The following is a 72,089-nucleotide window of genomic DNA, read 5'->3' on the forward strand; positions in this document are numbered from 1 at the left end:
AACCCACCTGACAAAGACCCATGAAGTAGCCAAAACACCAAGGAGGTGTTTTTGGATGCAGTTCAGTATCTGTTCTTGGTATTGGATTCATTCAATCCCAGAATGTTTTGAGACATTATGGAAGGTGCTGCTGGTCTTCATCGCAGTATTGGGTTTTATAAACAACAAAAAGAATTCCCAATTGCAGAAGGAATTGATCCTCTTTTAACAGTACATCGCAATTGCCAAAAATTCTGATGGAATTGATTCTGTTAATAGCGCGTTATAAATGCAATTAACTCCAGACAGCCCCCAGATTACTCTTAAGATAAGGAATAAAACCTGGAAGACCTGAGAATAAAAAGTGTGGTTGCACTGATGTTGCAATGCAAGGATTGGACAAATATAAGAATAAAACTCCTGGAACATTCACCCCTTGAATGCTATCTGATTAGCTGTTGCCAAAGACAATAACATATTCCTCTCTTGAAAAACACTCTTTTGAGTATAATCGACTGGGAATATAAAAAGAGATCAATCCTGGAATCCAAATTATCATTTCCATTTCAATTTTGTTTCATCAGTTAGTGGAGATATCCAAACCCAATTAGCAAATATGCAGCAATATCAATACCTGATCAAGAGAGTATTGATTCAGCATGAATACTAGAATTTTTAGTGGAAAATAATTGGTTTTTTGGTCCAGTATCGGCCTCGTACTGATCCGTACTCAGTATCGGCGATGATACCGCCAATAAAAACCCTGATAATACCATCAGCAAGGGCCAACTTTGAGGTGTTCAACCTGAAAAACTATGAGACAAGTTCACTCCAACATTGAAGCTAAAACCCTCTCATTTAACTTATAATGGTTTGAAAAAACTCTTCCCCTATACAGCAGTAGCATTGAACATGACACATACTTGTTCTTGCAACAGATGAATAATACTATAGGGCATTCTACTAACCTACAAAATATATGAATTACATCCACCTAATGCCTTTGCATGTCAAAATTACTCAGTACCTTGAGCGGCTCCTTACCCTGCAATAATGGCGCACCAAATTAGTCTAGAACCTTGATTGCAAGTAGGGCACACCCCACATGCACGAGCATACAAGTGCAATGGTTTTGCTACTATACTACAAACCAATTAGCAAGGCATGTGGGGATATATTCAAAGTCCACTACCTTGGTGATGGAGAACATGACCGCGAAGGGGAACGGGACCTTGAATGATACCTCCGAGACCTGCTTCTGCTTCTGCTTCTGCTTCTGCTTCTGCTACCTCGGTATCTTCTAAATCAAGAAACAAGATTTATATTAATTATACCATATTTTATTTTGTTATATTTCAACAAATACAAACCATTTGACGTTTGAATGGTTCCTCATATATTTATGCATAGTTACTATTAGAGATGATCGATGGCATACCAACTTCACAGAAAACCATCCCTGGCATAAAGTTATATCTTTTGTGCATTTACTGACAGCTAATTTTGACATTATACAATGCTACCTGTGCCATTTTATTTTCAAGAATCTGGACATTTCATAACTGAGATCATCTATTTTGAGCCCTCAATACTGTAACAAGTACATGATGTAGACTGGTCGGAAAACAGGAAAGAAATAATTATCCTTGACGTCAGATGTAGGCCTTGGGTTTCAAGATTGATCTAGATTTCAGGATTTGCAACAAAAGAACTGAGCAGATGAGAGCACAGACATGGAATAGAAAAGATGGCAGTAGAAGGGAAGAGAAGAGAAGATGATGGACAATGATTATATGAGAAGAAAGACAAAAAAAACTCATCGAACTTATGTACAGAAAATCTCACAAACTGCTGCTTTCCAAAGTATATATGGAGGTATTTTAACTGATTTAGTAGCTTCACCCCTCTGATAAGAGCACCGTATCAGAAGCTGCGATCTCAATAATGAGATTCTACAAAGTTTGATCTTCTTAACCATAAAGATATCATGTGGTTCAAGAAAACTTCATGCAGGTTTCAGTCTCTCTTATGAAAACTATGGAGAAGGCAAGCATAGGTTAAAAGCTCATTCTCGAGGCGAATCTCACTCGTCCAAAAAGGGCAAGTTGACTTGAGATCTAACTGAGTTGGGGGATTTTTATTTTTTATTTTTTGAACTCGAGCCCCCAATTCAAGGGGTATCAGGAATCATTTTGGGCAGAAACTTGCTGTCCAGCCTATTTCAGCCCTTCTGGACAAACTGATGACCTTCAGTTTATGAAGTGTAAGTTTGTAGTATCCTAGTATGTGCTGCAGCAATGCTGGTGATCCCCTCCAGCAGCTGCTCCCACCAAGCAAGTTCAATGGCAAAACTTCTGTGTCTCAGCAAGATCAAGTTGAAATATCTCAACTCGAATTAAGTAGGAACACTAATACAATATGGCCTCGTCCAAGTTTGGGTTGAAAACTTGGTCCAACTAAGATCTTGACTTGACCCAGATGAACTTCTTTTACATATTGCCCCATCAGCAAGATCAAGTTGAAATATCTCAACTCGATCAAGTAGGAACACTTTTACAATATGGCCTCAGTCCAAGGTTTGGGTCAAAAACTTGGTCCAACTAAGATCTCAACTTGACCCAGATGAACTTTTACATATTGCCCCTCTACTTTTGCATTCCAAGATTGCTGCTCTATTGTTGTTTCTTTCTTTGACAGTTTGTTCCATCAGAAACGAAGTCCCTCTCCAACTTTTAGCATCCAGTATGAACAATAATGGTAGCATCCTTAAATTGAACAGGGAAAATAGGACATTCACCATTCTCTCATGCAAAACTCAACTTCAACTAATGGAGATCCTCAATTTTGATTCGCAAACTTGTGTTTGTTGGAAGCAAGATCCCGATTTCAGTGAAGTGAGGAAGCTGAGGAGAAGAGAACACATTTCTGTATTGATGCGATCCAAGATCTTGCCCAGGCAGCAAGATGCCCCACATAACTGTTGCTTGGGCAACCAAGGTGCCCCAAGTGTTACTTTTTTATTTCTCATCTTCTGAGTCATCATTCAGTATGTTATAATATATAGCATGTATCATCAAAAGTTAACATTTTAAACCATGTGAAGTCATCAAAAATAGACACTAAGCCAACCAAGTCAACAAAAAATAACAGAGAACTCCTCTAAGAAAGCAAAAAAATAGGCCACAAGATGGAGTTTAAAATGATTAAAATTCACATCTGGTAATACTATTATTAGAAAAATGAGAAAATTTCTTGCTCTCTAAGAAGGTTGTCTGGTCAAATGATCTTATTTTTATAAGAGACTTGTTCGTCTGAGGTAAAGCGTTAAACCAGTTTTGCAGTCCAACATCACTCAAACCTGATCTAAATTGGAGGAGTTACATTGTGGTCTCCATAGGTAAAACCCCTATGATTCCCCACTCCTTCTCCTTCTCTTATAACCTTCTATCCCTGATTCACAGCTCCGATTTTGCCTGTTGCTCGTTAATTCTTTCTTATTTCAGACCTAAGACCTAATCCAATGCCGTACCACAATTCTACCATTGTCTCCTCTTTGCTTTGATCTCTCCTCCCCTCCGACCGATTACAACTCTCAACCTCTACGACAAAATAAGATGATTACATATCATTATATAGTATCTAATTATCCAACTAGATCCAAACCCTAATAAAGCCCAGTTCTTAGCCAGGCTCTCAAACAGGTTTAGACAAGTCCAACGAAGAGTACCGCATCAGGTATACCCTTGGAACGATACTTTAGCCTAGGTATCCCCCATTGCAAATCATAATTTGTGATCATATTGATCTCCTATACAAAGAGAACAGATTTTTTCATACTAGGGGAGAGCAACACCATGGAGAACCTGGCCAAATTGAAAGGGAAAACAAAATTGCCTCCAAAGTCAGAAGTGGGGAGTGACCAGTTAATTATTTTGCTCAATAGCCGGCCCACTGGTGATCAATTCTTTGGGCTAGGGTTTCATGCTGCAATCTCCTGAACCTCCTGATGACAACCTTGGTATTTGAATGCCTCCTCCATGGAACTATCTGATCTAATGGTGAATTATTTGGGCTAAGGTTTCATGTTGCGATTTCCTGAACCTCCTGATGGCAACCTTGGTATTTGAATGCATTTTCCAAGAACTAAATCTGATACAAAACTTGTTTTGATGGAGACATCTCAGTATTGCATCCCACTGAGACAAAACCTTAGGGGAGTATTAAAAATACCAAGTCTTGACTGGTTTCAAACCTCTCTCAACCATATTTTCCTAATTATGCAAATCTGACTTGACCACCCAGATGAATTCACTCAACCATCAGAACTTGAGGAAACCTAGCTTGACACCAAGACACTTATTTATGCAAAATTCCATTTAAGTAAATAATTGCTATTTCATTTACTTAAGATATTACTCCTATATAAGAAAATAGTCCCTTTTTTTAATCCAAAAAATAGTTAAAATTCCAATTTTAAAAGCAAAAAAGTCAACCACTGTTTCAATAACAAAACTAGGTTTTCAATAATGGGTGCAATTTTCAACTTTTAAATGACAGGGTTTCTCAACCCTCAAATGTTAATATGAAATCAAACATTCCTAAAAACCAATGAGGTAAAATATTCATATGTTTTGAAGTACAATCATCTTATTTCCATTCAAAGCAATTTTAAACAGAATTCATGAACAACAAATTATATTCAGCCAAAGCATAACTCCTTCAATATGAATTAGATTTATGCAATCTTGAATTTGTACGAAAGTTTTCCATTGCTAAAAACCAAAAAAAATAAAACAGTAACATAATCTTTTGTTTTGAAGTTTCCAAACTTTTATTTCTGCTCAGAAAATTTTAAACAGCATTCTTAAACGACAAATTAAATTAGATCGGAAACCATCAAACCTTATTCAATTTAATGCCCTACAACAATATAAACTATTATGTGTTCTCTATGATAAAAAGTGGAACTAATGCATAGATTTGGTCAAAATATCAAAAAGAGGCAGCACAACAAGAATCCGGGGGGGGGGGGGAAAGCAACTTATGGGCATCAAATGTTGAAGCAGGTTTAAGTTACCCTGGAGAAAGTTCCACATTCTAATCGAGACACAGTCAAAACTGAGAACCTTGGTTTTTAGTTGGTCAAAACTAGTGTCTGGACTGAGTATTGAATCCTTGGCCTCCTCATTGGCAGTATGGTCCTGAGCAGAGTTGGCAGAGTTAATGAGTCGTGCCTCTTAGCATTTAGAGAGTCATGAATTGCAGGAAATCCCAAGAGTCCCTCTTAGTTGCTTCAAGAAGAACAAGAATGATGGTTTGTTTCTCCTTTTTAATTTTCAACTTTGAAGAGAAAAAGAAACAAAAAACTTGGTATTGTCTGATCGATTATAATTGGAATGAATAGCAGACATAAAGAAGTCTCCAAAGAAATAAGGGTGGTCAACATTGGCACACAAATAAAGGTTGAAACCAAAAGGTGGGATTTTCTGAGAACTTGCAGAGGAGATAGAAAAGGAGTCAATAGACAGAGGAAAGAAATCCCTGCTACATCTGGAACCAAGTCTAAGCCTCATCCTCTAAATCTCCAAAGGAAGGAAAGGGGGAAGGATTCAACGCATGGTCCGAAAGGAGAGAGGAAGAAAAGAGCATGAAAGATTGAATGGGGGGGTGTTGTTGAATTAGCTCATGTTCCCACCAATCTACGTAAAATCACTTTGCATTAGGGTTAAGTATGCCCCAAATTCTTCTTGTAACCTGCTTGGTAACAAACAGATAGACCCTACCCTTAGAGAAATACCAAATTTTTGACATGTGAAACAGCCTTGACGATTTGCCAGGCCTGATCACAGATAAGAGTTACAAGCTTGATAACAGGCTAATAGGATTATAGGTGTAAGAATGTACCGCGACACTTGTTGCTTTAGTGGTGGTGATGGAAGTGTTGGGATTCACCAACAAGAAACTTATAATATCAAAAACCAGATCTGATAATTTGGTATAACTATTAATGCAACAACAGCCTAATCAACAAGGACAATTAGAGGAAGAAGACAACCAAGAGAAAGAATACATGAGCTTCCTATTATGATGTTTCTCAATTATTTATAGAAACACTGAGTACTCTCTGCAGTAACCTACTAGGAGTCCAAACTTGATTACGAACACAATCTTATAACAAAGAAGTAAAGAAACAATAAACAAAGTAACTCTAACAGTGAAGACTCAACTCAACTCAGTTCATGATAGGTCTCTTGTCATGATCAACACTCTAAACTACCAACACTATTCTTGTTATGATCAACACCCGATGCCACCAACACTATCACTAAAAGAGCAAATACCACAGTACGTAGATACCATGAACAACCAACATGAAAATAGAAACATCTCTTTTCTAGATAGTAAATACCTTCGTGGAGAACGGCTGCGGCTTCTACTATGGCTACGACGCCTATGTCGACCTAACCGACTTGTTTCTGCAAGTTTCTCCAGTCTCTGTCGCTCCTGTTCTCGTTTTTTAGCCGTCTCAACAGCAGTGTCTTTCTTAACTGCCAAAAAAATCAATTACACAACCATGCATGCAACAGATCAGAAATTTGTATCTGAAAACATAACAAAAACCATAAGACAATACAACTAATTATGCTGCAGACAGCACCAATGTTGTTGGATAAATAATCGAAATGCTAAATGTACATCGCCATACTCTGTTTATTCAACTGTTTGCTCATAATCCTTTTAAGGCGCTCTTGGGGAGTTTCCTTCTTCTCACCCGGCTGAACTTTTAAGGGACCACCAGGAACTGCTGATTTGCTTAGTTTCGCTAATGCTGATGATGTGCTACCAATAACAATAGAAGATTTCATAAAACCAAATAAAAATCCAAAGGGAAAGACTCAAACAGGGCCCAGTATATTAAAATAGATACCTAATAGATGGTTTCACCACCCCTTTAGTGTTCTTTTCCTGGTCAAGGGATACAGCAGATGCAGGATCAGTATGTAGTGCCTCAAGTATGTGACCAGACGATGGCCTGCAGAGAACCAGAAGCATTAGAGATAAGACACCCATGAGTCATTCCATCCTTAAAAGCTCAGCACTTGGAACCAGTTATACAATATTTCACAAAAGAGGGTGCTTTTTTTTTTTTTTTTGACTGTCTAGGGGGGAAGACCACTCTTAAGTCAGTCATGCTGATAAACCTAGGCTTCATGTAACCTAAACCCCAGAAAATCCGGCCTCAGGTAACCAAAATGTGAGGATAAGCTGCAGGAGAGAAAACATTGTCCAATCAATCTTTGCAAGAATTAAAGGTCGAGTGCTCCGACCGGTTCAGCACATCAACTTGGGATGGAGGTGATGGTGGTGGAGAGTATCCTTCAAGCTTCGGATCGCTAGAAGAGCCCCCGAATTCAGTAATATATTCTATTTTAGAAGTCCTTGATTTGCTTCTATGACCATTCTCCGAATGCATGCCACGATCATATCGCCTTGAGTATGGGGAGTGTGACCGTGATCTGGATCTTGATCTGTCCACATCAAGCTTTCTAAGGTAAGAATCTAATAGATAACTAATGGATCAGAAGAAATTAAAAAGCATATCAGTCTGATAAGGCATACAATAGAAAAGTACCTTATAGAACGAGAATAAGACTCGTAAGTAGGACTCCGTCGAGGTTCCCTGGAATCATGGACAAAACAGCAGGAAAAGCATGAATAGAATCTAACAGAGCGTCACCAACATGCATCACAGGGTCAACCCAAAAATTACTGAAACACAAGTAATCCATCACCACCACAAAAGGAGAGAGAAGAAATACCGATAGGGATCATGATGGAAACCTCGGGATCCTGTTATACGTGCAGCTTCCCTTTCCCTCTCCCTTTCCATCTGAGAAACCTTCCTTCTCTCTTTGCGACTCAGCTTCCTCTGCAGATTACGAATGTCAAGTGCCATTCTAACAAACCATGCAGAAATTCAAACCCAAAAAAAAAAAAAAAAAGAGGAAGAAGAAGAAGTTACTCTAGGTGTGCCCATAGTAAACTTACTATTGCAGGATCCCCTCGAACCATCTCCTTTTGTCGTTTCTCTTCCTCTTTGGCTCTTTTATCCACATGTACCAGCCAGCTATACCTCTTTACTCCAAACTCTTTTGCAATTGCATCCATTCCTTCATCATTGCTGTCATCACTATTTATATCCTCATCATCCTCATCCTCCTCATCATCATCGTCTTCATCATCACTCTCCAAGACATGGGATTCCACTTTCCCATCCCCATCATAGGAAAATCCCACCTGTGAATAAGGCCCCTTGCTTGCAGGAGGTTGCGCAGGGTATGACCTATACCAGATGAATGACCAAGAAAGACGATAAGAAACACCAAACTGGATGCATGACAAGTGCAACTGAAGAAAATGCCAACACAAGACTGAAAACCTAATCAATGTGGAGAACAAAGGACAATATATGTTTAGAAAGAGAAAGGTAACAGGATTTTCTTATATTTAGATATGACGAATATTCTTTTTTATCCAAGAAATATAGAACCTAGACTGATTGGAATCAGCTAGGATCAATTGAACCAGCTTTAAAGGCCAGCTCAAACCAGCCAGCTGATCCAACTGGGTCCCCCTTGCCCCATAATTTTGACCTGTCAACTTGGACTAATGCAATAGAACAAAAAATTAAAAAGGAGTCCCCTCACATGAACAGTGTCACATCCCCATCTTTGGCTTAGAGGGAACCTGGATTGATAAGAACAGGATCAATTTGAACCAGAAATGGAGGCTAGCTCAAACCAGCCAGCTGGTCCAAGTAGGTGGTCTGCTTGTGCCACAATTCGACCAGTCAACTTGGACTGCTGCAATAGGACAAAACATGAAGAAAAGAGGACAAAACACTGATCAAATTACTGTTAATGTGAACAATGTCAAAGCCCCATATTTGGCTTTGTGGGAACGTTCCTGGAATATTTGTGGGGCCCACGATCAGATTACATGAAGATTTTAATTTGGAGACATTTAGAAGCCTGATTTCTATTTTAGTTATTCATGCATATGACTGAGTTTAAAGCCTTGTAGTTCCTAACTCTAGTTAGTTTCTATTTTTTTATACAGTTCTATCGTCACTAGAAAATAGGTTAATAGTTTTGTTTTCAGTTTGAAAGTTCTCTATTCCTCATAAAGTTTTACCCAAGCTATAAAAAAGCCCTTTTATTGCAATATAAGATTAGACATTTAGATAACTGACACCGCAAACCATGTTGCCATTGTTTATGGAATAATCCATGTTCAACAGCTGAGATAGCCCTTCCTCCAATCCCTTTCTTCTTTTATTCTCCATTAACCCTCCCCCTTTGCAATGGAAGCCTACCTTTTCTCTGTTACTAAAGCTGCCCACCCACTAAGAAGGACATCAAAAGCTTCTGTTGCTTTCATCCCTCATCAGGACTGCTGCACCATTCAAGTGACCTTGCTGCTGTGACTGCAAGCTGTTTTCTGCTGCAAACATGTAAGCTTGATAAATTTCACAACCTTTCTACAGAAGTCGCAAGGTTTTGAAGCATAGATCCACCCATGATCCACCACACTCAGATCCCAATCTGGTCCATTCCATTGGCTGGACTGCTTCATGAGTTCACAGCTGTTACCTTCTACATCTGGACTCCACTGGACTCCACTGGACCTGAAGCTGGGTGATCATAGTCAAGTTATTTCAACCTTGAACACATATTTGGAACTGTTACCCTTGGGTTTACAGTCTTACTAAGTAAATCAGCATTTCTTACATGTATCTTTTCTTAAGTTATCATTCACCAAATACCTCAGCCTCAGCTAGTTTCTCTCATTGAAAGACTTCAATTCATGCTGCTCTATGACCCCAAGTATTTCAGAACACCTGGCTTTAGGTTATTAAATGCCCTTCTAAGTTTAGTCATATAAACCTCTCTAAAGTAGATCAACCGGAAGATCTGCTGGAGAAGTCATAAGGATAGGAAAGAAATGGAATCACAAGTACGAGGGACAGAGGGAGGAGAGAAAATACATCTTGGTCCTCAGCCACCAAGAGTAATCCAAGTAACCAAACCAGTCTGTCTCACTATTTAATCAACTCAACAGTTTACAACATATACAAAGATCAAAGTAACTGATTCCAATGATCTCTCATACTTACAAATAATTTAAACAAACTCGAGCTTATATAAACACATAACTTAAAAGGACTCACTCTAAATTTGTCTAATTATGGAGATATCCATAACTATATCATATATATTTAAAACTCAACAGTATCCAACATATATAGAGATCGAAGTAATTGATTCCAATGATCTCTTATACTTGCTAATAATTTAAATTAATTTGAGCTGATGAAACCACATAATGTTGAAGTACACGCAAGTTTGGGCTATGTTTACTGTTCATGTGAATCACGCTATTGTTCATGTGAACAGTATTTTCTAGTGATGCTACTCTACTTTTTATTTCTAATGTAGGAGTCTTGCTACATGAGTTTTGGGAGTTTCTAGAAAGCATAGTTTCCATTTTCAGACCTTTCTATTTTAGGAGCTAGAAAGTTACTAAAGCTGTAATTTTTTTTCCTAGAGGACAATTACTTGTTTCTCAAGTTGTATTAGATTCATTAGAAGCTATAAATAAAAGGGCTTTGTGATTCTAGACTCTTTAGCTAGAATCGCAGGCCTCTTCTGCTAGTTCTTCATCTCTCTTCTCTTCTTCTCTTCTCTCTTTCCTCTGTTCAAGTTCAGCTGCTATTTTGATTATTTAAAGTTTGCTTTTTAACATGGCATCAAAGCTTTTTTTAATCAAAACAGTGTTGTTCTCAATATTATCTTCTGAAATTCTCTTTTGTTATTTTGTTTTCTTTGGTCTGCAACCACCTAATGTTGTACATTATGGACTGTTAGATCAGGTATTCATGTGAATTAATCTTCTCTACCTATTACCTTTAACTCTTACAAGTCCAAAACTTGGATTAAATACTATTTTCTACCTACCTTCGTTACCTCTTTTTGCTGCACTTTGCAAACCCCTTTTTTTTTGCCTCCTATTTTGTCCCAAGGTTGCAGAATTTTTTTTTTCCTACTTCAAGTTATGGAAAACTGATTTGAGTGATATCTACCTCAATTTAATGTCTTCACTTACAAGTGACTCAACCATAAGTACAGCTGAATCTAAAGGATCTCAAGGAGATCATGTAAACGTTCAAAGTACATCTATCAAACTAAAAGGTAGTTATAATTACTTGTTGTGGTCACAAGCGGTACGTGTACATACTTGCAAAAGGTAAGCTTAAGTTTATTGAGGATGAACCTCCTGCTAAGACTGACAAATCTTATTTTAGTTAGATCCAAGATGATGCAATCATCAAATTTGGATGTGGAATGGTATGGAACCTGATATTCCATAAGACTACAAATGGAATATGGGATGACTTGCAAGAGACCTATTCCCAAGCTAAAAATATGACTTGGATTTTTAGTATTTATGAAAAGTTATTTCAATTTCAGCAAGCTAACAAGTCTCTGCAGGATTATTACAACTCCTTTAAAGGTATGAATTATGATGAAGGAGTTGAATGTCTTTCCACCTCTCACCATAGATATAATGAAGCTTAAGGCCCAACGGAATGAATTTTTTGTATCCAAGTTTCTTGCAGGATTGAACCCTAAACTGAAATCTGTCGAAGGACATCTTCTTGCTGGTGAACGTCCCCAATCTTAGTGAAGCATATTCTAGACTTCAATACATAACTTAAAAGGACTCTTTCTAAATTTGTCTACTTATGGATATCCACAACTGTATCATATATATTTAATTTCCTGTACAAGATTAAGACCCTAAATATGAGCCTATTTAAGATGATCACTATATCAATAAACCCTCCCCCTCCCCCCCCAACCTCAAAAGAAATGAATTGCAGGTCCTCAGGACCCAACTAATGGCTGAAATGGTCTTCTGAGGCTCCAGTTGGCCCAATTAAACCATCTTAACTGCATTAACTTTCAGTTGTTTAGGAAAACTCAACCTCAAGTTCATTGATTGATTAACATCACACTTAGACAGGCATTTTAAGGAAAAAGAGAAAAAAAACAATTGTATGGAACAGGAATATCTTTCATGAGTTCATCTCTGATTCTCAGCAATGTCAGGTTACGCATCCAACAAATTCAGCCCCGAGCAATACCCACAACTAAACAAAACCGGCCACAACACAAAAGCCCAGAAATAGCAGTATGTTAAAGAGTGCGGCAGCTCTTACACATGTACAAAAAGCATATATAAGAACATAGAATTTCAATATTTCTTATTCAAGTAATTTCAAGGAAATAATACAGTTAAGGCAACAAGAAATAATTCAAACCTGTCTGATGTAAACAGAGCTGCGGTCTTTGCCTCCATTTCTTCATTAACATGCCGTAAACCATCTTCATCATTTACTGTTGATAGACAGTATTTGGCTTATGAAAATTAACATCAACGATTTCATCCTATAGTGATTTTAAAAGAAAAACAGAGGAAGAACTCAAGAATAGCAAACGAAAGGAGGAAGCTGGGTGTGGGAAGATGTAGAATCCTCGAAACAGTCTGGATGGTAATTGACAAGAAAAAAACATAACAGTATAGATGAAACAAATAGAGTATGTTCATGGTTTTAATACAAGTAAAAAAAACAAAAGAAGTACCGACATCCTCTACGGCGATGCTTAATTAAATCCCGATAGCGCTCAAAATTAACAAACTCTTCAAGTTTTTCCTCTTCCTCTGTTTTTTCCTGGACCCGCAAATGTCTGGAATTAGATTCCCAGATAAAATCAAGAAGAGCACGACCATCAAATCTGTTATACAGAGAAGTGAAAGTTAGTTAAGACTGCTTGGCTAACAATACATAAATAATTCCAAACTAGCAAAGTATTCACCTGTCGATTAATATATCCTGTTTCCCATTCCATGGTATCCTGAAATGGATAAATAAAACAAATAAATATTTACCAAGATAAATTAGATGGTCAAGCACAATAATGAGAGTGAAAGTACAGAAATGGAACTCATGTATGCTGCCCCCGCTAAATGACATGCGTAAAAACGAACATTCTTTTCTTTTACTGGACAAGAAAAATAACAAACAAAAGTACTACAACAAGTACAAAAAACTCGACCTAATCCCAAGTTCCCAACTATAAAAGACTAAAGACGAAGAAAAAGAATAAGCACGGAGGTGGCAAAAAATTTATAGGGCTGCACATATTAATGGAAGGGAAGAAGTTAAGAAGATCATTGCAGTAAGAAAAACGGTCTGAAAAGGGTGAAAAACGAAAGACACCTGTTCAAACTCCACAATAGAGCCACATCAAGGATAGGACCGTGAAAGTAGAGTCCAGATCAATTGCACATGTGTGTAGATTAGTCAGTCTTCACAAAACTCCTCATCTAGCAGTGCACTACAAGTACCATGTCTCCCAACATAAAGATATACCTTATTTTTGTTTTTCCTAAGTTTTGATTTCGAAAAGCTATCAACATGTAGGAGGAGGTGTCTACCAAATTCACCTGATCTTGTGCTTCCTCAATTTGGAGAAATTTTAAACTAAATGGATATTTCTAAACTGCATCTTTTTTAATTATTTCTGGATATTCTAATTTTCCTCAAGAGGAAGTTCTCAGGTGTTGGAAGTGGATATCCCAAGATAACAGTAAATTCAGTTTGAAGTAATCCAGGTTTGGATAGATGGTTAGCTATGAGATTGTCACTTAAGGTGCCCTGACCATCTACAACAGAGATGTGATTTGATTCCAGTTGAAGGAGCTCAAACAGCTTGAGGCAGACCTAAAATGACTCTAAGGGAAGTGGCAAGGGAAGACATCAAAGCTTAGGCCTCATCTCAAGTGTTACTTTGAAGTATCAACAGAGCTGATTGGTAAGAAACCATGCAGCTGACCTCACCTAGTGGAGATAAAGCTGAGCAAGTTGAAGCGTATTGGTCTGGCTACAGTTCTTGTACAATCACTGTCCATCTTAAAAGTGGAAGAGAATGAAGTTTATCCATGGATTAAAATCTTTTCATTATACTTCAAAAGACACTTACCAGAGCACTTCTTGTGCACCTAAAATAGGGGAGTTTCCCTTCAGCAAGCAGAGGTTAACTCCAGTGAAGGTTGTTGCAGAGATCACTCATAACTTACAATACATAGTAGAGTGGTATCATCCACAAAGAAGTCTCCACCAGTAGTAAACTTCATCCAAAAGAAACTTCACCACATGACAGAATACAAATATAAAGCACATTTTGTATGCTAGTGTGACAGCTGCTATGAAGAAGAAATACGGCACATGGTTGATTAGGATGACAAAGAATGGGAGCTCTGTTACAGGGTAATTACTGAAATTGTGAAGTTAAGGACAATCAACAAAGGGTTCTTATCATAGAAGAGCTGTCAGTGCTCTTAGAATTGATTGCTTCTGTACTTAAGGATGTTTTGATAATGTTTCTGTCCCACTGGAGTAATTCTCTCCACAGAAAAACTCTAACTGTTGGTGTTCCTCAGGGATATTTCTTGGCAAAAGAACACTGGCAATCAAACTCGAGAGTTGTCCATATTACTATTTTGAACCCCACTTCAATAAGAAAACCCTCCCAACCCATTTTTGAGTCATGTACATCCGTGTACTGTTAATATATATTTCCCACAGAAATACTTTGGTACGCCAGTTTTTATCTTTAATATTTTTTTCTTTTCTTTTCTTTCTTTTTTCTTTTTCTTTTTTTTTTTTTTTTTTTTTTTTTGGGGGGGGGGGGGGGGGCTGTTCTCACAACCTGGTTCATTCGCTGGAAAACAAAACTAGTATTGCCAAATATGTTTCTGCTATCCTCGCCTTCCTGCAGAACAGAAGAATGCCTGAAATATTCTGTCAAACCATTATCAGAGTTGGGCAGGGGCTGAGGGAAAATGGGATTTGCAACGTGGTCATGCAAACAAGTCTTCTCACTAGAGGTACGCTAACTAACGTTGGCATCTATTTATAAATTAAAATGCAGTGAAACGACCATTGGTACTTAATTTACAGAAATACATCAATGTCCCACAACAAATTTGCAATATAGCCAACCATCGCTTGTTTCGACCTGCCCTTAAACAGCTTATCATAGTTCTCTTCGGGAGATTTCCAAAGCCTCCCAATAAATATGACAATTAACAGGAGAGCGCGAAACCCTCCAAATTAATTAAGGAACAAAAAAGATAGAGCTACGAAACCAGTTGAAATTTAAGAAGAGAGAAACGAACCCTAGACCAACAGACCATCATGATAATGAAAGGACTACTTTTGGGGGATTTTTTTCTTCTGTTCAAATCTTTCGCCATTAAAGAAGCAATTGGGAGATGGAAATTCTTACAGGCCTTGCTGATCTTCTGTTGCTTGATAGAGGCCATCGTCACGGTGCATACGGCACCGAGACCCGACGACCTGAAGCGATTGTTGAGGATCACCACGCCTTTTCGCCAGAAACACAGCTCGTCTCTGAGCTCGCTTACGAGCAGCGTCCATCAGATCATGGACTTTCCTCTCCGACCGTCTCGCCTCGTGCCACATCTCTGGTTTCCACCGCACTCCGGCGTACAAGATTTGGTGAGGATTGTTGCAGATGAAACCTTAACTCCACAATGATTTCTCGTTTCGCTTTTCCCTTTAGTAAAACACTAAACTAGATAGATTTCTTATTCAAACTCTAGAACAATTTCGAAACTTCAGTTATATAATGGCAGGCAATTAAATCTTCGAGCATGAACGATGAAGCTTTACTTTTTTGGAGCTCAAAAATTATACCAACTCATCAAAGGGAAAAGACGGAACTGCCTGTATGTATTTACGAAATTATTAAAAACAAAAAATTCAATGCCATCACAGATAATTAGCAAAAAACATAAACACCCAAAACTATACCAAATTCACAACTGCCCCTTTTTTAGTTCAAACTGTTTGTAGGGTAAAACCGTAAAAGAAATGAAAAATATACCTTTGATTAATTCACAACTGCTCCCTTTTTCGTTCAAACTGTTTGTAGGGTAAAAGAAATGAAAAATATACCTTTGGTTGTATCATTCTACAATTGGAGGAAGAATAGTGTGCTGATGGAGGAAAAAAGAATATGAAATTTAAGATTCAATTTTTTTATTTTTTATTTTTTATTTTTTATTTTGGATATGAGGTTCATCTGGGCCAGCTTACGCGCACCACGATTACATCCTCAAGGGAATTTTTATATAATTAATGCCGCAGAATGGGTGCGACCCCAGATGTCCCCTAGGGAGGTTAGGCATTTAACCGCTTTATTCAATTTTACTAAAGGCTACATTGCAAAGTCATTATAAATTAATGGTAATTAAGAATAATGAAACCATATAACCATGACTTATTAGAATTTGTTAATGTGGTGTATCATTGTGTGAAATCAAGAGATACTTTGGGTATGCACTATCAACTCGGCATAGTTTTGGAGTATCTATGATTTTCAATTGTGTTGATGTGTCCTTGAAGTTTTTCCACGATGTTTGGTTATAATAGAAGAAAATTGTTATACATGTCTTGCCAACCAAAGACTAGTGTGTAAGGCTAGTGTATCTCATTGGATTGCAATAGAGTCATATTGAGTCCAACTATTTAAAACCCCTAATTGTGACCCTAAATACCCTAATTTAAACCTCTCCTTAACCTAGTCCTACACTAGTTTGGGCCTTAGCAGCCCAAGTTAGATACTCAACATTTACCTTGATCATAAACCCTAACTCTGGTCATGAAATAATAAGATAATGCATGATTTTATATTTTTGTCGTATATATATTTATAGAAACAATTTTTCTAAAACCAAAAATAACCTATAAGAAGGTAGGTCATAGGTGGCACTGATTAAATAATCAACCATGACTTGATCCTCCTACTGAAAACCACCTTGAGTCAACCAAGACCCACCTTTAAGGGCAAAATTATGAACCCAAATAGGGGCAACATGAGTTTTGGCCATCAAAGTCAAACTTGCACCCCTAGTACCATCTCACAAGTCTCGCTCTCCTCCATGTAAAAAGACATATCTATCCTTTTGTTATGAAGGAAATATAAATAGAATCCTTTTAATCTTCACATACACATGTACATATGCGTGGTTGTGAAGCTTAACTGGGACCCAAATATGGGAACCACTTTCAGTGATCCCATTTGGATAGCTCCCTTGCACCCATGTACCTGTATCCTTACACTCATAAATAGTCTCTGATTCATAGGACAACCACTTTTTGACTAAAACAAGTGTGTTTGATGCTTCTATTTTTGCATCTGAGCCTATTCTAGCCTAAGTTCACTTGTCGTTCAACCAAGATAAAAGTTCATAATTGTTTAATTATGACTTTTTCTTGGTAGAAATAGTTTGCCTTATAATTAATTGTTGAGATAGATGAGTGGCAAAACTATGAAAGATAAGATAAATAATGATCATATTAGAGTTGGTTTGGAGATTGCTCCTATAAGTGATAAGTTTCAAGAAAATCATTTGAGGTGGCACGACTACGTTCAATGGAGACCTATAAATGCTCCTGTACGGGATAAGTGATATCATTCAAATTGAATGGATTAGAAGAGTTAGGGGTAGACCTAATATAACCTTAAGAGAAGTGGTGATAAATGATATGCACAACTTAAGCCTTGTATTTAGATGACATCAAATAGAAATGATTGTAAGCAAGAATGCATGTAGCCGATCCCATTTATTTGAGAAAATACTTACTGTTGTTGTTGTAGAGATATTGCTTATTTTTGAAACCCTAGGACTTGCTAGTATGTTGGCCAATTAAAACATGCAATCACTAATTTGGAGCATGAGTTCAAATCTTTTTCACCCCACATAAGCTTATTCTCAAGATTAATTTGGGCACATTAAAATTATTTCAGACGCTGTTAGGGATTGTATGGTAATGATTTCGACACACTTATTTTGTGCTATTTGTCTATTTTGGCACATAAGTCACCAAAATCTTGTATAGTAAACTAGTATGAAATTATAAATGGGATGATTTAGCAAAAGTGTGCGGAGCCAGGCATTTGACACACAAATTGATTGTGCTAGAGAAGCTCCAAATCTTACATGGAAGCAATTTTTTTCAAAAATGCGGGGCACAATACGACTATTCACGGAACTCAAGGTTATCGATGTAAATCTGCTAATTTCTCACAACGGCCATGGAACATTTTATCGCTAAATTTCGGCAAAATATCGTCGAAATTCGATGATATCGCCCCCTGGGGAACCGAAACCAGGGGCGAAACGAACTTTGCGAGATATTGCCTAATTTTGGCGATATCTCGCCATTTAATTTTGGCGATATCCAGAAAATCAACAATCTTCGCCTCTTTCAGTCTTTCTCTTCTTTCTCTCCATCAATCCAAGGGAGCTCTAGGTCTTCATCAGGTGATGCCTTTGGTGTTGGTGGTGGTAGTATGTCTTTTACCGGCGCCCAAAGTCTACTTATCCATATAGGATTAGCATTGAAGCTTTTACGAAAACCACCACCACCAGCAGTAGCAGTAGTTGTGGGAGAAGTAGTTCGAGGAGAAGAATGGAGGCGATGAAACCAATGGCCTGGAGCTCTAGGTCTTCATCGACAACCTTTACGAAGTCTTGCAAGTCAAGCAAACTGCCTCGCTGGATGAGATCAAGAGTGCCTACCTGAGCCTTGCCAAGCTTTATCATCAAGACGCAGCAACTTCCGGCGACTCTGTTGGCGATAGTTCGCCCAGCCATCCAACTCCATGGTGAAGATGAAGAGATGAAGTTCAATCTTATCCCAAAAACCAAGTGCGCACGCAACCCCAAATAGAAGAAAATTAATGAGGGTTTTGGGTTACGTGAAGGGCTGGATGGAGAGTATTCGGTTGAGGGATTTTTATTTGCGGTAGCAGGCAGTTGCTGCCGACGCTCTAGATTTGGCCACGCATTCAAACAAAAATCAGATGGTGAGGGTTCAATCGACGGGGTTAAATATGTAAATATTAGATTTTATTTTTACACTAAAGAATTTACCATTTTACAAATTTACAAAATCGCTCCCTAACTCTACCCAATTCAATCCCCAGATTTTCCTACACCCTCTGCTCCACCTTTTCGTCTAGTCAATTTCAGTGCGCTCCTAGGAAGGCAGTGACAGTTATACTCTCAAGAGGCGATCAAGGAAAAACTCCTTAGTTTCAAAATGGCTCCAGTTAAACGTCCTGGTCGGCGAAACGGTCAAGGACCCATTACCGAAGATGATGAACGAGTATTTGAAACCATTCTTGGCGTTGAGGCTATTACTTCATTCAATCAAATGGGCATTAAAGATAATCTTCTCCAAGGGTATTTATCAATATGGATTCAAGAAACCTTCTACTATACAACAAAGAGCGGTTGTGCCCATTATCCGAGGCACAATTTGGTAGTGCCAAGGTCTCTATGATTGCCATCATTGTTTGCCAGATGGTTGATGCATCAGCCAGAGAGTATATTTTTTTCTCTTTATTTTTGTGATTTCTTTCTATCTCCTAGTTTCGTTTTTTGCCCAAATTTGTTTTTGGGTTTCTTCTATATGGGTACCCCTCTGCTAATATAATGGAAAGGATGTTCTTGTAGTTTGATTTAGAGTTTAGGGTTTTCATTTCCACTCTTGAGTGGTTGTTTAAGGTGGCGTTTGGTTCTGCGTTTCCCTGGAATGAATCATGAAATTAGAAAAAAAGTTGTGTTTGGTTCAAAGTTGAGTCGGAACCTAGGTTCAGCTAGGATCCACTTTTAACACTAAAAATTAGAATCACTTGGAAACCACCTCAAGAGGTGGTTTCCAAATAGACTCACCCTTTGGAACCCACGTATAAATACGGGTTGGGAATCAAATTTTATCGTGAATCACATTTTCTCGTTCTCGCGAAGTGTCTTCCGTCGCCCAGGTGCTAGGGTTCTCGCGAGTCTCTTCCGTCGCCAATCGTTCAGCTCCTGCTACCGCATCGCAAGGTAGCTTCACTTTCTTCTTCAAAATCAACATCTCGGTTTCGCTCTCCTTTCCCCTCTTCTTCTCTGCTTCCTTTTCTTCTCTCTAGTCTCTGTCGTGTCTCTCGTCTGTCTGAAGCCTAAGCAAGAGTAAGAGGTCGAGGCAGCAAGCTTCTTGCAATCGGTCTGTCTGTTTGGAAGCATATTTGCAACCGTTTGTTTGGAGGCAGCAAGCTTTCTTCGAAGCCCTCTTCAAACGATCTCTCTTCTGATTCGAGGTATTTTCCTTTCCACTTGCTTATGCATATTTTGGGTAGTTGCTGCTTTTATTAGTCCTGCGTTCAGAGGCTTTTATTAGTCCTGCGTTTAGTTGCTGCTTCTTTCTAGCATTTCTCAGTCTCAGTGATAAGTCGTGAGCAAAGTCAGGTCTTTAGAAGTTATTAGAATTTTTCTGCCTTTGCTGTCCGTAAATGAAATTTGTTCATAGTCTTTCTCACATTTATTCTTTAATCTACAGCATAAACCCACATAAAAGTAATCAAAGTGCAATTTAGTTGTATATTTCTCCTCTTGCAGTAAAAACTTTTGTGCTTAAGTGGTTATGATTATGCTTTTGTCCCATAACATGTTGTACCATTCTATCTGACATTCAGATAAAGCCCCCATCGACTCCAGAAGGCTGCTTTACTCATATCCTTTGTGTGGGAATCGGAGGTTCAGCATTAGGACCATAGTTTGTTGCAGAGGCTTCGGCTCCTGATAATCCTCCTCTCAAGGTATGCCTCTGGGTCTTTGATCTTGTAAGACATTCCATTTTTATTTCATCCTGCCACAATTGTCCTAGTTATGAAGTTGAAAGTATTTTCTTTTCTTATTCTTTAGAGATTTGGTTTGTATTTGTTATAGTTTCTTAATTCAGTGGTTCAAGTATGTTATTATTATTTGATTCACATTTACAAGTTTCTCATTTCCTTTGGTCCCCCCTTCCAAGTGGGTTATGAAATGGTAGCAAATGCAGCAAACCTCTTCTTAGTTTGGAACTGAATTTGATTGAAGGTTTCCAAAATTAGTTGTGTTCTGCTTGGGACTTCATCCTTGTTTTAATGGGTTGTGGAATATATACAGAGAGAGATTATATGATGTTGGAATGCATTGTCATCTTAGGTTTCCATGCCAAAAACAGCCTTTGGTGATCTTTCCTTTGGTTTTGATGTTCTTAAGTGGTATTTGTATTTAGCTTAGTTTTCTTTTGGTTTTTATTAAATTAGTGGGATGTTCTTGATGGTTTGCCTAGTGTATATGATTTGCTAATAGAGGCACATTGACCAAATGAGGAAAAACCCTTTCTATAATTAAAAAAAAAAAAAAAAAAAAAAAAGAAAAAATTGCATCTTATGAGTGTCAGCTTGCTTTTCCTACTTCAAATTCGAACCTCAGTCCATTTTTATTTGATGCCCTGAAGAGATATATGAGCTATGGGAGAATATCTTAAATTTGATTGTCAGTTGTATCCAATTCCTAGATGTATGTACTTGCATTCAATATCCTTTTATTTATTTGATCATTAAGCTTAAACTTGCTTCCTGTTGGCTGGCCCTTAACAACGCTGCTCTTTGGATAGGATCACTACAGTCTACAGCAATATAGATTCATCATGTGGCTAGCTCTGTTGATTGACTTGGCAGTTAACTGAGTTAGGCCTTTTTCTTTATTTAAATCTGCCAAGATGGTGGAGATAATTATGAACCATACTAGGAATTGGACACTTAGACCTAGATTAAGATAACATCAGGATGTTGTAAATTACTTGAACTCTATGGAGTGTACCTTATTTTTTTTATTATGTCTCAAACTTTGTTGTATTATTTCATGTCAGAACTCAAGTTATGATTGCTTCAAATGTTAGAAGTATGATTTAGCCGGATGTATTTACTTTTATGAGTCAATTTTGATTTTAGTAGATGGACTCTCAAAATGCCTCACATTCAAGAGGAAGAGACATAGCCTCATGGCCTACCGAGGTGTCTCCTTCTCTACTAGAGTCTTTCCTACATTTCCACTCTAGTGGGAGGGCGGGAGATAATGGACTAAGAAGGGAGCATTGGTTGGGAATTAGCAAAGAAATCTACGAAAAATTTGGGTCCAATTATGATTGGGAGCAATGCCGCAATCATTTTAGGATTTGGGAAAGTAGGTTGCGTGCGCTTTCCGACTTGCAAAAACAAAGTGGACTTAGATGGAATCCAAGTGAAAATAGGTTTGATGCTACCCCCCCATTTCTGGGCTGAAGTAAAGGTAACAACTAATATTCACCAAACCATCATTTTATGGGTTAAAGCACTTTCCTCGCCATTGCACATTAGCAGAAAAAGTGAGTGAATAGGCAGCCCCTATAGTTGATAAAAAGTTTACATGTTTATATTTTAAATTTGAAGAAGAAGGAGCATAAATATTGGAAGGACTATTCGGTGCGTCCCATTCACCTAGAGGTTGCTGCAGCCCTAGGTAATGAGATTGCAACTGGCGGTCAAGTTGGAACTGCTGTAGATTTCTTGAATGAGTCACAAATGAAGTCGCCTTTAGCCAATGAGTTCAACATCCAATTGAATGACTATGAGATTGGCAACTCGAGTGTTCAGCATGAGACTAATACAGTTGACATGTCGTCTACCCATCCATCTTCAGCTGAAAGTAGTCGATCTCGAAGTAGGCAAAGAGGTGATGATCGGTCTGAAAATTTCAACAAGAAGAAGAAAGGAGTTGAGAAAGTAGTGGGTCCCTTGGAGAATATCTCTGTTGCTTTGATAGACATGGTGAAGATTGTTGCAGAGAGGGTTGCTATTGAGAAGGCAGCTGCAGAATGCAGCTGAGGCCTCCTCTGCAAAGAAGGCAGCTGCAGAGAAGGCTGTAGCTAACAAGGCTAAAGGCAACATCAAGGATCTTCTATGTGATGCCATTAATGCACTCACGGAGATTGACTTAGGGACTCGGATGCGTGCAAAAGACTTTTTTTAAGTCGCATCCACCTTGCGAGTGCACTACTTTAGGAGAAAAAGGAGGATAGGGCAACCGTCATCAAGTTCTTCTTAGAAAAATATGGTTGATTACCTAGGGCTGTTGAATGATCACAATATTTTGGGCTACAGTCATGTATTTGCAGTTATGTTGATACACTCATGTATTTGGAGAGGTACTTATGTCTAATTTTATTGAGATGTTTAAAATGACTTATGTTAACTGGTATATGGCACAATCCTTTTTTAATTGTGTCATTCATTAATGATAAGCTCTTATACAAGTAAGTTCAGACCTTGAGTTTTTTATACAAGTTCCTGCTCTGCCTACACTTCACATGTTACATGCTTTGTAGTTAGATGCCTCATTCAAACGAAATCTGAAAAGTAGGAAATGTGGATGTGTTTTCTTAATTGCAGCTACTGTTCATATTTAATTTGCAGGTTATGTGATAGTTTCTGACATGGCCTATTGTGTCTGTTAAATAGTATCCTAGGCCTCCTAAATTGACATAACTAATGTGTCAATGAGGTTAGCTGCTATGGCTTTATCTTGTGAATATCATGTTACTTTCATGTCAAGAGGTCATGGTGATGCAAATATCATGTCTGTTCCATGTCATTATATCTTGTTAGGTCACCAAAAGACAAAATATGTGGACTTGCATTCTGAGACATGTGCCTAGAGATGCTAAGGTGATGTAAACCCCAGATCTAGGGTTTACCTTCAGGATCTTATTCAAATGAACCAGCAGTAAAGTTAGGGTTTTAAAACCTTGTGGTTATGGGATTAGGGCTTAATATGATGGTTCTACAATTGGGAATAGAGTAAACTAGGTTCGGCTATGGTTTAGAGCTAGGGTTGATTGAATTCAATTAGGAACCTTGCTGTAATTTTAAATTCAGAACTGGAACTAAAAGTCTGGAGTTTAGGCAGATTAGGGTTTGATAGAAACCAGGGTTCTAGGGGGTGGCTTGTTAATTCTTCTTCAATAGTTTCTCTTGAGACTTGGCTTTCTGTATCTAATGCTCTTGTAGTGTTGTCTGAGAATTAAGTTGTAATATCTTCATGTCATGGCTCTAATAGGCCTTCAATAGTTGTTAATGAAAGTATCAACCCTAGAAATAGTTGTTCTGTTAATTGCAGATTTACATTTTTTTATTTATTGTTAAATTGGTTTTAGGATTTGTCTTTATAATCATTAAGAAGCAGTTAACTCTCTATTATGCTCTGTTAGTGTTGATGGGTTATCTTTTGCCACATAAGGCTCTTAAGTCTTAATGTGAATTAGTTAAATGTATCAACAACCACCTTTTGCTGGTGAAGTCTTGAAATTAGTGAGCTTGGTTACATCTGTTTGAGAAGATTTGGACATTGTTCAGGATGGTAAAAATCAGAATCCATTGTTGGCTGATTTAGTTAATGTTGGTTTTCAGGTTTTTACTTCAACCAAAAGGTGAGACATTTCTTTTTGATTTGTTGATGATGAATTTTTGGTGTCTCTAGAAATAAAAGCCAGACTCTACTTTAGTCTTTCACAGAAGTGCAGAATATTCTCCTAATACAAAGGAATAAGGGGTAGGAAGGAACCTAGCTGGATGAATCATTGTGTATGGTGTGAACTTTGTAGGAATAAGAATGAACCTTGTTAAATGAAATAACAAATTTCAAGGAACTGACTTATTGCTTGATGTTCTACCCAAGGTAATAACGAATGAATGAAAAAAAAATCTAACTTGCTGATTTATGCATCTGCAAACAGAGAGGAACTAAACTGATGTGTCACAAAATTGAGAGCAGCCTGAAGAAAATTTTACCATTAAACTAGCTAAGAACAAGTGCATGGAAAACCATAAATAGTTTCCTTTGGACCCCTTGTGGGTGGATTTTTCAAGGGTGTGTTTTCTCTCTATTTTTTTGCCATTTGTATCCAATTAGAGCTAGCCACTTAAATTTAATAAGTATTAATGTTTTTTCTTGAATAAACTGAATGTGGAAATGTGGAAACTGAATCCCATGCAGGTGAAGTTAAGCCTAATTTTCAGATATAGGTGGGTAAATATTGGTTTAGTGTATTAATATGTTCTTGTTGGTGGGTTATCTGTTTCAGGTTTACTTTCATAAGGTTGTACTTGGAATGGAACAACAGCCTCCATTGTGCTATTGCAGACAAGGAAGGATGATCTTAATGACTTCCAGAACAAGAAAAAATCCAGGTCGAAGATTTATAGGTGCCCAAATGGTAGTAGCCATCAAAATTCTTTTATTTGGGTAGATAAGATGTGGGAGAGTCAAACAATTGAGGAGGGTTCTACAGCTTTAGCATCATATGATAGCATCAACAAGAAAAATTTGGGTGTTGGATGGCAAGCCCCAAGTGAACACGTGCACATTCAAATTCTGATGGACCGAATCACAATGTTGGCTATTGGATTCTTGTTCTTATGTGTGTGGGTTTTGTTACTTTCTTGTTATGTATTTTTTAATGCAACTAAGATGTAAAAACATTTCTCTTAAGAATCGAATGAGCTCCAGGTGGCCTTTTTAAGAGCGGTGCATCTGTGGGAAACTGAAGACCTAATTGAATTCTCAATTCTGTTATTTTGGCTTCGTTGTGCTGTTTTATCATGATATTTGGGACAAGATGGTATTTAGTTTGAAATAAACTCTTATAGATAGTGATTGAATCATACAACAAAGCTATTGTGTCAACTATTTGATTGATTGATGCGAAACATTGAAGTGCTTGAGAATTCCAAGTATTTGTTTTGAAAGTTAAGCTCAAAGACAAAATGGGAAATAGCTTGTTAACTGTGTTTGGTTGACTAGGGGACTATTTACAGTCAGTTAAAATATTACAGTCAATTAAAATGACATTTTTTTCTTCCTTTTAACAGTGCTCACACACACAATCAAACAAATTGTTAGTGCAAGTTGGAAGGAATAAGTTGCTTAAGTTGATGGATTAGGTTATCATAAAAGTAAATAAGATTGATGCATTGGATTGAATTAGTTGCTTAAGTTTGTAGATTAAAACCCAAGAAAAAAACCATTTTAATGGCAGAGGATCAAAAACCTTACTAGTGACATCACTTTCACCAAAACTTACTAACAACCATGGGTTCAAAAAGCTTATAGGATGAACTCGTTAAACAACTGTATTGAGTTGGAAGTTGGAACATATAACTGGGTGAAAATAGGTTTAATGTTTAATTACTGATATTTAATCTTGACAAAAAATGTGTCTCAATAATTTCATGGTTGATGTATTGAATTTTGTAAATTATTGTTATACTCTTTGGTTAATCAAATAAAATAACAAAGTAGATTTACTTTCATAATCAGGGTAACCAAACAGGATTTCATACAGGTTCACTTTCAGAATCAGGGTAACCAAATGCTAATTCTGACAGATTCACTTTCAGAATCAGGGTAACCAAACATGATTTTTTTTAGGAATATGACTCTGAGAACCTAATTCCACAGACTCATGATTCCCTAGAAACATGATTTTGAACCCGATTCAACAGAATTGCGGAACCAAACGTCACCTTAGATGCTGGATGACCAGTGGTGATGGTTTTTCTTCATTTCTTTCTTTTTGCAATTGAAATCACAGATGATTTCGCCGATCGGGACGTTTAGCTGGAGCTATTTTGAAACTAAGGAGCTGGAGAATTCCTCTTTTTCCTTCATCACTGAAATTGACGACGATGGCTGAACGAAGAAGTGGAGCGGAGGGTTTGGGAAATCTGAAATCAGGTAGAGTTAGGGAGTGATTTTGTAAATTTGTAAAACGATAAATCTTTTACTGTAAAAATAAAATTTGATATTTACATATTTAACCCCGCCGATGGAACCCTCACCTTCTGATTTTTGTTTGAATGCGTGGCCAAATCTAGAGCGTAGGCAGCTGCTGCAAATAAAAATCCTCGGTTGAGTGACTTCACATGGAGGGTAATTAATGAGGGTTTTGGGCTGCACTCGATGGAAATGGTTTAGCATTTACGGGTAGAGATAGGTTTTACCTTTGATTTCATTATTTTTTATTTTCTTATTCTGATATTGGAACGAAAGATACCTTTTAAACGGCGAGATTTCGCCGATTTACTGGTTTCGGTTACCACCAACTGCGACATCTCATCTCTCGGAGATGTCGTTCCTTGACAACGGCCCTAATCTGCGAGTTCACCTCTCGACTCTCTGCTCAACTTTTCGACTCTCTCTGGTTTCTCATCTCGTCTCTCTCGTCTCGCTCGACTTTTGCTAAAGGTATTTGCAACCGACTCTCTGCTAAAGTCTCATTTTCTGTTTTCGGAAAGACAGATATTGGGTACGACCAAAGGAAGAAAATCTCCAGCGTGACTGCACTCTCGTTCGCCACTTCAGCCGGACTGTTTAACTCTCCGTCGACATTCCAAGCCACATACTACCACTGCCACCAGGTACCTTCTTCTTCTTCTTCTTCTTCTGTGGTAGCCCACTCTCTGAGGTTATTCTTCCCGAACAATTTTTGAGCAAGTGGAACCTTGGGTTTTAAAATCCCTAAATTTTGGATGAGAAATGTGATGACATGAAATTGACGGAAAAACAACATGTAACGAAATTGAATAAGGAAACAGGATTTTTTACTTCGGCAGGGAACTTTGTCATGAACAATGGCGACTTTGATTGCCATTTTAACAAAACTAACACAGAGTACCCTGTGTTTGCCATGCTTTTCATAGTGTGAGTAAATACTGGGATCAAGATTCTCTGCTGATAAATTTTGTTCAGTTAATCATGACGATTCCCTTCCCTTCCCTTCCCAGCTCCTAAAATTACCTACTTCGTTCCATACTGAAAGAATCTGTGCAGTGATGCTCTTTTGTACAGAAAACTTTAAGTTTAAGTTGAGTTTACAGGGTGCGTTAGTCTTTGCACTTGTGCACCTTCTTGCTATATAATTTATTTTATTGGAAATATGCATACGGTTGAGTTTTGTGGTTGTTTGGCCTTTGATCCAATAAGTTTTATTTTTGTAATACACATCTTAATGTGTGTAAAGTATGGATAGAAAGTAGGGAAACAGGATTTACTTTATTGTTTTAGTTCGAATCCTGTTTTGAGTCTATTTCTTTCACTATTTTAGCTTCTTAGTAGTTTGTTACTTTATTAGTTAAAGGGTTGGGTCAGGCCTTCCCTTTTTAGTGTTTTAGTTTGTTTTTGGGTTTCTATTTAAGTTTGGAAGAGTCTACTCAGACATGACTTTGATTAACAAGATTCAGAAAAAGAAACATCGGCTTGTGATTTGCTTTGTGAGAGAGTAATTAAGATGAGATGTCATTGGAAGGAGGCCAAATAAGTTGGGGTAATTGGTGTGAGATCCTAGCCTGAAGAGACACTACCCTATCTTCTTCTTCGTGCTTGTTTTTCACTTTATTTTCTGAAGTTTCCTGTGAATCAAAATATTTGCCTTACAGATGGTACATATCCTTGCTATTTCTAACTTCAGTTCCTACTACTGAAGTGGTGGATCTCCATGTAGACCAAAAAGCAGTTAAAACTTGTTGAATTTAACCACTTCAACAATCTGATCTTTCTCTTTACAGTTCAAAAACTAGCACAATGGCCTATAGGAGAAGTTCTGTTATTGCTGCTTTATTATCTGCTCAAAAGTGGCTAAATTGAATGAATTAACCTCTTTCATAAGTGTATATTGTTTTGCCATAAATTATTGGAGAATCTAGATTGGGATTTTCAAAATTGTGCTCTTGAACAACTTTCATAAAACTAACATTGGATTACTAATTTCCATCACTGCGTACTAGTTTCCAAATTATGTAGACATCCAACACCCTTCCTGAAGTTTCCAGAAAGCACTCTCACAAGTTGAGAAACTCATTTGTTATGGCACTAAAGAACAAAATGCTATGAACCACTGGAAACATCTCCAAATAGAGTTTCACATGATCCATTCTGATGGGATGTGTAAATAACACTTAACTGCAGTTACTGGTTAATTCTATTATTTTAACAATAAAGGTCTGGTTGTTGTATAATTCAAAACATCTCTTAAACATAATAAAATAAATTCTAAGAGGTGTATGTGAAATTGTTTACAAATACAAGAGGTGTAAATGTAATTTGCTAAGAAAAAAGTTTGAGAAATGAAAAGCAGAGCTAAAGAAAATTTTCTTCTTGAGCGAAAGCTTTGGCCCTAGCTGCACTCCTTGCGAAGACAATTCCTCTTCATCTTCCTTGTCTCCGGTGACACAGTCCATCTTCTCCATCTCAGTTGCAGCGGTTCATCTATTCTCCATTTTCTCCGTGTCGGTGTCCTCGTAGGGGGATTGCGAGAAGCAGAGCAGTTGACTGAAGAAGGCCAGTTAAACAAATCTCATAATTAATGGGTTATTTTAGGTTCTTGTTATTGACTGCTTCATAGCAAACCAAATGTGAAATTCAAGGCTTGTAGTGAAAGTAGTATGTTGTGAATTACTTTGTCCTTCTCAGCTTACTATTTCATGTGATCTGTGACTACTAACCTTGTCAGAGTTTCTATTCTTGCTAATTAATGAGTCATTTTCGTTTTGTTGGGGGAGCCAACGACTCGGGGAGCCAACGACTCGGGGTAGCTGGAATTAAAATCTTGAGTTTTCTTTGATTTTCCAGTAGAATTTCATTAGTTGTAGTACTACTACATTTGCAGCAGCATGTGCCAATATCTTTCTGATACTAGTAAATGTAGGAAAAATGAGTTCTTCCCCGAAAATTTGCCCCAAATCCTCCAAAAGTTCAACAGTAATCCTACTTAATGGAACTGTAACTTGCTGTAACTTGCACAACTGTTGTAGTTTACAATTTATTCATATTATAACAAAACTTGTTATGAGAAACTGTACAGACCAGCCATTAGCAATCAGCCAATCACTTAAACTTAGGACAATCTTTTGGTTTACCATTCGCTTGCCATTTCATCATACACATGGGTTGTATCAGAAATTAGCTATCATTATGTACCAGCTACCAGAAGCATCTCATCTTAGTTGTAAAGGTCCTATTATGGCTTATGGAGAAGCTGTATTAAACACGTATTAAACATGCACATATTGTTACAGTCATATCTTATTCCACTTGGTTTTTGAAAATTTAAATATCATTGCCATATAGCTGTTTTGCTGTATGCATCCATACATGTAATTTTTCTGTTCCTGATCTTTCTAAGATCTGAATTTGATGGAATACTCAGAAGAATTGTGGTATTTGCACTTGGTCTTGAAGTGCAATTGTATTGCAAGCTTTGTGAAGTTTCTTGGTGGTTTCTTCCCGAGTGTTCCAGGACCCTTTTTTCAGTTGCTTGGTTTATAAGGGCAGTTAACTAACTCATGCAATCCTGGGTTCAAAAATTTTATTGGGGCTTGCTATGGGCACACCCAAGTACTTGATGTGGCAATATGGAATTATGTTGGTAATCTTGTAATTTAAGTAAAACTTATAATTCAATTAACAAAGCAATGTCATTTTAAGTAAGACCTGAGGCCTATGGTAGATAAAATTGAAGGAATGACATAATCCCAGCCACAGGTAAGGTGGAATCCAAATTTATGACAAACTAAGGAGAAAGATAATGCTGGAATGAAAAATAAATTATGTATATTGTAGTATATGTGAAGATGAAAATAAAGGGAAACTCAGAAACAAGATAAGTTCAGTAGCAAATAATCCAGTTACTAAGGCAACCTCAGCAGCAAATAAATGTTCAATCATTAATGCTGCTGAACATAATCTTAGGCATAATTTTCATTAAAGAGTTCTTTATCTTTCTCTTTAGTTAATCAAAGAATTAGAGAGAGGAAGTGCTGTCTCTCATGATGCATTCCTGGATGAAATTATTTTTATTGCAGTGGGAGGGAGATGGGAGGAATGAGCTCTGAAGTCATGCAAGCTGGTAAGGTGTATCGCCAGCTTCTCAAAGCTGTGGACAAACATATTGGTAAGGAAGAATACAAAAGACATTTTAGAGATTTCATAACCCAAGAGTTCCGGAAGAGCTCTGAATTGTCAGATCCATTGGCTGCTCAACGGAAAATAAAGCTTGCTCATGATTACACTTATATGCTCAACAGTGTGCACCATCAAATGGTATGTTTCTTATATGTGTTCTTCTTAACTGGAACTATAGGAGTTCTAACAAGTAACAATACAATTTCTCAATTAGTTATTTAAGAACCAAATACATTGTGTGTTTTTAGAGGTTCCTTTTGCCCCCCTGATACAGATGTCTATTCCAATTTTAATCTTTTTTATGCTATACTTATATAATCAGCTTATTATGAAGGTGACACACGCATACGCGTGCACACACACGCACACATTCTAGTAATAAAGTTATATGTGCTGATGCGTGTGGTTATGTTGAAATATGAATTTATATTGCATATTGTCCAAGACATTGTTATTGCACAGAAATAGCTCCCATCCCATGTTAACAACCAACTGATGTGACCGCTACCTTAGGGTTTTCATCAATTAGTAACAATGGTATACTCAAGAAAAAATAAACTAAATTCCAAACAACTAAGATTGGGAGATATCAACTCAATGAAGTAGAATAACATAATAAACATAAAATGGGCACCAAATCGCAATGTCATGACAATTAAACTTCACCATAGTTGCTTTCTCAAAGTGGATTGTTTTAAGACAAAAGACATGGCAGACGTTAGTCACTTCCAGAGCAATGTGAACCAGAAAAAGCTATCAATGTTAGGGGTCAAACAGAGGAATAGAAAATTTACATTCTGGTCATCCCCAGCTTGTGCTTGAGGAAGCCGTCCATCTGCTACTAAAATTTAAAACCAATTAGAGATCCACTTATGTCCTAACCATGTTTTATTAGAGGCAATGTTAGGTTGTGTGTGAACTTATGAAGAAGAGATGTAAGAGGCTGATTTGCCATCGCAACCCAAAATCCCTCCGGTACTTCAAAAACTCTATGATTACTGCATAGATATTCTCAAAGCCCCAGGCAAAGTTCCTCCTCCTCAGGGACATCCAGAATATGTTTCAAATTCTCAGTAAGTCAATCTTCCAGTTTCACTGCTTAGATCTCAGTTGTAGATCCATCTCTCCCCTTTGTCGCTCTAATGGAGGCCGCTTCTGCTGTGGTCATAAATAAGGGTACATGGTTTGTTTTCATCATAGTATATATGGCGATTCTAATGGAAGGATTATCAATGGTTTATATGAGGTTCAAATTCAGTTCACTCATGAAAATGGATTTTCAGAAATCTCAATTTTGATGAGTTTTTGAGTGTTTGCAATTCCCAAGCAAAGCCTTTTAAGATCAATTAGCCTTTTGTTGGCCTCGCCAACACCTGGTCCTGTCCTCTTTGTTACTTCACCTTCTTCGCCAGTCATATGTTGGCCTTTTATATTACCCAAATATCCAACAGTCACCGATTCCTTCTAATATGTCTATTGTCTCCTCCGACCAAAGTAGCAATTACCTTTCATCTTCTTTGACATCAGTAATTAATAGAGTGTTGCCATCATCAAGGTTGCCTTCACTGGGTCTCAATTTTAAGTGTAAAGGGAGCTAGACTTGCTTTCGTGGATTAGGCCTTTAACTTGTGCTACCTTTCTCTTATATGATTGTGTATGATATATTGAATCCAATTACAGTTGGGCTACATCAAGGATCAACTTTAAGCCCATATTTATTTGCACTTGTAATGGATGAATTAACCAAAGACATTCAAGACGAAGTCCGCTAGTGTATGCTTTTTGTTGATGATATTGTGTTGATAGATGAGACTCAAGTAGGGATTAATACCAAGTTAGAATCATGAAGAACAACTTTGGATCAAGAGGCTTTTAAACTAAGTAGAATGAAGACGGAATATCTAGTTTGTAACTTTAGTCATGATCGGTAAGACGATGAAGTGGTGAAACTTGACGATGAAGTGGTGAAACTTGACGATAAGGAGATTCCTCAGAGTGATTGTTTTAGGTACCTAGGTTCAATCATAAATAAAAGAGGTGATATAGAGGATGATGTTTTTCAAATAATTAAAATAAGGTGGATGATGTGGAGAGGTGCGTCTGGGATCTTGTGTGATCGACATATTTCACTAAAGCTTAAAGGTAAATTCTATAGGACCGTTATTCGACCAATTATGATGTATGGTGCAGAGTGTTGGGTTGTTAAAAAGAATTACATAGATATACTCAGTGTAACAAAAAGAGGATGCTAAGATGGAGTGGCAAAACTAGAAAGGATAAGGTAAGGAATGATCATATTTGAGTTCGTCTGGGAATTGCTTCCATAAGTGATGAGCTTTAAGAAAGTCATTTGAGGTGGCACAACCACGTTCAACAGAGACCTATAAATGCCCCTGTACGGAGAAGTGATATAATCCAGATTAAAGGAACTAGAAGAGCTAGGGGTAGACTTAAGAAAACCTTAAGAGAAGTGGTGAGAAAGGATATGCATAGCTTAGGCCTTGTTTCTAACATGGCCTCAAACAGAACTGATTGGAAGGCAAGAATCCATGTAGCTGACCCCATTTAGTTGAGACATGGCTTCTTGTTGTTGTTGTTGTTGTTGTCATCATTTCTCATGGTAAAAAAAAGAGACCATTTTTGTCTGGAATTAGTTTATGCTCACTTCAACCAGACTGTAATACTCTACCCTAGGGCTGGTGCAAAGCATAGCTCTCGCTCCTTAAATCCTGTTCTGTCAGTGGCATACTTTGAATTGTTAATGGATAGTTCCTGTGTTAATACCACAACAAACTGAGCAGAAGTGGAGCAAGTTGCAACGGGCTTTTTCACACGAAGTAACTCACTCTGATTCAGGACAAACTGTCCAAGCTATAACTTCATGTGAAATTTCTGGTCAAGTTTTACCTGTTTTACTGATTGTGTTTCTTTTTTCTTTTGTTGAAACACTATTTGATTTCGAGGTTTTGAAGGGCACAGTACCTCACAAACAGAAGATGAAGATGATGTCAAACCCTTGAAGAAGAAAAACTTCTGGTTTCTTTTCTCTGGTTGTGTAAATGCATGGTAATGACCATGCTTACCAACAAGGAAGAATGGGAGGAAGATTTTATCAAGGGCAATGTAGGAATTAATGCACAACTAACATAATTTGCTAATAGAGAGTACTATTGTGCAAATTTTAGAGAATTTTTTTTTGGGGGGGGGGGGGGGTCATTGCCAATTCAACGTAGTTTTGGGGTCTTTGCTTTTCACCAATTATCTTGGGGTGTCCTTGAAGTTTTCCCTAACGAATATTATATTTATGAGTGACATAAATCACAGTCTTGGTTTGTGAATCTCACCTTTGATGGGTTTCAAGCGTTTGCAATTCTCAAGCAGAACCTTTAAAGATCAATTAATAATAATTACTATATTATTCTATTGGTTAACATTATATTTATGAATGATGAAATACAGTTTTGGACATTGAAAAATATTGTCATCTACTCATCTTCTATGCTAAATTCCTTTTAGTGAAAAAGTTTTAGGGTATTCTAGAAAATAAAATGTAGCCATCTTCTGAGTTTGTGATATGATATACAGTAGTGAAGTCCATGTGCAAATGCACATATCACTATGGTTTGTTCTTCATAAGGTATATTAAAGCTTCATATGCTATACATCTTTAAATACTAATCAGTGATGTTTTAATAGCCATGAGCATATGCTAATATAATAGCCACAAATTGGATATCGTGATGATTATAAATAGGCACGCTTATGGTCAACAACCTTTATGACTACTGCTTCACGTCAACCATCTTGTTCCTAAAGTGCCCAAACTCTGGGACTGGATGCTGTTGGGGCATAATTCACCAAGGAAAAGTGGTTTATTGCTGGAGCGGCAAATACATGGGACACAAATTTTTGGCGACGATAGCCAAAGGACTAGCGTTGGGGATGCGATTTGCGAGAAATCACAATCTGCGAATTGACAGCATCATAACAAACTGGGAGAATATCAGCGAACTCATACCAAAGCCACGTCAATTATGGCCTTTGGAAGCCATCCAAGACCTACTATACTTAGCACCCAACATTGCTGATTCACAAATCATCACTAATAAGAATCACGAGCTTCTAAAGACTGCTACAATACTTGCAGAAGCAGCCTTAGAAGAGGACGAACCATGGGAAGAAATACATCTGTAATAGTTATTCTAGTCTTTTGCTGATTTTTGTATCAAAAAAAAAAAAAAAAAAAAAAAAAGTGCCCAAACATAGTCTCATTGGTGATCTGAAACCTCTTGTTAGATGTCCTAGGTTTTGGAAGAATAGGTCTTCCTTGTAGTTGGTGATGTAAGCAAGGAGGGTGGGATTTGTTATGGTATAAGACCTCACTCTCAGTGATACTTTTAGGGTTTTGGGAGTGTGATGGGAAGGTTTTATGGGTCTTGGCAATCTCCGATTGCCTTGATTTTGGGTTTTCTTAAGGTTTAGGCAAAGTTTGGGTTAACAAAAGTCGAGATGGTTTGAGAAGGAAAAAGAGTTAGGGTTTTAACATGTTGGAATGGGACTGGAATGGGGTTCAGAATTAAATGGGGCTAGGGGGAATGCTTGCGGCAAGGGTAGGGGAGGTTTCTTGCTCAACCTTGATAGAAAAATTTCTCAAAACCCAATACCAATCTCGAGCAAAACCAAAGGAGCCTCTAGAACAGGGCCATATCAAAGCAAGGGCTTTTCCCCAAAGGGAATTGGAGAAGGGGCAGGTGAAGAAAAGGTGATCGAGGTCCTCTGAACCGTTCCAACATAAGATGCAGTTATGAGAAACCGTAATTTGGCGGTTAATAAGAAAAGATTGGGTGGGGAGAGCAAGGTTGTGAGCTCTCCAAAGGGTTAGAGAGTGTTGGGGAATGTGAACTTTTAAACCAAACAAGAGAAGGCCAAGGGACTGGGGGGGATGGGTTGTGAAGAAAGTTCCAAGAAGAGGAAGTGGAGAACAATTTAGAAGGAGAGGGGAGCCAAATTGTGGAGTCTTGGGGGAGGCATGGATGGGAGGCATGGATGGGAGGAAGGGAATTCCAGCCTTGCATGAGACTTGAATGGGGTAGGGGGGCCTAAGAACGATAATGATGAGAGTGGAGAGAGGGGTGGTTTTGGGAATACAGGACTCATAGATTGCACGACGGCCAAAAAAGCTGAAAAGAATTCCCATCGGATGCCAAGGATCAAGCCAAAAAGAAGTGGAGGAGTAATGTAGTACTGTATTTGATTGATCAAAAATAGTAGCCAAATAGGACCTTTCACAGGGAATCAGTTTCAGATTTGATGGACTTAAGGTGAAATAGAGTTTAGATGGGAAAGAGGGCTAAAACTAGAATGTTATTATTAGGATAATAGCATATAACAAAATGGGCTGAATAGATCTTCAAATAGGGGCAGAACTATAGTGAAGAAAGTGACAATAACAATGTAATATGTAACACCCGGGCTTCACACCGCAAGGTGGATCGATTGGATCGAAAACTAACCTACCTTGATCAAACACAAGGGTTCTCCAAAGAGGAGGAATGTTTGCAAGCAATTTGATTTTAATTCATGAGTTGTTTGTTCACCTCTTACGTAAGTCTCTTTATGTAGCATTCTAAAGAGACATAAACATTAATGGTAACATCCAACCACTAGCTAACACCACTTACCTATTAATAACTCAACTACTACCTAACTCTTTGACAAAGGAAAACTCATTTGACAATGAGTTCTTTTATTTTCAAACCATAGCCCCTTTTATTGACTTTTCAAAACCTAGACTTGGGCTTAGGTATAAACTATGAAGTTCAACATATGTGGGCTAACTTTAACCCACTAAAACAGTCCTAGTCCATGAAAGCCATGGGCTGATTCAAGTGATAGTTTTAGGCTGTTAATGGGCCTAACCCAATGGGCTTTTTCTTCCTTAAATATGTCTTTAATTCTGCATCAAGGAGCCGGAGGAGATAGGATTTGAGATAACAGGGAGGGCACGGCATCGCAGGGAGAGGAGTTTCCTCCAAACCCAGGAAGGGTTGGTAGGGATAGAAATCAGTCCGATGGAATCGGATTTTAAAAGGTAAGAACAAACCCGGTGCACAAATGGAAAGCGGAAGCAACCCCAAAAGCAGGAGGCAGGCGGGCGCCGGAACGGCGAGACCAGCCAACGGGGGGCCACAAGGGGGGGGAAGCAAGTTCTGGCTCGGAAGCCGAAAGGGTCCAGGCACGGGGGCGAGGGGAGGGAAAGACCCACACCAGAGTGGAGGATGGAGAACAAAGTGGATGAGGACACCGACCGCAGGAAGGGTTTGTCTTTCCAAAGTTGAAGCTTCTTACAGATGTGGTCAAGCATGGGGGTGTAGTGGTGGCTAGTGAGCCTACCAGGGATGAGCGGGAGACTAAGATAGACAATAGGGAAGGAGGCAGGCTTGAAACCCGAAAGCTGGAGAAGGGAGGTGTGCATCGCATTGGAGACTCCAGATAGGAAGAGGGTAGATTTATTAAGATTAACACGAAGACCAGAAAGAGACTAAAAAAGGTTAAGAAAAGAAAGAATGGTGGAAATGGAAGAGTGATTAGCTTTGGAGAAGATTATGAGATTGTCAGCAAAAACAAGGTGGGTGAGGTTGAGAGACTTGCACTTAGGAATGGGAGATATGAGGAGCTGATCAGTTTTAGATTGGAGGATCCTGGAGAGAACCTCCACGGCCAAGGTGAAGAGATAGGGGGAGAGGGGCATCCTTGATGAATACCCACTTGGGAGGGGAAATAACCAGCAGGGGAGCCATTGGTTACAATGGGGAAATGGGTGGAAGAGATACAAGTTTCAATCCAATGGATGAAAGTGGGAGGAAAGTTCAAGGAAGAACGGACTTCACTAATAAAATCCCAACGAATTGAGTTAAAGGCTTTATGGAGGTCCACTTTCAAAAGAGCAGCAAGAGAATGGGAGGCTCTATTAAAGCCACGAACAATTTCGGCACATAGAAGAATATTATCTGCGATACTATAGCCAAAGATGAAAGCATATTGGTTAGCACTCAAGAGAGAGGGAAGAAACAATTTAAGCCGATTTGCTAGGACCTTGGCAATGAACTTGTAGAGGAATTACAGAGAGAGATGGATGGAATTCCTACAAGGCGGAGGCTCTAGGTTTCTTGGGGATGAGGCAGAGGAAGGTTTGGTTAATAGAAGAGAGTTGGGAAGGGTTGAAGAAGAAGCTTCGGATGGCACAACAAGGTCATCTTTGATAAGATCCCAAGTGGCGAGGAAGAAACCCACACTAAATCCATCAGGGTCAGGAGCCCGATTAGACTTATGGAGCGAATGGTAGAGACGATTTCATCATGAGAGGGGATAGAGCAAAGGGAGGAAGGATTAACAAATTTATTAATTAGACCAGAGGGAAGGGAGGAGCGAGCATGGAGGGAGGGGGAGAAAGGAGATCAGAAAAGGAGGAGATGACTTCTGCTTTGATACTAGGAGGGTCGAGATCCAAGAACCATTGCTAGAGGGAAGAAGGGGAATGTAATTATAGTTGTGACGGGCTCTCAAAGACCGGTGAAAGAAAGTAGAATTAGAGTCTCCAAGCTCAATTCATTTGATTCTAGCTTTTTGGCAAAGGAAATTCTCTTCTTAGGCATCAAGGGAAGAGAGTTCAGAGGAGAGATCTTTTTCACTTTCTGCCAGGGGAGGGTTAAGAGGATCAGATTGAAGGAGAGATTGTACCCTAAGGAGGTTAGCTTGGTAGGAAGAGACCTTGGAGGAAATGTTACCAAGGGATAAATTCCAAGTCCAAAGGGCATTCTTGGTGTTCGAAGCTTGCGGGCAAAGGCAATGAGAGGAAGAAAGTGGCAATAGACAAGCTTAATCCAGGCTTTTTGGACAATGGACAAGAAGGAGGAGTTGAAGGTCCACATATCGAAGAATTTGAAAGGTTTAGGATCAAATGAGGTAGAGGTGAGAAGGTGGAGAAGATAGGGTGAGTGGTCCAACAGATTAGGAGGGGAGAAGGAAGCAAAGGAAGTGGGAAAGTTGGAGAGCCAAGAATCATACAAGGAATCGATTAAGCTTAGAGGCAACCCTATCCAGGCCAATTCTACGATTATGCCAAGTGAGAAGATGCTTGGACTAGCGGAGATCAGTGAGGCTGGCATCGTCAATATAGGAGTTGAATGCATCAACCACTGCAGAGGGGAGGATGTCCACTGACATGCTCATGGGAGAAGCGTACAATATTGAAATCACCCCCAATGCCCCAAGGAGAATTGCAAAAGGAGGAGGAGATGGATCGAAGATCATTTCAACGAGGGGTATGGTTGGAAGCTCGATTAAAACCATAGACAATGGTGAGAAGGAAGTGGGGGATGGGGGAGTTAGGAGAGAGGCAAAGATGCACGAGTTAGGGGGGAGGAATTAAGAAGACATTTGAAATTTGGAAGGAATGAAGGATCCCAAAGGATCTAGAAGTGACCATTAGGAAAGCGATTCGAGTTGGAAAGAAAGGACCAAGAGGGAGCAATAAAAGAGGCGATTCGACGGGCATTATCAATGTGGACATGGGTTTCAAGAAGAGCACAAAAGGAGGCTTTTGATTCATGAATGGCAATTTTAACTTCATGCTGCTTTGCAAGGGAATTAATACCCCTAACATTCCAAATAAAAAAATCAGGCATATTGAAAAGAGGGGGGGGGGGGGGGGGGGGTGGCAACAATACTTGTGTAGTAGGGGGCTACCAATTGAGAATCAATAGAGTCTCATGCAAGGGGGAAACCAAAGGGGAAGGGGTTTCAAAAATATTGGGATCAATGGTAGAGGCTGAACTTGGGGTAGATGGGTCAGGTGAAGAAGGTTGGTTTAAGGGAGTTGAGGTAAGTGGGGGTGGAGAGTGACTGGGTTGGGCTAAAGAAGGGTTTAGAAGCCTCGGATGGGGAGTGGTAAGGTTATTGGGATGGGTTAGGTGGGTTAATTTAGGATTATGGGTCAGCCTATGGTTTGGATTGGGTATATGGGTCGGCCCATTGTTTTAATTGGGTACATGGGTCGGCCCATAATGGTTTGGAGGCCCGTTAAAGATGGGCCGAAAGGGGGTGGTGGTGAAGAAGATTGGTTTTTAGGGAAAGGGTGGGGAGTGGGGCCCAACAAGTCATGGGAGGGGAGGGGTAAAATAGGGTTATTAGGAGGTGAAGACTTTGAAACGGGAAAACCAGGGCTCATATTAGGGGGATGGATTTGTTTGGGAAGTTGTGGCGGTGCAAGGTTTCAAGGTTAACATTGTTAGGGTAAACAATTGCTCGAGAGGTTGAGGGAAGAGAGAGGTACCGGTAGCGACTGGTTGGAGTTCGGAGGACCGTTGGGCACAGTGGAAGGAGCGACAACTTGGACAAGAACCATTACATTTACATCAAGTGACAGATTTGCAGTTGATTGTAGGGCTGTAGGATTAGAGGATGCATACGCTTTGCTTTTTCTTCCTTCTATTTTGCCGATACATTTTTGCAGCAAAAACCGCCAACGGTGTTGCAGCAATGGACTTGTTAGGCACTGGGATTAGATTTAGAGTGTCGATGAGCTTTATGGGTGCTGGAGAAGGATCAGGGACCATTCGATCTTCTTCAAGGGGAGTCGGCGAAGCTGAAGCAGAGGTGTTTCGATCATTTAGGGGGGGCTAAAGAAGCAATAGCAGAAGTGTTTCCTTCTTTCTGGTGAGGCGACGATGTATTTGCAGACTCTTTTGGGCGATTTATGAGGGCAAAGGGGCAAGTATTTGAGTCATGGCCAAAGGTTGAACATGTATTATAACGGTAAGGAACCCAGTCGTAGACGTTGAACATATTTAAGGCCATTGTCGTCTTTTATCAAGATGGAGGCAGGAAGTGGAGCAACGACAGAGATGTCGACACAAATTCTAGCATATGAAATATGCTTCATTTGTAAAGGTTTAACATTAGTGCAAATAGGCTTGCCAATAGCAAATCCAATTCGACTCAAGCATTAAGTGTTCCAAAACTCATGAGGGAGATTGGGGAGATTGATCCACAGGGGAAGGGAGCTGAAGTCAACCTTGCGAATTGGTATCGAAGGTCCTAGGGTTTGATGAATATTGGTGATTTTCCGACAAACCAGGGGGAACCCTCAATGGCACTAGACAAGCAAAGGGGGGAAGAAAATTTCAATAGAAAGATTTTGGCATCAACCTGGTATATGTTCAGGAGGTTTTGAGCATGCCATTGTTTGGAAAGAGAAGCTTTAAGGATAGCTAGAGGGGTAACACGGCCAAGGAACTGGCCAAATGTTGAGGATTGCCAACGAAGAATGCCCTCTAAAGTGGCAGAGGAGGGGCGGTGAGCGACGGGGAGGGGGTGATCAGAGATAGGGGGTATGAAGGAGAGGTTTAAGTTTGGAGCAGATGGGTTATTGGAATGGATGAGAGAGTTCCATGGACGGGTTGGAGAATTAGAGGGTGGATGGGCGAGATCGTGGGGTGAGTTTGAATGGTAGGGAAGCGGTGGGTCATTGGAGCAGGAAAGAGGTGGCGGGGGGTTGTCGGGAGGATCCATTGGTTCTCCATCAAAATTGATTGTTACAACTGTGGGCATGAGAATTATAGCCTTTACAAAGATTCCAAATAAGACTTTACCTAGGAGACCCAAATTAGACGGCTTTTGGACTCCTAATTAGACTAGACAACTACAATTGAAAACAAAAGATTAGTTGGGATTCACTAATTAATTAAGAACCCAACTATTAACATAAGGAAATAAAAAATTTAGACAAAAATACCCTTAGGGGTTGCATGTGGCTAGGCCCTCTTTCGGCTCTTGCTTGAGGCCTTCTTGTTGTTCACATCAGTTGGTCTTCTGTATTCCTTGGTCATGCAAGCATAAGCGTACCTTGTGGTTGGAGTCCTTGCTTCAATAGATTTTGGTGGCTAATCTTCACCAGGTATTTCAAAACTACCTTGCAATGGCCAAGCATTTTGATGCTTTTGCTTGTGTTGCTATTGTTGCATTTGTTGGTCAAAATTTTCCTTCTAAAACATGAGAATGTGAATAACATCACAAATTTGAGAAATGAATCTTTGTGCAATATGCACTAAAACTAAAGCCTACTTCATACAAATCAACTAGCAATCTGATTGAATGAGATAGATGGAAATAATTAGTAAAAATAAGGGAAAATTATAGGGACACCCCAAGATAATTGGCAAAAAGTATAGACACACCAAAACTATACCAAATTGGCGGTCCCTTTCCACTAGAACCCTTAATTAGTTAGAGGCATGGTTGTCAAGGCGAGAACGTGAGGTGGGGCAATAGAGGGCAACGAAAACCAAGGCAACACCAGGTCACTTTGACCCAAAAATGGGCCTAGCTGCCTAAGCGGACACTTTGACAACCGTGGTTAGAGGAAATGACGAATATACCCTTAGTTGTATTATTATGTCTTATAAGATGAAATGATGAACGGAGAAAGAAGAAGGAACTCATGGTGGAAGACAGAAGATGAAATTTAGGATTCTATTTTTCTAAGAGCAACATTGTAAAGTCACAATAGATTAAGGACAGTGTAGGAATTATGAAACTATCTATTCGCCAACTTGAGGGGGAGAGTGTTAAAAGACATAATCAATTTTGGGAGATCTGGGTGATTTGGTTAGATTTAGTTTACTTTCCTTTTTCTAATTTTTCCTTATTAGGAGTAGATTTGCTAGTGTCTTATTTTTATTGTAAGATTCCCACATTGGGAAGATTTAGTTTGTTTTGTATTTGGTAAGTTTTGATTATGAATAGAGCTCCTGCTGTGTCCTTCATATACAAGTCAAGATTTCTCCAACTCTTCCAAGTTGGAAGGGGTCAGGCAAGACAAACACTAATCTTAGGCCTGCCCTTGGCCTTGACCTAAGCCCTAAGGCCAAAAATCTTGAGATTGGGTCTTATTTGGGCTCGGACAGGTTAGGGCCACCAGGGCCAAACTTGCACCCCTAGGTTTGTAGAAACTGCCAATAATGAAAATCCGAACTCCAAATACATTACATCCAGCGGAAGTCCTATATTAAGTCAATTAAATCAAAGCATAATAATGTTCAAATTAATAACAAGCCAAGTCCATAATAAAATAAAATAAATCCAAAATTCCTACATAGTGTCTTTTCCAAAAATCTAACAAAGCAATAAGTCTTCACACCCAAGTGTTACGAGGAACCAAATCTTACTATTAATTTAGACATGGTCTTCATTCTCCTTAAGCCGAGACTCCGTAGGTTTAGCATTCTCATAATCACCATTGTCTAGGGAACATAAATAAGGGTGAGCAAGCAAGAACTTAGAAAGGAAACAAGAATGTGTGAGTACAAGATTTGATTTCGCAAAAGTGTATGATCCCATGAGGATGCAAATGCCATGATCGATTTAGTCTTACTTTAGTCACTCGCACTCTATATGGGTACGGGTGTGGAAATCCCTGTTGTGACGAGATCCTGCAATTACAGGACCTTATCCCCAGTGCCTGCACTGCTCCCTCCATAGCCAGGTGGATCCACACAGGGTAGAGAAGTCTATTGTAGTAGCATGGCTCTTGCCATTTTAGGACCTTATCAGTTCTCATCCCCATAGCCCTGCATTATGGGCCCCTCACAAAAGTCCCACTCATTTTTTTATCTACACTTTCCTTTATCTTTTTCCCAATATAATGGTGATTATGAGAATGTTGGACCCATGGAGTCTCATCTTGAGGAGAATGAAGTCGATGTCTAAATTGATGGTTAGATTTTGTTTTTAGTAACATTGGGTGTGAAGACTCATTGCTTTGATAGATTTTTGTAAAAGACTATGTAGGCATTTTGGGTTGTGATTATTTTATTTGGCTGGGCTTAATATTAATTTTAAGATTATTAGGTTTTGATTCAATTGACTTAGTGTAAGACTTATGCTGGATTTACTGTATTTTAATTGCTGATGAGTTAGGACGTTTCATCATTGGTGGTTTCTACCTAACTGAACCCTAAAGAAGATGCAATCCAGGGATTTGACATTGTTAACCCTAGCTGGATGGTTGGGGCAAAACATGCTCAAACAAGTTCAAAGATTTTGAATTATTATTTATCTGAGTTTCTCCATGGTCAATTGATAGGTTTATTGGACTGATGACGATGTTTTTGGATTCTAAGTAGTATCTAATTTAAAATATATAATTGAGACTGAAGAGGAGGAGAAGAAGCCGCCACCATTGCTGATGTGACAAGCCTGATTTAGCCACTTCAGGGGTTTGATATAAGAACTGATTGGATGCGTTTAGTCTCTTGATTTGGAAATTGTATTTGATATTATTGCAACTGCCAAGGTTTTGTTCTTTTAGAAAGCAACTGATTCATCCTTTGGTCATTTCTCTTCTGGATGATTTGACTTGAACAGTAATGGTGTTGATCCTAATAGGGTGTAGCCATGCCTTATTAAGGTTGATCTCGTAGCCTAAGGGGGTGTCTTGTGTGGGGAAGATTCTAGTGGCTATGATGGATGAGGGAAGATGGGAGTGGCTGGGAATGGGAGTAGGAAGGAACCATTTACCTCCTGCCCCACAAAGAGAGGGAGATGTGAGTTGTTAGTCTATGGACATTTTGGAGGGAAACCATTTCTTTTGAGTTCAAGATTCTGACTTATATGGGATTCTTCTCATCAAATGCTTCTGTGTGTGTCGGATATACAGAGTGAGTGCACTAGAAAAGAACAGAACTGGGTCCATATATTTTGTTAAGAATGTAGTTTTGATTTCGTTGAATGTACCTTGACATCAAATCAATGGAAGACTGAGTTATAGCCTGTGTCCATGCAGTTTGAGTGGCCCCTGAAGATGATATGCCCTGGCTGCTACAGCTGTACAGCATATCCATTATAGGCATCTTCTACTTATGTCATCTTACCATGTTGGGCTGCCTAAAAGCCCCTTTCCCACTACCCTAAAAAGAAGGGGAGAAAAAACATCGATGCCCTTCATATGCTTTCTAGCTCCTTGTACTTTACATTCTGTGCTGGTTACGTACTTGTTTGTTACAAAAGAAATGAGATTATGATATTCAGTTCCTACTTAAACTTATGCTTGGGTTGCTTGATGATTGTGTAGAACTTGCTCTTCTCGTACAATATTGCTGTGGATAGAACACAGGAGATGAAAAGAGTATTGGGGAAATCTGCTGCAAGTGTTGGTCTTAGGCTTCCTGATGTTTATCAACCTTAATGGTTGCTATGGTCCATGGTCCTCTGGTGCTTTTGTTAGGAACTGTCTCATATGTATTTTCGTTTTGAATTCCTGTGGAGCAGCTGTATTGTTTTTTTTTTTCTTTTTCCAGTTGGACATGCTCATTTGATGTCAAGAGTTTGGTCCACTGGAGTAGAGAATAAAGTATACAAAGTGTACGATTATCCATGCAAAGCGACATTCTTCTGTTCATTTGCATTTGCATCTGGCAAAATTTATGATGTAATATTCTCACACTAGTAGCTTGTTAGAAGTATTCATTTTGGCTGTGTTTGTTTGTTAGAGAAAATAAAGGGAAGTGAAAGTTTCAAAGCTGAGATCAGGTAGCTGCTGTTTAATCTGAATTTATGATCATATGCATAAAGCATGTCAATTTGAACAAACTTCTGAACATCCATTATTCTAGTGTTAGATCTTCCATCCATCTTAGAGTTGAATGCTGCAGTGACTTAAGGAAGACCATTAAATTCACAGAAACTGAAGACTGACATTTGATTCAGCTATTAAGATCATTGTAATGGTCAGCTACCAAGATCCATGCGCACAATAGAGAAAATTGAACCATGGAGCAAACGATGAAAACTCAATGGGGGTATAACTGAATGTAATCTGCCAAATTGGAAGTTAAGCTGTTTTGCAACCTAATCTACCAAAATTGGGGTATTTACATGCAAGTCTGATGGCTTCCACACTGCACCATAAATATAACTGATGTGGCATATGCATGTGTATGCACATATATAAGCATATGGTATCTTGGCTTTCTCTTTGCCATCTCTTGGGTTTTTTCAGGTGTGTGTATTCTCCCAAGCACCTTTCTTCCACACACAGGCAGATATAGGCAACATTTTGCCTTAATAGTTTCTCCATGCCAAAGAGGGGTTGGCTCCCAAAGTTGCTTCTAAGAATTCATGGTGGTAACTGGTAAGGGTATTAAAATCTAAGTGTTGCTTTTAATTGGTACACTTCATTCAATCAATACTCTTTGGTGATTCAGATATGAGATCAAGAGTTCAAATCTTTTTGGAGCTAAGAACCAACTTGCTCTCCTTATATAAATCTACTTGGGTCATTCACCTCAGATTTAATTAACTTATGTGACCTCATGTTGTGATGTTGGACTTGCCTAGATGCCATCTTTGAATGGGGACGATTAATATTATAAGTCAAAAATATCCAAGAGTATCACATTTATGGAAAATAAGTGAGAAGAAAACAGAAGTCCCCAACCCTGAAAATCACATAAAATCGCTTTTAATATCCAAGATGATCCCATTTATGGAAAATAAGACAGAAAAAAACAAAATCCGGAATATTCTCTTCTTGGATTTTTGGCTGCTCTTTTAATTTCCTCAAGGTTCATGCCTTATAAGTGCGGTCTCTGCATTTGTAATTTACGATGTAAGCATGGGGCTTTTTGTAAAAGAAGAATCTTGAAAGCATAACTCTGAAAATTCTCTTTTTTGATTCCTGGAATCTTCCAAAGTTCTCTTTTTGATCCCTGGAAGCTTCTAAGCCAGCTGACCCCAGTTGGGTCTATTCCACGTCAGCTGTCTATTATCTTTGCTGACTTGGCTTGCCCCGCAAACCTGTCTCCGAGCTTTCTTAGTGGAGTGGAGATAATGCATCATCATCATCGATATTGATATGAATGCCATCACCATCACCATCATCGCATGTGGCTTCTCTCTCTCCATGAGAGAATGGCGGGGGAGCAGCGGCACCAATAACGGGGAAAATTTGAAGGAAGAAAGCAAACAAAAATGGATATTTCATCATGATGTTAAATATGTTCTTCTTGACCCTTCTTAATGTGAATCTTAATAAGATAATTTAGAAGTGGGGCCTCCAGTATTTTATGGATAGATCGCATCTGTATCGTGTGATTGAAAAATGTCAGGGGAGTACATTATTTTTCCTTGACGAAGAGGTGATATGAACTCGTGGCTGACCAAATCCACCAACATCTAATATGAACTCGTGGCTGACCAAATCCACCAACATCTATTACATCTTGACCGTTGATTTCCACATGATTTCAACACGCAATCTTGTTTGCCACAATAGAGGTAAGACCTACTTCTAAATTCTAATAAGATGAATCAGAGGTGGGGTCTTTAGTATTTTATAAATAAAAAATATATCACGATCATATTGTGTGATTGAAAAATGTCAGGAAGTACATATGTTTCCTTTGACGGACAGGTTATAATTACTCATGGTTGACCGAATCCACCAATGTCATTTACATCCTGACCGTTGATTTTCACATGATTTGAACACATAAAAGGCACTCTTATTGCTTCGAATGCCACAACCCTGGAAGGTCCAGAAGAGAGGGGGAGAGGTCAAGCGACCTCCCGCAACCCTTCGTTTCCCCCCGGAATAGAGGGGGTTGGGGGTCGGAGCGGCGGCGACTAATGGCGGAGTCAGGAGCGGCGCCACCAGCGGTGCTGGTGCTGGTGCCGGTGCCGACGGCAGCAGCGTACAAGCAAGAATCTTGGTCTCCTGATAGCTATCGTGATGAAGCTTGGTTGAAAAGAAAAGGTAATCATAAGAAGAGGAAGCGACGTCAAAGTGTTACCGATGAGGATCTCGATGAGCTTAAAGCATGTATCGAATTAGGGTTTCGATTCGATTCTCCAGATTTGGATCTCAGGCTGTCGAATACTTTGCCGGCTTTGTGTTTATATCATGCTGTGAACAAGCAATATAGCGATATCGTCTCCAAGACTCCATCTCCATCTCCATCTCCCACTGCAACCAGTACTGGAAGCCCAATCAGCATCTTCAACGCAGGTAATTAATTCCATAGTTTTTTTTTTTTTTAAATGTTTTTGAATCTGGTTGGTTGGTTCTTCATTGATTTGATGATTGGAATTTGTGAAGGTGACGATCCTCAGATGATGAAGACAAGATTGAAGCAATGGGCACAGGTGGTTGCTTGTTCGGTGCGCCAATCTTCTTATTGATTCATTCCACCAGGTGAACCAAGCTTGCTTCGATCAATTCTGATCATTCTATCAATTGATTGAACAAGAAATGAAAAAAATTCAAGAAAAAAAAAAAAAAAAAGGCATTGACTTTGTTGGGCTGTTCGCATTTCATCTTTTGATAGATAATTTTAATATTTATTAACTTGGGCAGTCTGTATATAAAGTAAATAATCTGAGATGTAACATTTGTGTAATGTGCTTTCAGTCTTTCAGACTTTTTTTTATGAACGAAAAAAAAAAAAGAAAAAAAAAAAATTTCTGTAGCCACTGATTGGATGATGAGAATGGTGGTAAAGAAAATTTGTATCAGTCAACTCTGGGCCTTGAGTTCTTCCTTGTTCTAATAATATTTACTTTTTATATTAATAAAAAAAAGATTGAAATTATTGGTAGGGAAATTTGAAAGGTATAATGGTCATCTTTTTTTACTCAATTTTTTATTCCGTTAATTTTTTTAATTTCTCCAATTTGAATTAAGTTATTTTTTATTTAAAGTATTTAAAGGCTTACATTAAATATGGCTATACCAACTTTCTCATAGCTTATCATTTATAAAAATTATTGACAGTGCACCTCTAATAACACCATTTTAAATCATAATGTATATTTTCTAGAAAAAGAAAGTCACTTCATTAGCTTTATTTCTTTCATGTAGAATTTATTATCTTCCACCAAATTTTACTTGCCAATAATAATAAAAATAAAATATTGAAAAGCTTTTCTAATATATAAAATCTTACATTTATGATGTGAATTTCATCATTGAAATTGTTCTTACAATAATTTTATATATTGTAACAAATAATTTTATTAACATAACAAAATTACAAATAAAAAAAGAAGGAAATTACAAATAATTTTATTAACATAACAAAATTACAAATAATTTACCTAGGCTATTAAGGACGATAGTAGCATATGTTGACCGTTCGAAAATACAACGCCAATGCAGAGTTGGTTGAGTGGTAAAGATTCATATTTCTCAGTGGAGAGGTCATGGGTTCGACCTGCGGAAAAAAAAAACAGTATCAAAATAAAAAAAGAAAGAAAATACAACTTAGCTCGCCGGGGCGGATACCTCGGAAGAAAACTGGAATTGAATTGTCCAGCCATGTCTGTGGGCCCGATGCAAACTGAACCCCAACCAGGCAAACCATAATCCCTTCTATTTTGTCGTTTAGGTTCTCATTTTCTTTGGGAATTGAAGAAGTCTTTTCACCCATCTTTTAAACATGAAGTTTTATGAAGTCTTAGCCCCTCCAGAGTAAAATGGTCATTATTTTCGCAAAGGATTTGATTTTTTAAACTTAGAATATAAGAAATCCTAAATGTAATAAAAAAAAATTATAATTACAAGTATACCTTAGTTTCTTTGTTGGGATTGTTGGATCGAAACAAAATTTTTATTTGTATATGTGGTGCTAATTTGATGGCCAGTCGTACGATTGAAAAAAATTATTTTGGTTGTAAAAAGGTTGGTGTGTCATTGATTGATTTTTCGGATTTGGGAGTCAAATGCAAAATGTCCTTTTTTATTTATTTTTAAGATTAGAAGTGACTTGACTAAAACCTCAGGGATCCTAATGAGAATCACCCAAAAAGAAATTGGTGTCTTCAGCCTTTGATGTTGAATTTGGAGGAGGACGATTGCTAGAAGATTCTTTGGGTGTATTCCTCCATTGCATATTGGAACAAACTCTTGAGCGATTGCTAGAGAGATTCTTTGGTCATCTTCCTTTATTGCATATTGGAACAAACTCTTGAGAGTCCAAATCCTCTCCACCCACTATACCCCTACACCCAATTTTTCATTCTCACAACCCATTTGATATAAGTAGACCTAGATAGCTTGACACAGGTGAGTTGTGAGAGAGAAAGTTGAGTGAACCGTGGGAGTGGATGGAGAGGGTCAATATCTCTTGAAGTAATGCCTACCTATGCTTAACAGCAGAAATAAGCCATGTTCACTAGCCAAAAACAAGAGGCTCCACTACGGACCTACCCATGCTAGCTAGTTGCTACACAGTTTGTTAAACACTGCAATTCACATGTTTCTGCAAGTCCTTGACATTGTGATTTTCCAAAATCATAGGAGCAATTGGAACACTAAAAAGATCTAATTTTTCCTGATTTTGAGTTAGATTCGATGGTTTTCTTCTTGTTATTTTTTATTTTTTTGCGGTAACCAATTCAGGGTTTGGAAGCTACCTCCAATGAGTAAGTCAGATTTGAGAAAACACGAATCCTCGTGTTGAGGAGTAAATGCTCTAAGAAGGAATGTCTTCTTTGGAACTTACAGGAGAATAAATGCCAGAGTTATTGTAACTGGCTTACCCTTATTTGCGGGGAGTGTATTGCTTATATATCAATTCCATACCTCTGATATTGCAAAAATGCATCGTAACCGTCCAATCTTCCACATCATGATGAAGGGTTGTGATTACTCATGTTGGATTACTTAATCACCAAGTTAAGAACTCAATCTTCTTGGAGAAGCTTCAAGCCACACCTTATCCAAAACTGATCAGGAGCTTAGAGTCATGTGGGCTCATATGTGACAACTATCCCTTAATCCAGCAGACAAAACGTAAAGGAACAATACTTGAAAAAGCATGAACGAATGAGAAGCTTCCTAATGAGTGTTGGGCATTTAATGCATCTTAGAGCATTTAATGTTGAATTTAATGCCCTGATTGACATTTGGATAAAGATGAGCCGAATCCCCTTATAACGTTACTTTTATTGAGAAGTAGCATCTTGGGTAAGGTGTTATCCAAGAAGTCCAAATGCTAAGTGGCATTCACTGAGAGACGTTCTTCTAAGCTAGTATTCATTCGAGAAGTACTTGGTGACCCCTTCGAACCGGGTTTAATAAAATGTGCTCAATCCAATGACTCACACCAGTTTAATGGTAATGTATATAGCATTAGCCCCCTAATCTTTGCATTAAAGCGTAATGTAGAGAATTACTTGTCGGGAGCAGTTTGGAGTAGTCAATGATTTGCCAAAAAATGAAACCTTTTCCGAGAAGTGGAATTGTCTTGACAACCACGCGCAAGACGCATTAATTGCTCTGGCAGTTATGCCAGTTAATGACGTACTAGGTAATGATGTGTGCGATGAGCGAGGCATTCCCCATGTTCATTGGTTAACGTAATGCCAGTGAAGTGGGAACGTTATGCATTGGTAGCCATCGATGAGAAATAAATCCAAACTGTTCATTTCAAACTTGTGCTGCCTACAATTTGACAGACTTCACCTTTTTTTCGTTTTCTCTACTTACTGCAACTGTGATTTCTGAACTTGCCTTCTGCTTTAGCAAACCTTTTGTAAAGCTTCTTTCTTCTTCAAACTCAGTAAGTTCCATTCGTCCTCTGGAATCATGGGTACAAGACTACTAAAGAAATAAGATTCTTATGATAACCCCAGAGTCCCAAGTGAACCCTGAAAGGATATTGGAGTAAGAAGGGACCCCTTCAAGGGTAGATTCCCCTCATCCTCTTCAGAATTAGACTCTGGTTCAGGAGGTGAATAGAGAGAACCCTTGTGTGAAGACGCACCTACTGAAAATGTTGTTGAAGGGGATTCACCATTTTCAGCAGATTTCAAAACCCCATTAGATAATAGGCATTCTAGCTTTACTTCCAAATTTGTCCCTCTTTTCTTCCCCAGTCTTCTTCATCCACAGCATCTCCAACTGATGAGATCAGCCTTTGGGATTCCTTCCGACTTTAGGCTTAGGATCCCTGGCCCCTATGAGAGAGCCAATATGCTGAGAGAGGGAGAGTTCCCCTTGTACTATGATTCCATGTTGGGGGGGGGGAATGAGAGTGCATTTCCATCCCTTCGTGATGTAGGTTCTGTACCATTTTAACCTGGAATCCTGGGACGCAGCACTGAATGAGTGGAAGTGCCTTATAGGGTTCATAGGATATTGCCACAACATGCATGTTGATTGCAACATGAATGTTTTTAGATGTGTCTTTGTCCTTAGGACCATCGAGCATGAGGGGTGGTTTAGCTTCAATAGAAGAGGAACATCCAGTACCAAATTCCGAGTCTTAGAGGAAGACACCATGCCCCCCAACAACAAAGGTTGGAGGGATAGGTACATAGCCTGCGTCTCACCTCAAGAGTGTGCAGTGGTGGATTAACCCAACATCACCAAGAGCATACTGGGGAGAATCAACGTCAAACCTGCTCTGTCTCAAGGAGAGAACACCATCTATGAGATGTTAGTTCGAGGTGAGGGGGCTCCTATCCATGGTAGAGAGATGGACTTTGTTGTCCCTTTAGTTGTCTGGGGGATAATGGACGGTGAGCCCCCTGTGCCCTCATTTTCTCATAATTTTGATGTGTTTTTTTTTCTTTTTTTTTTTTTTTTTTTTTGCTGTACTATATTTAATTTGGTCTTGCCCTATGCAGATCCAACAATGGCAATTGATCGCAACACTCTTCCACAAAGTAATTTGGGCACTCAAGCTACAACAAGGAATGAACATGAGAAGACTAGATGTACTGGATCTGGGCCATCCCTCCCAGCCTCTGCATTGCCCAGCCCTATTGCAAGGGTTCCCCCAGAGTCTTAGATGAAGATCCTGGCGGAAATCGATCAAGATGCCAAGGAGGAGGCCGCCAGGATAGTAGTTAGAACAACAACAGGGGGGAGGAGGCAATTATACTTTGCTCCCCGAGAAGGGAGTTCTCAGGGCCCAGCACAACCTGGGTCCCAAACAAGAGAGAGCCACAAGCGTCCTGGGTCACCCTCAACAAACAAGGGCAAGAGGTGTCTTGAAGGTCCCCCTAAGGATGTACCCGGGAAGTCATTTCCCAGAGGAACTCCAATGCAGAAGATTTCTAGGGGTGCTGTTCCCAGGGCACTAGGGGCAAGTTCAACGACAGGTGCCCCTGCTCCTCAATCCTCCAGAGTAACCACATCCCAAGGAGGAAAGATGATGCCTCCTTAGAGATGGGCTCCAAGGTGGAGCATTGCTGAGTGGGCAAGCATCTGTAGGCAGATCTAGGCAATAACTGGAATATTGGGTTGCCTCCCAAGTAGAAGACATTGCCTGGAGACATCCTTGAGTGCCCTCCACTCACAGATATCAATATAAATCATCTTACTGGAACTTCTCCACTCTTCAATTCTACTTGCGTTTACTTATCCTTCACATTTCCTTTTCATTTGCAGGAATTTATATAACCCTGTGAGTCAAGTGGAGGGACTGATTAGGAGGAGTAGAGATCTCCATGTTGACGTGATGAAGCTTACTCACGACTTGAGCCTCAATCATGAAAAGTATGATCATCTCGTGGCTCAACATGAAGAGTCCTGCAGGGAGCTGGGAAGGGCTGTAAAGGACTTGGAGTTGATCAAGCAAAAGCTGAGTGAAGTCCGTGCCAATTCTGATTATTATCAGATGGTCAAGGATGGAGCTTAGAAAAGAGAGACAGAGGTTGTGGAAGCCAAGAATGCTTCCATCCTTGAGAAAGACAAGGTGGAAGTTGAACTGGTGAAACAAAGGCTGGAGATACAGAGCTTGGAGCTCGAAGTGGCCAAGCTTGTTTATAACCGATGAAAGAAAATCTATAATAGGAAGGATTAATATTATTTATCTTCCATCAATTGTACTCGAAGCTAAGTCGCTTTTATAAGTTCCATGTTTTTTCTTCCTGTTTTGTTTTGTTGCATGATAATTTTTTAATACTTTTTTGAACATGAGACGACACACCTTATACAAGGTCTAGATCCGTCCCATTGTCTCCAATTGATTTGGTCCATTGATGCCCATTGATAAGTGTTTTCTTTTGATCTTCCACACTTTTTCCAACTTGCTTGGGGAACAAGATCCCCTGTATGGATATGGGAGGAAGAAGGACCAGTATGTCATAACTGATTGCTTCGGTTTGTGAGCAGATGGTAAGCACTCTTCATGTAAAATTGCCATTAGAAATTCTCCCCATGCCAAATCCTTGATCAGCATACAAGAGTAAGCTTAATTGGATATTCAATATAGCAGCAATCTCCTCTGGCGAGAATAAGAGATCAAGTTTATCACACTCCCACAATTGTTATTTATGAATGAAAAGCTCATGGATTATTCTATATAATAAAGACAAAATATCTTTAAGGTGGGACTAGGTTAAACATGTTTTACAAGCAATGGGTAAGACCCACTTAGTTAGAGAATCAAATAAACTGTCAATCTTCTTGGATACATAATTATATAGAAATATCCACAGGAAGAAAGTAGATTAAGGCATTTTAAAAAACTCTCTAAAATGACAACAAAAAAATTTCACCCTGAAAATCATAAATTGAATCTACCGTGCATGGTTAAGAAAAACTCATACATGAATGTCAATCAGCTACATTGAAGCTACTCTATTTTCTCACAGATACCCAACCAATATGGATTGGTAGAAATAGAGTTTGGTAAACACACACGGTCTCAACAGACAAGATTCCTAAAATTGAGTTTGGTAAACACACAGTCTCAACAAACATTTCCTAAAATAGAGTTTTACCAACTAGCTAGCCATATGTGGTCTCGACCAACAAAAATTCCAAAGCTGAGCCAACAAGAACGGCCGCCGGCAGGCATGGTGAACAAATATTTATATAACCAGCCAACAAGGAGCCAAGCCGACCCCGGAGCCTGCCTACCCGAACCAATTGTTGAATTAAGGGAATTTATAGAGGACAGGGAACAAAAGTGAATAAAAACGGGAAAAACAAACGACCGCGCACAACAAGCAGACACTGGGAAACAACATTGGAAAACAACCGCAACGAGTTTTATGACCCATATCGACATAGCAGACAGTTTTGAAACAATGCTGGGGAGGCCCCGCACTGACACAGATATACTAAACCAAAAGTTTAAGGCATACTTAAATTAATATAAAATGGAAGAAAAATGTCTTCTAATATGTATATCTTCAAGCAAACATTGAAAACGGTAAAACACAATTATCCCATTTATCACTTGAAAAGTAGAGAGGAGTAAAATGTACCCATGAGAGGATTACTTCAATATGATTAATATATTGAAAAGTAAACGCAAGCACTCACTGTCACTATATATAGACCAATACTTGTGATTGTTTTACTTCAAGTTAATCAAATCATCATGGCTCTTCATCTTCAAAACATTCTTTCCACTCCCTTACTACTCCAAAGCTGCTAGCTTCATCTATCATAGAGGTAATCTCCCACAAAGACTTCTCATCACCCATTCTTCCCCAAATCATCGATGCTTGGTTTCCTCGAACATCAACTGCCCTGGATATTATTGAAACAAAAAATGAAAGAAGATCAGCAAACTACCAGCGTAGCATCTGGGATTTCAATTTTCTGCAATCCTTAAAAAGCGATTACATGGTTATTAATTAGCCCCACATCTTCAATTCAGTTGTTTTGTTTTGCCTTGTCTTTAAAAAATTTTTCAATGGGAAACTTATCCCCTACTTCATTCTTTTCCATCTAACAACAAATTTTGTTCCAAATGCAGGATGGTGCCTACAAGAGCAAAGCTAAGAAATTGGAAGAGCAGGTAAGGTACAAGCTTAATGATGAAGGCATGGAGCCACTAAGTTTACTCGAGCTGATTGATGACATTGAGAGACTTGGGATGGGATACCTCTTTGAAGAGGACATCAAGAAAGCCTTGGAGATAATAGTTCAGATCGAAGATATACCAACGAGAACAAGGGAGAGTCCTGCCATGCTGCGGCTCTCCAATTTCGCCTCCTTAGACAACATGGGTATGAGGTGAACCAAGGTAATTGAACCCAAAGATTCAAACGAACCCATTTTCATCTTCTCTTTAGTCTTCCTGTAACTCGAATAATTTACTATACATTCTCTGTTAAAAGACATGTTCAATCACTTCAAAGACAAGGATGGCAATTTCAAGGCTAGATATGCATGTAGCGGATGCACAGGGAATATTAAGTTTGTATGAAGCTTCCCACCTTGCCATAGAAGGGGAAAGCATGCTGGTGGAAGCCAAAAACTTCGCAGTGACAGCTCTCAAAGAGATTATAGAGAGTGATAATATAGAAACAAACCTAGCAAAACTAATGAATCATGCCTTGGAGCTTCCCCTTCACTGGAGGATTACAATGTTAGAGGCCAGGAGGTATATGGACGTCTATGAGAAAAAGGAAGTCTCATTAATTTCCTACTTTACTCCAACTGGCTAAGTTGAATTTCAACGTTGTCCAAGCAATGCATCAGCAAAATTTATCCGAAAATGTCAAGGTATATAAATGCAATATCGTCTTCATATTAATTTGAAGACGCTAGCTAAATACATTAAAGCAATTTCACTGGCTAATTATTTCTTCTTTCACATATGCTCTTTAGGTGGTCGAAGAATTAACTTGGGCCTCGCAGAAGAGTTGAGTTTTGCAAGAGATAGTTTGGTATGAACCCTGAGCCTCAATTCAGTAAATATAGGATAGATTTGTGCAAGATCAACTGGTTGATAACTTTGATCGATGATGTTTATGATATCTACGGTACCTTGGAAGAGCTTGAACTCTTTACTGATGCGGTGGAGAGGTTTGTTGGTTTAGTGATTCATTCCATGCATGTATTCTTTCTTCATATTCTATATATCAATGAATGAGACTAATTTCTTTTATGTCTCTATTGAAACCAACATGCTAGTGATCTCGTTAATTGAATAAGTTCATTTTTTTTTACAGATGGGACACTAAGGCAATACAACTACTTCCAGAATATATGAAGATCTGCTTTTTGGCTCTCTTCAACACTGTTAATGATATAGCCTATTTTCACCTCAAGGAACATGGAGTTGACAGCATTCCTTTCCTAAAGAAAGTGGTATATATTTTTATACGTCCATGCATTTCTCTCTCTCTTATAATTACCTCTACTGTGCTTTATTTATTTCTTCATCTTTCCAACAATTATGGCCTTTTAATGCTTCAATTATTTTGATATTTTCAGTGGACCGATCTCTGTAAAGCATACTTAAAGGAGGCAAAGTGGTATCACAGTGGTCATAAAACAACACTGGATGAGTACTTAAACAATGCAGTGATTTCTATAGCAGGCAATATCATGATCGGTCATTCATTTTTCTTACTGCCGCACAGTACTATTAGAGATCAAGAGGCATTAGATCACTTATCACAAGATGACTTGATTAGTCTCATACGCTCCTCATCTATGGTAGTCAGACTTGTTGATGATCGTGCGACTTCAGTGGTACGTATGTGATGCGTCCAAAATCTGCTCAGCCCTTGGATCTCCACGTAGTGTCCTGCAAAACAAAAGCGTCAGATGTGGCCCGACCGCTGGGGTCGGGAGTCCACCTCCGAAGGCTAAGTCAGTTGATGAACTTAATCACAAACGGCTCTGCTAGAAGCACAGAGCTAATGAATGAAGAAACGGGAAAGGTGATCTAGATAGCAGGACGCTGATAGTTGAGGTCTATCAGTATGTATCTGAACCTGAGTCTCAGATAGTATTCTCTTTGATCAATTGATCCGTCCCTCACCTTGTATAGTAGTGAGGTTTATATAGAGTGTACCTTCGAATCTCCTTCGTTGGATGCACTCGAGCCTTCTTCGGGTAGTCGTTGGATCTTATCAATAAGATCCGTTGAGCGATAGACTTCTACTAGTTTGGGCTAGTAGAGGACTCCTGAGATAACCGTTAGGTTATGCGATAGTTATCCCTTTGATGATGATTATCCGCAGCCGTCAGTTTGAGTCTGCTGTCATCAGGGTGATTACCTTAATCCATAAGTAAGATTAGGGCACGCTTGCAGCAGAATAATCTTTCTTCTTCAGCAAGCCATCTTCTGGATCCGGTTCGCTCGGGAGCGATTCGGTTTTCTCCGTCTCGACGTGGGTCGAGGGTCGGACCAGGTGTGAACCCGGTCTGATCTTAAACTCTCCATATCATGAGCCCCCCAGACCAAGCGTTCGGTTGATCCCGAGGGTTTGGTTTTTAACTGGGTTCGTCGTCAAGTGATGATCTCTGCGTGCTTCATTAAATGTCATATCACATTTAATGCGGTGGTCACTTTTCCTCGAGCGTTGTGAGTGTAAGGCCACATGTCTCCGTTGCGGTTGATCTGTCGTGGCTCACGTCATCCAAGCGACGGTTTCCGAACGCCTATTTCGGATTCGTGAGTTCAAACTTTCAAAACGTCTTTGAATCTTGATCGTCAATTTTGCATCAATCTCGATCGTTCAGATTCCCGAACACTCGTGCGGGAGTTTTAAAAGCGGTTCGTTGTCTTCGTAGGTTTCATTCTTCCTGTCTGGAATTTAAACCTTTGTCGTCGCTTCGCGCCTTCCCGCTCTCAAGCTTTCGTCTCACCGAATCGGTAAGTTTCTTGGTCTTTTCTTTTTGTAGTTTCTTGAAACGAGTAATGGCGGACGATAGGGCTTCTTTAGTACCCCATGTTGGTGATAGCAGGTGATGCTTTTGCTTCTCCCCGCCCCCAACGATCGGATGGTGATAACAAAACCCTAACCGTCCTCTCGGCGGGGAGTTCGCTGAAGTTTCTCAAAAAGGTTTTGAAAGAAAAACCGAAATTTCTCCTGTCCTTGTCGAGTCTGGATCTTCCAAGATCGTTGATTCCTCTAGGCAACCTCAAACCTCCGGGTCCAATAGTGGGCCTGGCTCTGTTCCCTCCATTTATAATGGAGAAACTCTTCTTTCCGCTGTCCAAGATTTTGACCTTCCTTCCTCATAAAAGGTTAGGGCTCCCCACCCTGATGAGAAGGTTGATTCATCCCTTTCAGGTTAATTTTCCCTGTACATAGATACACCGGAAAGCGGGGTTCGCTTTCCCTTTTTTAATCCTTTATTTTCCGCAGTTTTGAATCACTGGAACATTTGTCCCGGAATGCTCCTCCCCAATAGCTGGCGTCTCATCGTCGGCTTCTTGGGTTTGTGTTTTGAGCTTGGCATCACGCCATCTCTTTCTCTTTTTGTACATTTTCATGTTCTTTCTATCTCCCATCCTCCCGGATGGGTTTTTCTTTCCAAACGCAATAGGGCTGAACTTGATTGGAGGGGCAGCATCCTCGCCAAAGGAACTTGCCCTTCTAACCACAAAAGATGGCGCGAACGATATTTTTTTTCGTCGAGCGCCTCCATCGGATCTTAATTTCCCGACCACCTGGAGGAGGTTTACTTCTTCGTCCGAAAGTAACCGGGGCCTTCCCTTATCCAAAGAAGACGAGGCGGCTATCTTGAAGATCAAATCCATTCCGTGGTATCAAGAGATACATGGATATGAAATGGAGTATAACTCCATCCTTCGAAGATCTTGGGGCTTGGCTCATTGTGAGCTTCTAACCATCATCCTTTGATTTGACTGAAGTGAAATGTCTTGAATTCCGATTCTTGTCCTTCTTCTTTGCAGTGCCTCCCCGTAACGAACCCCGAAAGCCTCGCGGGTAAAGGCCGCTAAAGCCGTTGTGACAGCCGAACAACGATCGCCCAGGGTCTGGACTGCAGATCAAGAGGCTTCTCTTCCCTCTCCCGACCCCTCTTAAGGGGGTATCAGGAATATCAGGTCTGTAGCTGATGCTTCGGGTAAAGGGAAGAAACCAATGGTGGAGAGGGCTACTGTCTCCTCCTCCGTCCGAACCAAGAGGAGGCATGACACAATTGATGCTCCCTCCAACAAAAAATCCAAAGCTTCGACGGATGGTGAGGAAGTCTTCCTTCCCCGGTGGACCCCGAAGATGACCGACGAGGTCACTCGGGATCCCGAGAAAGCTGCAGAGTGGAGCTCTCTCAGTCTTGCTCCTTCTGATCGCCAGGAGTTTGAAGCCCTGGATGACACCTCCCTTGTGAGTCAATTTACAAGGTAACGGTTTTCTTGCTTATTTATGTTTTCATAATTTCTTATGACTTCATAATTTCTTATGACTTCTTCGATATCTTCTGTCTTCCCGAGAATGCTGTGTGTTGAGCTTTTATCAACACATGGAAGCATTGAGCCATGTTGGTCGCACCAGCTCCTTGCCGCAAACTTGTGAAGAGGAATTGGCCAAGGCCAATTCTGAAATAGACCTGACTGATCGCAGCCTCTTTGTAGAGCTGCAGAAAAAGCATGAGGAAGAAGTGACCTCCCTCAAGGAAGCCCTTGAAGCTTTAAGAATTCGTGTCTCTGCTGCCGAGCGCGAGGCCAGGAAGCAAAAGGCAGCTGCCAAGTTGTTTGGTGACCGCCTTGAAATTAAGAGTAGGGATCTCGAAGAACATCTGAAGTTGGCAATCCCTAGCAAGCCTGAGCATATCAAGCCAAACCTTCGGAAGGAGTGCATCCGGAAATACCTGGACAACGTACCTTTCTCCGAATTGCTAGGTTTCTACAACATTCAGGCTTACCGCATGGGGCAGAACGATGTTTGGGAGCAGATCCTTGGAACAATCCCTGACTTCGACACTTGCCTCCTTTTCGTGAGGTATGCCACCCGGAGGTCTTCGGGAAAGTTGGTATGGATCTCCCGGCACCGGGCCCGGGGAGTAGATGATCCTTTTCAGCTGACCCTCAATATGAGGCATATCTAGATGACGAGCCGGCACTTCCAGAGGAGAAATCACAAGCCGAGTCTCAAGTTGTTGCTGTAGAGGATTCAGCCGATGATATTCTTGAGGAAGGCTCTTTTCAGGATCCTAAGAAAAGTCATCCCGACCAGGGTCCCTCGGGCAACAATGAAGAAAAGGCTTAGGGTGTTGCTCTTTTGTAAAGATGTACCCTCATTTTAATGAATAGACATTTCTTTACTCATGTTGGTCTCAAAATTTCCCCATCTCTTGCCGAAGTATTGCCTTGAATATCAAAGTATTAATGATAAAACTTATCACTTAACTCTTCATTCCTCGCCGAATAATGATCTTGTAGAAATATTGTGAAGATGCGTTTCGGGAAGATGCGTTAATCTTCCCCACTACTTTATTTATTGCAAAGTCCGCACGTTTCCCTTCTCGCGAAGTTCAAACGTCTTCCGCTTTTGTGTACCATTCATTGTTTCCAATGAATCGGAAATACCTCCATTATTTTAATGGCAGTGCGACGATTGGAGGTTTCTCTGCACCAGGTGCTCGCTTCCCCATGTTCCCAGGTGGCATCCCTTCGACCGTCGATCTTGCTTTTTACGGATTTCGAAGCGTCATTTCGATCCTGGGTCGTCGGTTGTCCTTAGCCTTCAACCGTCGTCTTATACCCGAGGCTATTTAAAGCCTTCGTGGGTACTCTCCATCTATCCCGACTTCGCAAGATAGATTTGCTAAAGTGCCAAAGCAACCTTTCGTCCTTCGGCCTGCCTCCGTATTCCTCGTACTTCGACGATAGCTCTATCCATTTCTGAACAAGTGAGTTTTAGATTTCTCATCTCCTTCCCCTTTTCCCCCCAATAGTAAACTGCACAGTAGTTATACTTGGGGTTTAGTTTTTTGGTCTCGTCGGATGCTTTAGAAAACTAGGGTTTCCCCATTGTTGTCGCTTTTATTTCAGATATCCGATACGGCTGTTTGTTTTTTGTATAGTGGCTCCCAAGATCAACCCGGACTTTATCGAGCAAAATCTCGCAAGAATAGCGTTCCGTCGGTGGTGATTGGGGCCGGTGCGGTGGTTTCAGCTAGTGAATCCTCCAAGCGTAAGGCGATCGCTGGCGGTGAATCTTCAAGTCGATTCCCGCAGCTTCGTTGATGCCGTCCCTGCGCCTCCTTTGCCCGAAGTGACCGCTCGTCTTTCCCGGAGGAAGATCTTGATCACTCCGTTGCCGATGGTCTCGGCGGCAATCCTGCTGGTGAGCCTGTTGGTGAGCCTGTCGGTGCACCCCCGAAGGAGACTCTTCGGGCATCTGAGGCAACTATGTTGGCGTCTGATGAAGGTGTGGCCCCAGCAGATGCTGCTCCTATTTCTAACTCCAGTGCTTGTTTGGCATCCTCCTCCTCTCCTTCTGAGTTGGAGGATTTTGCTACCAGGAAGCGTCGTCGGACGACAAGTGATGAAGCTCATCCTTCTCTTGGTGTAGTTCGTCCTTCTCTTGATGTAGCTCATCCTTCTCATCCTTCGCCTGAATTAGTGTCAAACGAGTTTGACAAAGCGTTGGAATGGTGCATCGCTGCTCGAATGACTTCGAGAGCGCAGTTCTTTCCAAACTTCCGGATGAAGTCTTTACGAAGTCACTGGTGATGTAAGTCTTTCTTCATTTTCCTTTGATTTTGAAAAATTACTTTTCTCGCTCCTCGCTAACTCGAAAGTTGTTTGCGGGAGTCTTCTTTGGTAACTTCCACAACCAAGTGGAAGCGGTTGCTAGACTCGGTAGGTTGAGCAATGAAGTTTCTAGGCTTCGGGGAATCTCGAAGCTAAAGATGTTGAGATTGCTCGCCTTCGGAATCTAGCTTGGGAGGTGGCAGGAGAAAAGAATTTGATGATTGGTCGTCTTCGGTCAGATTTGGATGATGCCAGGGAGAAGATCCGGCGACTGGAACGGACAGTTGGAAAGTTAGGAGCTAAAGGATCTGAAACATTACCCGAAAGGCAAGCCGTCGTTCCTTTGCCCGAATCCCTTCCAACCGATGTTCGCAGAGCCTCGTGTCTTCAAGTATTTACACAAGTAAGCCTTTTGTTGATATGTTGAATGCTTACAACTTGCAGGCGTATCGGGATGGTGAGAACGAAGTATGGGAATCAATACTAAGGAAAGATCCTCATTTTGATACGACTCCCTACGAGTCTTGTTTGCCATCCCGAAGTATTTACCAACCGGGTATTACTCCTCCCGACTGGACCAAGGATAAGATTGATCCTCCACCTTCCGATCCAGATATTATGCAATATCTGGAAGATTCTCCTGTTTATTCTCCGCTGGAAGAAGTCAATTATGACGAGCTTGTGCCGAATGCGAGTTTGGTCGAGGACCATTCTTCTCCTGGACAAGCTGGGCAAAGAGTATGAAATTGCAGAGGATTTTCTGAATATTGGAATATTTTTGTAATCCTCATTTCTTCTCTTCTTTTCCTTGACTCCTCTCAATGGTTGACTCATATGTTTGTTCTAGCAAAGTCGCATCGATCTTGTATAACTTGTTAACAGTCACCTGTAATGACCTTCTTCTTTGATTAGAGATTGTCTCCAGCTCTTGTAATTGTTTTGATACTGGCCTCTTTGGATCTTCTTAAGAAATAAGAAATTACTTTATCTTGAACTTTGCTAGCCACTTGAATCGTCGTTGTATTAGGTCTTAGTTGTCTGAAACAATGCCTACACTTAAGGATTCCCGGAGAAATACAATAAGTCTGAGAAGGAACCCACTCGGGTTTTAAACCGATGCCTTATACTTAAGGATTTCCGGAGAAATACAATAAGTTTGAGAAGGAACTCACTCGGATTTTAAACCGATGCCTTATACTTAAGGATTTCCGGAGAAATACAATAAGTCTGAGAAGGAACTCACTCGGGTTTTAAACCGATGCCTTATACTTAAGGATTTCCGGAGAAATACGATAAGTCTGAGAAGGAACTCACTCGGGTTTTAAACCGATGCCTTATACTTAAGGATAATTCAAAAATTCAATAAGTCTCGAAGGAACTCACTCGGGTATTAAACCGACGCCTTGCAAAAGGAACTCACTCGGATTTTCATCCGATGCCCCGACTTAAGAAAGTTCGAAAGATTTTCCATAAGTGTTGAAGTGTTGAAGGACCCACACGAATTTTCATCCGATGCCTTAAGTGTTGGACCCAAAAATTGCATTGATTGAGTTGAAAATGATTACATCACGAACAAAATTGAAATCATCTTCAAGGATAAAACTTTTTGAGATGCCTAGCATTCCACGAATGATCCAATTCTTTCTGGGAATCAATGTTCTTCAGCTTGTAAGCTCCTGAACCGACCGGTTTCACAACCATATAAGGTCCCTCCCAGGAAGGGTCCAACTTTCTTTGGTGACGCGGGTCGGAAGCTAGGGTGTTTCTCAACACCAAATCTCCGGCTAAGTATCGACGATTCTTCACTCGAGTATTATAATGAGACGCTATCCTTCTTTGATAATGTTGAGTTCGTGCTATTGCCTTTGCCCGAACTTCATCCAACAAATCAAGACTATCAAGCAGTCCTTGTTCATTTGCTTTTTCCTCGAACTCACGATCCCTTAACGTCCCTGCCATTATCTCCACTGGTGCCAATGCTTCGGATCCATATGCCAACCTGAATGGAGTTTCTCTTGTAGGTGTTCGAACCGTAGTTCTATAAGCCCACAGTACATTATATAGTTCTTCGACCCAAGAAGCTTTGTCGGCTTCGAGTCTTCTCTTTATTCCTTCCGAGTAGCGTTTGGTTAGTAACCTCTACCCGACCATTGCTTTGGGGGTATGCCACCGAGGACATACGATGCTCGATCATATATGTTCCACGGAATTGCTCAAATTGTGGACAGTCGAACCGAGTACCATGGTCAGTGACAATTATCTTTGGAATCCCAAAGCGATATATGATTGATTCAAGCACAAATTTCTCCACTTTTTTCTCGAGTAATTGTCGCCGGTTAATCGGCTTCTACCCATTTTGTGAAGTAATCAATTGCTACTATCGGATATTCTCGTCCGCCCGATGCCTTGGTGAATTTGCCCATGATATCAATTCCCCACATTGCAAAGGGAATAGGATTTAGAATTGAAGTCATAATTTCCGCTGGGCGCTTCGATCTTGGAGCATGAATTTGACAGCTTACTACATCGACGAACGTAGTCCATAGCAGACTTCTTGGATCTTAGGCCAATATAACCCCAATCTTAGAATTTTGTGGGCAGGGCTCGCCACCCATGTGAGCGCCACAAATTCCTTCATGAACCTCACCAAAGCTGAGTTTGCTCCTTCGGGGCCTATACATCTCATAAGGGGTCCAGCATAAGATCTTTTATATAGTCTCCCATTTTGAATGACAAATCTAGCCGATCGAATCTTGATCAACCTTGCATCTACTTGGATCCTCGGGTAACTTGTCATCTCTTAGATATTCAATTATTGGATCCATCCAAAGCAACGTTCGCTTCAATATAAGAAATTTCTTTCTCATGATAACTTGGAAAAGTTACCTCTTCAATATAGACCGAAGGGTCTAGATTCTTTTCCTTGGCATTGGCTAGTCGGGATAGCTCATCTCGCCACTGAATTTTCATTCCTCGAAATCTGAGATATCTTCAAATTCGAAATTGGTTCTGAAATGCCCGCACTATCTCCCGATATTTTTGCAAGCGTGGTTCTTTAATGCCATACTCCCCCTGGACTTGGTTGACTATAAGCTGAGAGTCACTATAAATAGTAACATCTGTAATAGCTAATGCCTTTGACAACCGAAGTCCTGCTATTAGGGCCTCGTACTCCGCTTCGTTATTACTCGCATCAAATGCGAATCTCAAAGCATATCGAATAATGAATCCTGCCGGACTTTTTAATAGAATTCCAGCGCTGCTCCATCTTTATTACTCGAACCATCGACATATACCTCCCAAGTGGTTGGTATAATGGGATCCTCAATGGTGGGTTCCACTGGTGCAGTAGTTTCTACTACAAAGTCGGCTAATGCTTGAGCCTTGATTGCAGTCCTGGGCTTAAAGCTCACTTGGAACTCACTTAGCTCAACCGACCAGGATACCATCCTTCCCGACAAATCAGGTTTGTTAAGAACTTTACTAAGAGGAAAAGTTGTAAATACCTCAATTGGATGAGCCCTGAAAATATGGCCTTAGCTTCCTGGCGGCCATCATGAGAGCGAGCTCGCTTCTCAATCTGCGAATATCTCGTCTCCGCATCCAGCAACATGTGGCTTACATAGTAAATCGGCCACTGTTTCTTATCTTTCTCCCGAACAAGTACCGCACCGACCGCAGAAAGGGATGTCGCTAGATATAGCTGTAATATTTCCCCCTTCTCTGGTCCGGGACAGGATCGGTGGTTGTCCAAGTGCATCTTTTAATTCCTCAAAAGCTTTTCGGCACTCTTGATCCACTTTGCTTCCTTACGCCCTTCAGGTCTTTAAGTGCCTTGAAGAAAGGCAAACATTTTTCTCCGGACTTGGAGATAAATCGATTTAAGGCAAGCAACTCTCCCTGTCAAACATTGTACATCCCGAACGGTTTTGGGAGCCTCCATATCAATCAGAGCTTGTATTTTGGCAGGATTTGCCTCAATTCCCCTTTGTGATACCATGAAACCCAAGAATTTACCCGAGGAGACTCCAAAGGCGCATTTTTCGGGGTTCAACTTCATTTGATGTGTCCTCAGATTGAGAAAACCTCGACCAAATCTGCAATGTGATTTGCTTTTGTAAAGCTTTTCACCAAAGCATGTCGTCAACATATGCTTCAACGTTCTTTCCTATCGGCTCTTTGAAAATCTTGTTGACGGCCCTGCTCCTGCATTTTTCAAGTCAAAAGGCATGACCTTGTAATAATAGCTTTCACGATTAGTCATAAAAGCCGTATATTTCTCATCTTCCTTATTCATAAGGATCCGATTATACCCCGAGTAGGCATCCATGAAACTTAAAGTTTCATACCCCGCGCGATAGTATCTACCAAGAGGTCAATCCGAGGCAACGGGTAACAATCTTTTGGGCAAGCTTTGTTTAGATCCGTGTAGTCCGTACACATCCTCCACTTCCCATTCGCCTTTTTCACCATCACCATGTTGGCCAACCAAGTTGGGCACTCGATTGGTTCTATGAAACCAGAATTCTTAAGTTTTTCAACTTCATTCCGAACGGCTTCATACTTTTCAATAGAGAAATTTCTTCTTTTACGTATCACTTGGTTTCGCCTTAGGGTCTATCCAGAGTTTGTGCTCTGCAATGGCCCGATCGATCCCAGGCATGTCCTCAGCAGACCACGCGAATACATCTTTATTCTGTTGAAGAAATAACTTCAACTCATCTTTAAACTCTTCCAGTTGTTCAGACCCGACATAAGTAATTTTTTTTCGCATCCTCGGTACACAGCTGGATTTGCTCTAGTTTCTCCACTGGTTCGGGCCTTTGCATCTCTGTCTCTTCCCGATCATCTCGAACTTCTATGGGGAGGGCAGTAACCTTCTTCGGACCCTCCTTGTCTTTTAAATAGGCAACATAACACTGCCGAGAGATCTTCTGGTCAGAGGAGACTTGACCGATTCCCATATCGTCGGGAATTTTATCTTCGGGTGTTTTGTCGAAACAATAGCACCTATTTTGGATAAAGATGGTCGCCCGAGAATCATATTATAGGCTGGTAGTTCTCGAACTATCAAAAAATTGATTCGGACAGTTGTTTCCTTAGGAAAACTTCCAATGGATAAATCCAACTGAACCGATCCTTCCGCCACTGCAGATGACCCTGCAAAGCCATATAGGTGTGTTGATGAAGGTTTCATCAAATCTTGATCCACCTTCAATTTTTGATACACTTCGTAAGAAATTAGGTCAGCTGCAGACCTGTATCAATCAATACTCTATGCACTTCCCCGCCGTGCAATCTCTACCTTGATGACTATAGCATCATCATGAGGTAAACAAACATCTCTCTCGTCTTCTTCGTTAAAGGTGATAGAATCTTCACCATTCAGCTTCTTCCGCTTCTGCGCCTCTCCGGCTCCAACAAGTTTGGATTTGGTTTTTAAACTCCGGAATGATTCAGGCTCTGGACCCCCGAAGATGGTAAGGATCGGTGACCGAGTAGCAGCTTCAATCACCTCCTTGCCTTTTTGGACTTCGGGGCCTCCCTTGATCGTTCGAACCGACCGAACGATTCCTTTTAGGGGCAGCCGCACGTGGCCCGCGTGGCTCCTCCCTTCTTCTCGCTAACAAAACCGGACAGATGTCCCCGAGATATCAATCTCTCAATATCCGCCTTCGATGACGACAGTCATTAGTGTAATGACCATAGTCCTTGTGGAATCGGCAATACTTTTCCCGATCCTGGTTGCTCTCCGGGTTTCAAAAGAATTTTAGGTGGCCACTTCAAAATATTTTTTCTTTTGAGGATATTCGGAATATCGGCCCGAGGAGCATTCAATGGAGTGTACTCACTTGCCGGGGGGGATCTTTGGCGCCAAGGTTGGGATCTTCCAACCCGATCACGAACATTCTTCTTTGGCTTCGCTTCGCTCGGAGCCTTTTGTTCCTTATTGGAGACTTTATTATCTCCTTGGCGCGCATCTAGAATCTCCATGACTTCAGCCTCGCTTCGGCATCTCTGTACCAACTCAGCATAAGTCGTGGGTATATCATGTAGTAATAACTCCAGGAGTTTCCGATTTGTGAGTCCTGTGAATAGAGCGGTTCCTGGCCACTGTTCATCCAAGTTTTCTATCTCCATCGTCACTTTGTTGAATCTTTTCGGAAACTCTCCGATCGATTCGCTCTTTCCCTGTTTGACAATAAACAAGGTTTCTTCCGTTTTCTTGACCTCGTATCCCACTCCGGAATCGCCTATGAATTGGCGTGCCAATTCGTCAAAGTTTACGATCCTTCCCGAGGGGAGGTTAGAAAACCACTTTTGTGCCGCTCAGTTAGAGATGAACCGAAAACCGCATAAAATTTCATCGAATTTACCCGAAACTACCATGGTCTCGTTGGTAATAGCCAATGTGAGCTGTTGGATCTCCGGAGCCATCGAATGTTGAGAAGGTAGGCAAACGGAAGTTATGGGGAAACCGATATCCCGCGATTGGCTCAGCAAAAGGAGTCTTCTGAATGACTGAGTAAATATCCTCAGTTATTCTTCCCTTAGCCAATTGCCCTAACTTCTCATTGATGTTGGCCAATTCTTGACCAATCTGGGTCGGGTGATCTTCAGCAATACGATCACGACCTCGATTAACACGATCATCACGTACTACTCGATCATCACGAACAGCCCGTCCTTCACGAACGTTTCTCTCGTCACGAATCGCTTCGATCATCACGAACGGTTCTTCGACAGTAGGTGAGTGAGTTCTTACCCCAGAATCCAACCTTGTATTTGAATCGGTTGTACTCTCTTGTGGTCTATCGAACCGATCGCCTCGCCTTGGTTGATCATCAATCCTCCGAAGTCCTCGGTCTCCTTCACGGAAATTCTGATCGACATTCCGGTCTTCAGCCATTCTTTGGTCACGTGGCAATGCACATCTCCCCGAATCGTGTTGATCAGGCTCTTGTGGTAAAACCACCCGTCTGGTGAGCAAGCGGAGTGCTTGGCTCACATTCAAGAGTTGAATCTTTACCTGATCCAATTGATCTTGGATTGTATCAGGAGGATTACGTCCTCCCTGGCCCTTATCCACTTCGATAGGATTTTGGCTTTCCTGGGGAATATCTGGATTATTCACCCCTGTATCCGAACACCGGAATTGCGTTGTGCGGCGGCTGCTGCGGCTGCTGATCTAGTCACCATGGCTTTTTCAAGTCTTTCCCACGAGACGGCGCCAAATGATGCGTCCAAAATCTGCTCGGCCCTTGGATCTCCACGTAGTGTCCTGCAAAACAAAAGCGTCAGATGTGGCCCGACCGGCTGGGGTCGGGAGTCCACCTCGAAGGCTAAGTCGGTTGATGAACTTAATCACAAACGGCTCTGCTAGAAGCACGAGCTAATGAATGAAGAAACGGGAAAGGTGATCTAGATAGCAGGACGCTGATAGTTGAGGTCTATCAGTATGTATCTGAACCTGAGTCTCAGATAGTATTCTCCTTGATCAATTGATCCGTCCCTTACCTTGTATAGTAGTGAGGTTTATATAGAGTGTACCTTCGAATCTCCTTCGTTGGATGCACTCGAGCCTTCTTCGGGTAGTCGTTGGATCTTATCAATAAGATCCGTTGAGCGATAGACTTCTACTAGTTTGGGCTAGTAGAGGACTCCTGAGATAACCGTTAGGTTATGCGATAGTTATCCCTTTGATGATGATTATCCGCAGCCGTCAGTTTGAGTCTGCTGTCATTAGGGTGATTACCTTAATCCATAAGTAAGATTAGGGCACGCTTGCAGCAGAATAATCTTTCTTCTTCAAACAAGCCATCTTCGGATCCGGTTGGCCGGGGGCGGGGGGGTTTTCCCCCGCCCCGGCGGGGGGGGGGGGGGGGGGGGGGGGGGGGGCGTGTCCCCTCTAAACCCCTTTATTTTTTTTTTTTTTTTTGTTTGTTTTTTTTTTTTTTTTTTTTGTTTTTTGGTTTTTTATAGGTGGGGCCACATGGAGGGGAAGGTAAAAACGTATTGAAGATTCTTTAGATTTTTCAATTATTATTACTATAAATGACATGAACTATTCTGACAAATGAGTTTTTTTTTTTCTTCTCCTAATCATATATATGTAGGCTGAATTAGAGAGAGGGGATACGCTAAAATCAATTCAGTCATACATGTATGAGACTAGTGTCTCTGAAGATGTGGCTCGTGAGCATATAGGAAATATGATCGATGAGGCATGGTGGAAGATGAATAAAGATATTTTCAACAAAAATGATCCTCTTTATCCCCACCAAAATTTTATCAAAGCCGTTGCAAATTATGCTCGAATGTCGCAATGCATCTATCAGTTTGGGGATGGACATGCTATTTATGATGATGTGAGCAAAGATAGAGCCAATTCATTATTGTTTGAACCTATTCCATTGTTGATGGATGCTTAAAGGGACTTCACTTCAAGTTCCTTTTCCCTAGCTATGAAAATAAATATATAGATAATATATATTTATATATGTTTTAAGCGTTTCAGAGATATACTCATATATGAAGTTGTGACAAAATGATGACATATTGTAGCTGGATATGTACTCTCTAAATGAGTCTAATTACTTTCTTTACTTTCTTTTATTATATGTTTTTGTTGACAAGGACGGGGAGGTCAGGGGATGAGAAGTATCAGTGTAAAAATGATTGACTGCAAGTCCAAATAAACAATCATCTAATGCATATAACATTTTTGTGGTTTAATAATGAAATTGATACATTTATCGTGAGAGAAGATTTGTGGCCCTGCCTCTTAAATGGCAAACAACATTATAATCTCTTTTTTTTGCTTTAGGACTGGTAGACTTATTTTGTAGTGGGAGCAACTGATGCTATTATTATTATGTTTTTTATTTAAATAAAAAAAATCAAGTAAGAAATCAAAGCAAGATAATTGAAGGGTAACTATTATTATTATGTTTTCACACGAAAACACTTGAACATTCTGGCAAAGTAGACATGTTTTGTGAAAATACACTTGTGCACTATCAGTTCTCTAGTAATTATTTTCAGTGTAGTAGTAACCTATGCTTCAATTAGGTTATTCGATAATAGAATAAAATTAATATAATAAGCACAAAAGTTTGCATCATATTTTATTGCTAAAAGGTCATTTGTATTAAGAATAGCAAAAACAAAAATTACATTTGCAAAGCACTGATCTCCTCAGCCTTCTTCCTCCCAATCCCTATTAAAAGAACCTATAATTAATCTAAGTCTGATTGTTCATTTCACTGTTTTCTTTTCTACCAAGAGTCAATAAATTTTTGTAATATCTTTGAAAGCAACTCCCTTCGTCTACTGTTTGATATTTTCTTTTCATCATATAAACTCATAAACACTGAGCAAGACTGGTAGCTTCCCCTTCATCCACCAAGCTGCCCTTCCCCCACCCCCACCCCCCCTGTTAATCCCATAATTCGTATCAGAATGTCTTAACCTCATTGCAACATTCAACCAAATCGTTTAGCATCATACTTCAAACATAAAATGTAAGAAAAATGTCATATACTGTTTATAAATATTGTAGGAATTATGTGGCCCAACACATATTATTATTTTACT

At 39.8% G+C, this 72,089-nt stretch overlaps 3 protein-coding genes and 1 pseudogene across 5 annotated transcripts; 3 read left to right on the forward strand and 1 right to left on the reverse strand.

Moving 5' to 3' along the window:
- Window positions 1-263: 263 nt before the first annotated feature.
- LOC149016364 (CLK4-associating serine/arginine-rich protein) lies at window positions 264-15,833 on the reverse strand. 3 transcript variants are annotated; one of them, XM_089157508.1, is made up of 13 exons: window positions 15,396-15,833; window positions 12,921-12,959; window positions 12,691-12,839; window positions 12,365-12,440; window positions 8,029-8,323; window positions 7,800-7,909; window positions 7,613-7,660; window positions 7,308-7,508; window positions 6,908-7,012; window positions 6,686-6,819; window positions 6,389-6,527; window positions 1,172-1,276; window positions 264-1,024 (listed from the first exon to the last, which is right to left on the reverse strand). In XM_089157508.1, exons 1-13 carry the CDS (start codon window positions 15,590-15,592, stop codon window positions 1,000-1,002), a joined length of 1,623 nt encoding a protein of 540 aa, XP_089013634.1. In that variant the 5' UTR covers window positions 15,593-15,833; the 3' UTR covers window positions 264-999. The 3 variants fall into 3 exon arrangements, with proteins under 3 accessions (XP_089013634.1, XP_089013633.1, XP_089013635.1); XM_089157507.1 differs by having other exon boundaries at window positions 1,172-1,279; XM_089157509.1 differs by lacking the exon at window positions 264-1,024 and having other exon boundaries at window positions 1,168-1,276.
- Window positions 15,834-27,108: 11,275 nt separating this feature from the next.
- On the forward strand, window positions 27,109-45,466 carry LOC149016365 (complex 1 protein, LYR family protein). Its single transcript, XM_089157511.1, has 3 exons — window positions 27,109-27,467; window positions 30,909-31,146; window positions 45,140-45,466. Exons 2-3 carry the CDS (start codon window positions 30,919-30,921, stop codon window positions 45,251-45,253), a joined length of 342 nt encoding a protein of 113 aa, XP_089013637.1. The 5' UTR covers window positions 27,109-27,467; window positions 30,909-30,918; the 3' UTR covers window positions 45,254-45,466.
- Window positions 45,467-47,579: 2,113 nt separating this feature from the next.
- Window positions 47,580-49,209, forward strand: LOC149016366 (uncharacterized). Its single transcript, XM_089156278.1, has 2 exons — window positions 47,580-48,073; window positions 48,164-49,209. The coding sequence occupies exons 1-2, from the start codon at window positions 47,695-47,697 to the stop codon at window positions 48,244-48,246; spliced, it is 462 nt and encodes a 153-aa protein (XP_089012404.1). The 5' UTR covers window positions 47,580-47,694; the 3' UTR covers window positions 48,247-49,209.
- A 6,194-nt stretch (window positions 49,210-55,403) lies between these two features.
- LOC149016367 (terpene synthase 10-like) lies at window positions 55,404-70,924 on the forward strand (annotated as a pseudogene).
- The last annotated feature ends 1,165 nt before the right edge of the window (window positions 70,925-72,089 follow it).

The sequence above is a fragment of the Hakea prostrata genome, chromosome 5 (assembly GCF_041222555.1).
Source record: "Hakea prostrata isolate BN-2017 chromosome 5, UWA_Hpros_2, whole genome shotgun sequence".
Lineage (NCBI taxonomy): Eukaryota > Viridiplantae > Streptophyta > Magnoliopsida > Proteales > Proteaceae > Hakea > Hakea prostrata.

Coding starts and splice junctions, on each gene's coding strand:
- LOC149016366 (XM_089156278.1), top strand. CDS start 47,695: ATGGCGGAGTCAGGAGCGGCGCCACCAGCGGTGCTGGTGCTGGTGCCG. Junction 48,074..48,163: donor AATCAGCATCTTCAACGCAG/GTAATTAATTCC, acceptor GAATTTGTGAAG/GTGACGATCCTCAGATGATG.
- LOC149016364 (XM_089157507.1), bottom strand. CDS start 15,592: ATGTGGCACGAGGCGAGACGGTCGGAGAGGAAAGTCCATGATCTGATG. Junction 12,441..12,690: donor TAAGCATCGCCGTAGAGGAT/GTCGGTACTTCT, acceptor GTCTATCAACAG/TAAATGATGAAGATGGTTTA. Junction 7,910..8,028: donor TTCGAGGGGATCCTGCAATA/GTAAGTTTACTA, acceptor CGTAATCTGCAG/AGGAAGCTGAGTCGCAAAGA.
- LOC149016365 (XM_089157511.1), top strand. CDS start 30,919: ATGGGAGGAATGAGCTCTGAAGTCATGCAAGCTGGTAAGGTGTATCGC. Junction 31,147..45,139: donor ACAGTGTGCACCATCAAATG/GTATGTTTCTTA, acceptor ATGATTGTGTAG/AACTTGCTCTTCTCGTACAA.